We start from the raw sequence: 68,046 nt of genomic DNA on the forward strand, positions 1-68,046 counted from the left end.
TCGCAGAGCTGGTTGTGACATGACCCGCTCCGCCAGCCGCCCTCCGCTCTGCTCTCCCTGTGTCCAGCTCCGGAGGAATGTGCCGGTCCCGTTCCCACGGCAGCTGCTGGGGAAGGACGGCCCCGACGGTCCCCACCAAGGGTTGGTTGTCCCGCCTGCCACAACCCTGCTGCCACACAAACCACGGCCACAACCCTCCATCTCCACCCTGGGCATGGCGAGTGCCCTGAGGTCCCCATGGGGACGTGGCCCTGACGAGCGGCTCCTGGGGACCTGCCACCACGGAAGAGGGGTGAGGCAGGACAAGCGACGCAGGACAGGCTCCCACCGACCGGGAAGGCCCTTGGCAGCTCCGGACCTTGCCGGTGACCGCAGAGACGGCTCCAAGGCGCAGCGAGGTGCCCGCAGGAGGGCCCGGCCAGCCCGGCAGCGCCGCGGGGACCGCAGCCCGGGGGACCTGCGTGACCGACGCTCCGACCCCAGAGCAGCCTCCCCTCCCCGCCCCCGCAGGGACACCCCGGGGGTGCCGCCGGCCGCGGGGACACGCAGGTGCCGCTCGGAGGCAGCGTTGCCTTTCCGAGGGGCGCCCGCCCCGATGCCACGGTGAGGGACGGGCGTGCAGGCGGTCCCCTTGTACCCCCTCCCCATCTCCCCCAAGGCTGGTCCCGGTACGCTGCCCGCCGGCACCGGGCAGGCGCTGACCCGGCTGCCCGTACCCCCCCTCCCCGCCCCGCTGCGGCACCGGCGGCCCCGGCCCGCTCCGCCCCCGCCGCACCGTCACCTTCACGGAGGGCACCGGGATGCGGGAGCGGGCCCGGCCCCCCGGTGCGGTGCAGCCCGGCATCTTCCCCCCCGCCCCCGGCACCGGCCTTACCATGACTGCGGCGGCGGCGCCGTCCGGGAGCGGCACGGCCGGGCCCCGCCGCCGGGATTAGCAGAAATAGCAGCCGGCGGGGGCGGGGGGGCCCGGGGGGGCGGGGCGGGGGCGGGCCCTTGGCACCGGCACCGGGCACCGGCATCAGCGCACGGCACTGGCATCGCGCACCGGCACCGGGCACCGGGTACCGGGCAGTGGGACACGGCCGCAGCGCCAGGCACGGGGCTCCGGCATCGGCACCGGGGCACCAGTACCAGCTACAGGGCACCAGTACCAGGCACAGGGCACCAGCACAGGGTACAGGGCATTGGCACTGGGTACCAGGAATAGGGTACCAGTACCAGGCATAGCACACAGGCACCGCGCACTGGGCACCAGCACCGTGTGCTGGGCACCAGTATCGGGTGCAGGGCACCAGTATGAGGTACAGGGCACCAGTACTGGGTACAGGGCCCTGGCACTGGGCACCAGTACAGGGCATTGGCACTGGGCACCAGTACAGGGCATTGGCACTGGGCACCAGCTACAGGGTACCAGTACCAGGTACAGGGCACTGGCACTGGGTACAGGGCGTTGGCACTGGGCACCAGTACGAGGTACAGGGCACTGGCACTGGGTACAGGGCATTGGCACTGGGCACCAGCTACAGGGCACCAGTACCAGGTATCGGTCACAAGCACTGGGCACCAGCACCAGGTACAAGGCACCAGCATGGTGCACCACATGCCAGGTGCAGGGTCCCAGCACAGGCAGCGGGAAGTGGGTACAAGGCCCCAGCACCAGCTACTGGTGCAGGTGAGAGGGAATGGCCCCAGCACCAGGGAGTGACCTCCCAGCAGCGGGCACCAGTACCGGGCATTGCTCGGCAGGTACCAGGTATTGGGCAGGAGGCACTGGGCGTCAGTTGCTGCACACCAGCCACTGGGTATCGGGAGCACTGGGCACCAGTTAGCGGGTATTGGGTACTGGGAACCATGCACCAGGCACTGAGCACCAGGCAAACATGCTGGCACCACACATCGGGCACCATGTGCCAGGTACCAGGGACTGGGGACTGCACTGGGCATGGGGCAGCGGATCCCAGTCTTTCCCAGTGCTCCCTCTGCAAAATCCCAGCCTGCCTCCCCCTCACGGACCCATTCTCATGACTTTTCATTTTCACTGCGGGTTGTATTTTACCTAAGCGACACCTTTCGTTAACGATCACGCATATTTCATTAATAATCAGACACTAATATTATATAATGTGGCAGCGAGTGCCAGTGGCACGTGGCCGTGTCCCCGCCGAGGGCAGGGGAGGACGCTGGCACAGCCGGCCGGGGCAGCGTGGGGTGCTTGTGTGCCCGGCCATGAAAGGGGCCGGGGGAGCCTTGGCTGGCGGTGGCCGTTCCCCGCAGCGAGCAGCTGGCACGGGCTCAGCTGTCCCCAAATTTCAGCCTCCCACTCCAGCCACCCACTGGGGCTGTCCTCATCCCCCCCCAACACACCCTATGCCGGGGCGGTGGCAATGCCACACGCATCCCCAGAGTGTCCCTCTCATGGGCAGCGCCTCCCTGCCTCAGTTTCCCCACCCCTAAGGTGAAGCCATGGTAATTTCCTCGCAGGAAAAGCTGGATCCAGCCCCGCACAGAGAATCCCACCGAGGCTGGGTGACTCCACAGGGACCACCTCAACCTTGTCACCACCCAGGGCCTTGTGTCCCCTCCTGTTACAGGGCCAGGCGGCTCCACGTTCCCTTTATTCCCATAAAGAACCGGCGTGAGGGAGCCCCAGGGGCCACCTGGACCCCGTCCCTCTGGGGTGGCCGGGCCCTGGCAGCCCTTCCTGCGGGGCTGCAGGCAGGGGCGGGCAGGTGAGGGGGCTGTTTGCATCTCTAATCCCCGCAGCGAGAGCTTCCCTCCGCGATTACCGGGGATTACCGGCTCCGGTGCTCCAGGAGCTCAGCCCCGTCTCTCCCTGCCCTTCAAGGAGCAGCGCTGAGCCCCACGGAGGGCAGGAGGGCAGGCTGGGCACTGCTGTGATGAGCTGGGTGTTCTCAGCCGTGCCAGTAGGCACAGCCCAGAGCAGCCGCTGGCTTGCCAGGGCCTGGCTCCAGGAGCCCGGTGGCCAGCAAACTGCAACCCAAGGCTTTAAATAGAGCATTAAACGCTGACGGGATGAGCTGCGCAGTGGGAGGGGGGATACAAGGGGCTGCATTTTTCTTGGCCGGGGGATGATGAAAAGAGGAGTGAGAGTGGCACTGAGGAAAGCTGGCACTGCTCCAGAGGTCCCCAAGGTCCCTGAGGCACGCTGGTCTCCCTCCTGGCAGCAGGGGGACCAGGTCTCCCTCCTGGTCCAAGAAGCCACCACGAGCAGCTACTGAGGACCAGAGCTCTATAATTACCATGGAAGGCTGAGTTATTTTGGGAAGCGGCTCCGTCGCTGCCAAACCTTTTATTCCTCCAAACCAAAACAAGATGGAAAGAGCCCAGCCCAGGATGCTGCATCCGGCGGGCGTGGGGACCTTAACCCCTTACCTCCTCCCTGCCTGCACCCAGGGGGGCTGCCTGCTCCCCACCCTGCCTGCACCCAGCGTCAAGGTGGGGCCTGGGGGCTTTGGTTACACTGGGAGGGATTCAAAGGGGGAAAAGATTTGGGGTTGTAGAGGCCACAGGGTGTTTGCTGGGCATGGGATGGGGCTGGGGGGTCAGCCCCATCCCATCCCACATGGTGGGATGCTTTTCTGCATCCACCGTGAGAATTGCTATTTTTAGCTCTTTTTCTTGCACCGGGTCCAGTTTTGGGGCCGTCCCAGCGCGGAGGCTGGGCCGAGGAATGCCAGCCAGAGAGGAGCACCACATAAAACATCTCAGGAGACAAAGCCCTCACAGGTCCATCCCAAAAGCCAGCCCCAAGGATGGGCAGAGGTGGCAGCTGGGCAGGGAGGCTGTGCTTCCCAGTCCCTGAAGCAGCCAAACTGCCTCCAAACTGGTGATAAACTCATTTTTCCCAGCATGGAGAGGATGAGGCACATCGTGCACCCCACGGTGCCCCCCGAGATGTGCTCCAGGCACCCCAAGCACGGGGGCCAGGCAGGCTGAGGGGCCGTGCTCAGGGTGGCACCCTAAAAACCTGACCGGAGCCCTGGGTCACTCCCCGTGCCGGATCCCTGCAGGGCAGCAAATAGCCCCCAAACGCATGTGCTGGCGTCCCCCACATTCTAAACCCACATACCAGGGTCTCCCAGCCCCCCAAACCCTCACGCCAGGGTCACCCCAAGCCCCCCAGGCTGGTCTCTCTCCAGGCAGCTCCAGTCCCCAGTGAGGGTAGGGGGGGTCTGGGGGCTGGCGGAGGCCATGCTCGCCCGTGTCCGGCCAGTGCCAGCCCCTTGACAGGGCACAGGGTGAGCTCCATGGGACAGTGGCACAGCAGTAGGGACAGCGAGTCACAGCCGTCCAAACCCGCAAGCCCAGGAGGTCCCACCCCAAGCCCTGGCCATGCAGGTCTCCTGCCTGCAACTCCCCCGGCTGAGGCCTCCCACAACTCATCACACGTCACCAGCCCCAGCAAACCCTTTGGCAAAGGATTCATTGGCCAGTGCTGCCCATCTGCGGTGCCAGGCCTGGGGACATGGTGGCACTGGGGAGTTTGGAGCACCCAGGTGTCACCCCGAACTCCCACCCCACCAGCCAGGTGGTGCAGGCAGGGACGGCATCAGCCCCAGGGCCGAGAGGGGGAACCCACAATGGGGTGGCAACAGCACAAAGGAGGACACAACAGTGCTGCCACCATGGAGGTGACCGAGTCTGGAGGATGCCACCGAGTCTGGTACCACCGCACAGCGCCGAGCGGAGAGTCCAGCCCCTCCTGCCTCAGTTTCCCCAAGAGCTCCCAGCCCCCCCGGGGGGAGGCGATTCCCAAGCAGGCCGGGCAGCGAGCAGGGAAGGATTTATTGACTCACGGCTCGGGGTACATCACAGTTTGAGCTCCCTCCCCGCCTCCGGAGAGGACGTCGCCTTGGCAAATCCCGGGCACAAAGTGCGCGGAGAAGCTTCACAGTTTCATCCCTTGGGGAAAGCAGAACCGAGGCGGTGACAAATGGCAAACGCTACGTCGGTATGAAAAAATAATCCAAACTCTTCTCTTTAAATATCTTACAGAAAAATGAACCTGAATAAAGAGCATGAAAAGCACCGCGTGGCGCGACCCCCCCCCATCCCATCCCACAACCCCCCCAGGCCACGGGACCGAGCCGCATCCCCGCATCCCTCTGGACCACCCGGCGCTGGCCCCAGGGATGCGCTGTCACGGATCAGATGGGGGTGGTGGGGACCGTGACGTGCCTGTCCCCACGCCACGGGGGTGTCCCCCCCCCCTCTCCAGGGATGCCCCGCTCAGCTGGGGGTGCTGGCAGCCCCCCCAGCCCGGGGTGCCAGCGGGAGCAGCGTGAGAGGGGCCAGCCGAGGACAAGGACATTGCTACGAGGCTGCCCTGGGACCCGCACTCCCCCGGCGGGGCTGGGGACATGTCCCCCCCCCCAAAGGAGCCGGGGGGTCCCTCTGGTGTCGCAGTGCAAGTTCAGGGAAAGCCAAGGCACCGCCGCGAGGCCGCGGCTCTAGATGGGGGAGCCCATGGGGCTCGGGGGGGTGCGGTGGCCCCCCCGGGCGTGCAAAGGCGAAGCGAGCCGGGGTAGAGGGGGAACGTGGGGGCACGGGGATGGTCCCCCGTGGTGAGGCCGTCGGGGCTTGTCCTGGGGGGTAACAGCTACGGCGTGGGGGGGGTGCAGCCCTGGGGAGAGCCAGCTCCCAGGGAGGGTGCGGGCAGCCCGTGCGGAGGACATGGGGTGGGGGGGCTCATCTGGGGACCCCCAGGGGTCCAGCCCCGGGGCGGGGGGGGATGGTGGCAGCCGGAGGAGTTGCTGGCGGCAGGTGCAGCTCCTTCTCCCGCAGCTTCAGAGGGGGGGTGCGGGCGGCTCTATCGGGGGGGTGCGGGCAGCCCGCCCTCGCCCCGCCGGTGCGTCTCGCCAAAGGCTCGGTCCAGCTGCTCCAGCTGGGAGCTCAGCGGCAGGTGGATCTCCAGGTGCATGCGGAGGGTCTCCAGCCACTGCTCCAGCTTGCTGAAGGACGGCCTGAGCGAGAACGGGGGACACGTGGCAGCTCCGCTGGCCCTGTCCCCCCTGCCACCAGCCCTGGGTGGGGGGGGGTGTCCCAATCACTCACCGCTTCTCGGGGTCCAGGTCGCAGCAGCAGACAGCAATGGGGAAGAAGCTGGGGGGGCAGGAGGGGGGACAGTAGCGGTCCAGGAAGCCCCGGACGTTGAGGCCGAAGTCAGTGGTGCGGGGCAGGTAGTCGGGGTCAGCACTCACCCGGCCGATGATCTGGGGGAGAGTGGGGAGGGAGGAGCGGGCTCAGTCCCAAGGGGGGACCCCAACCCCAAGGGAAGACCCCAAACACAATGAGCACCCCAACCCCAAGGGGAGACCCCCCAACCCCAAGGAGGACACCCCGACCCCAATGGTACTTGCCTCGCACAGGACGATGCCGAAGGAGAAGATGTCCACCTTCTCATCGTAGCTCCTCCCTGCGTGGAGAGATGGGTCAGGCCATGCTGCATGTCCTGTCCCTGCCCCACCAAGTGTCCCCTTGCTTGGGGACAGAGCCCTGTCTGGCCACATCCCCCCTCCTAGCACCACAGCCAAGCTCACCGTTGATCATCTCGGGTGCCATCCAGTAGGGGTTCCCCACCACTGTGTATCGCTTCTTGCGGTCCGGTTTCTTCAGGTTCTTGAGATGTTCAGGCTGGTTCTTCTCGTCCACCATCAGCCGCGCCAGCCCAAAATCAGCCACCACCACGCTCTTGTTCTGGGTGGATGGAGAGGGGTGAGGCATGGGGGGAGCCATGCAGGGGGCTGAGACCCATCCCCCGGGCCGGGGGGGTAACACCACCAAGGTGGGACTCACCTCCCGCACGAGGCAGTTGTGAGAGTTGAGGTCACGGTGGATGATGTTCATGGAGTGGAGGTAGGCCTGGGGGAAGGATGGGCTGAGAGGGGGGGGCACCCCACCCCGCGGTCCCCCACCCGCCAGCACCCATCCCACCCACCCATCCTCCGGTGGCACCCACCATGCCAGCAGCGATGTCCTTGGCGAAGCTGACCCGCTGGCTCCAGGGGTAGTGGCTGTCCTGGGGGCAGGAGGGGGGATTTGCCAGAGAAGAGGAGAGAGGAGAGGGGTCCCCCAGCCCCACTGGGGCTGTGGGGTGGGGGGGGGGGGCTGACCTGTCCCCCCCAGTGCTCACCATGCTCTTGATGAGGCCCCTCAAGGTGCCCCCCTTGATGTACTCCGTGATGAAGTTGAGCCTCTTCTCCTTGTACAGCACCCCAATGAACTTCAGCACGTTGGGGTGCTCCAGGCAGCGCATCACCTTCACCTGCAGGAACCCCCGTGCCTGTGACACCCCGAGGCGTTCAGCACCCACCCGGAGAGACCCGCTGCTCGCGTGTTCTCCACTAAACAGGCGGAGCTGCCTGCACCCCACGGTGCCTGGCCACCCCCACTCCAGGTGCCGCCCCCAGCATCTCATGTCAGGGTGGGGGACAGGATCAGAGAGCCCCATCCCTTGTGTCATAGAATCACAGCATCGTTTGGGTTGGAAGGGACCTTAAAGACCATCTAATTCCAACCCCCCTGCCACAGGCAGGGACACCTTCCACCAGACCAGGTTGCTCCCAGCCCCATCCAACCTGGCCTTGAACACTGCCAAGGAGGGGGCAGCCACAGCTTCTCTGGGCAACCTTGGCCAGGGTCTCACCACCCTCACAGCAAAGAAGTTCTTCCTAAGATCTCATCTCAATCTCCCCTCTTTCAGTTTAAAACCATTCCCCCTCATCCTGTCACTCCATGCCCTTGTAAAAAGCCCCTCTCCAGCTTTCCTGTAGCCCCTTCAGGCACTGGAAGGTGCTAGAAGGTCTCCCCGGAGCCTTCTCTTCTCCAGACTGAACAGCCCCAGCTCTCAGCCTGTCTCCAGAGCAGAGGGGCTCCAGCCCTCTGAGCATCTTCGTGGCCTCCTCTGGACTCGCTCCAACAGCCCGTGTCCTTCTTCTGTTGGGGCCCCAGAGCTGGACGCAGCACTGCAGGTGTGGAAGATGTGTCCCCACCCCAAACCAGGGGGATTAAAGAAAGGGGACACTCACCTCTTTGAGGAAGGTCCTCTGCGTCTCCTCGTCGAAGCGGATCAGCTCCTTCATGACCATCACCTCGCCCGTCTCCCGATGCGTCACCTGGCAGGGAGCACAGGGGCTGAGCCACCTCTGGGGACACCCCGGGGGGAGATGACATCCCCCTCTCCATCTCGGGGAGCTCAGACCCTCCCGCTCGTGACACTCGTGGCCACCCAGCCCCACCTTGATGGCCTGGCCGAAGCAGCCCTTGCCCAGCACCTCGCCGTGGATCAGGTCGGAGGGACGGAAGATGCGATGGGCGCGGGAGACGACACGCAACGACTCGGAGCGACCGATGTCCTTGCGCTGGGACGCGGGCGAGCCCACCGAGCCCGAGCCCGGAGACTTGTCCGTGCTGCAGCTCCTCCTGCGGGACGGACGGACGGACAGAGGGTCAGCCCCAAGGAGGGACCCCAACGGGGAGGGGCGGGCGAGCCGGTGGCCTTACGTGACGGTCCGCTGGCGCATGGCACCGGGCTCCGGGCAGGGTGGGGGGGCCGGGGAGCACAGCGGGGTGCACGGGGCGGGCGGGGGGCTGCAGGTGAGCCCCGGCTCGCGGCCAAGGGGCTCGTGGGGGTCGTGCTCAATGGTCAGCTGGAGCAGGCGGCTGGTCTCCTGGATCAACAGGTCAATCTGGGGACAGAAAAGGATGGCAGGGGTGGTTCTGGGGTGGGGGGGGACAGCGCTGGTTGGGGGGCACCCGGGGGGAGCGTACCTCATCCAGGGGGACGTGGCCGATGGGGGTGCCGTTGATCTCCAGGATGCGGTCGCCCACGTGGATGGAGTTCTTCATGTCAGGGCTGATACAGTCCGGATCCACCCTAAGGGGCCGGCAGACAGCGGGGGTCAGCCCCCTGCCACCCCCACGGCTGGGGACGTGCTGGGACGCTGCCCACGAGCCACCCTCAGCCAATGGGGACAGGCTGACACGTCCCCCCCTCCCCGCGAGTCACCTCTGCGAGATGGGGACATGCTGTCATGGTACCCACGGGTCACCCCTGCCAGATGGGGACACGCAGGCGAGTCACCCACAGGCCACCCCTGCCAGACAGGGACACGCAGACACGCTGCCCACGAGTCACCCCTGTTGGCTGGGGACACAGGCACGCTGCCCACAAGCCACCCTTACTTGATGGGGACATGCTGTCACGGTACCCACGAGTCACCCCTCTGGGATGGGGACAGAGTCACGGTACCCATGAGACACCCCTGCTAGCTGGGGACACGCAGGCATGTTGCCCACGGGTCACCCCTCCTGCATGGGGACACACAGCCCATGGGTCACTCCTCCTGGATGGGGACATGCTGGCACAGCACCCACGAGTCACCCCAAGCATACAGGGACATGCCAGCCCGGAACCCCCAGCCCACCCTGGCAGTGGGGCAATGCCAGCGTGTTACCTCCAAGCCAGCCTGATGGCTGGGGACATGCCACCACGGACCCCACAAACCACCCCAGCACCTAGGGACATGCCACCACGGTCCCCTCTGGCCACCCCGAGCTGACAGGGACATACCAACCCCACCCCTCACCCTCCCACCCCACAAAGTCTCTGTGGGGTGGATCCCACCAGCAGAAGGGGCGCGCGATGCCCCCAGCCCCGGGAGGGGACGGTGACAGAGGGGACAGGGACGCACTCTCGGACGCGGACGGTGCGGGGGTGCTCGGTGCCGCAGCCCTGGTCGATGGAGACGGAGAAGCCGCGTTTGCCGTCGGAGCAGGCGGGGATGGAGACAAGCGTGACGGTGTGCGGGATGCGGGATGCCGGCGACTCGGGCAGGAGCTGCTCGATGACCGGTGTCACCACCATCTGGTAATAGCAGTGCCCGCTGCGGGGCCGAGGGGAGGCGGGTGGGTGACAGGGGACCTCCGCGTCCCCCTCCGCCCCCCATCACCCACCCAGGCTGGGACGTACCAGTAGAGCTTGGAGCGCTCCACCAGCGCGTAGGTGTCCCCGTCCCCGATGAACGTGCGGCAGTTGAGGCAGCTGAAGCACTCGGGGTGGTACTTCTGCTCCCCGGCCACCTGCGGGTAGATGCCATCAGCCCCGGGGACGCAGGCGGCCGGGGCACCGTGCGTGGGTGCAGGGAGCACCCACGGCTGCACCAAGGCCAGAGGAAGGGCCACGGCGTGGCGGGGGATGGTCATGCCACTGGGCTGGGGATGGCTGCGGGGACATCTCCCCACCACCCTGAGCCTCCCCCAGCTCCAACATGGGGGCATCCCCCCAACCAGGGTCCCCTAAAACACCTGCCACCCCCAGAGCACAACCCGTGCTGGGGGTCTGCACCCCCTCCCCACCTCATCCCCTTTCCAGGGAGCTCAGCCATGGGTCAGGGCTCCGTGTCCCCCCCCGGTGACCCTCCAGCGCTCACCATGACCAGCCCCTTGGTGATCTGCTCGGAGCAGCCGTGGCAGAGCTCCCCGAAGCGCGCCCAGTAATCCTTCTTGCAGTACAGGCGCCCATCCTGCTCGTAGTACTGGTGGGACAGGGAGGCCCCGCACTCGCAGCACCTGCGGCAGGGGACAGGGACCCCCGTGTCACCATGGCCCCATCGGCACCCAGTCCCCATCATCACCCCGGGGGGCAGCCAGTGCCCACCCACCCCACGGCTCTCTCCCCTACCCTGCTGCAGGGCCACCGCACCCACGTGTCACCATCCCCAGGGTGGCAGCAGGTGGCTCCAGGGGTGCCAGTGCAAGCTGGAGGTGTGGGGACATGCGGGGACACCAGGGTGGACAGGGCAAGGGGACATGGAGCAGCGACAGGCACGGGGAGGGAGGTGGCAGCCCTGCATGGAGGTGGCAGCGTGGTCATGGACACACAGAGGGATGTGCCAGACTGGTCACGGACATGTCACACTAGTCACAGATGTGCCACCATGGTCACAGACACACAGAGGGATGTGCCACCACGGCACAGACACACAGAGGGATGTGCCACCATGGTCACAGATGTGCCACCCTGGCACAGACACACAGAGGGACGTGCCACCACGGTCACAGATGTGCCACCATGGTCACAGACACACAGAGGGACGTGCCACCACGGCACAGACACACAGAGGGACGTGCCACCACGGTCACAGATGTGCCACCATGGTCACAGACACACAGAGGGATGTGCCACCACGGTCACAGATGTGCCACCCCCCCGGGGGCGGGTGGGACACCAACCACACGTGACGTCACGCCGCGGAATTTCCCCACCCCATGACGTCACCGCGCGAGGACTCTGCAGCCTTGGGGAGGGGGGACGGTGGCCAATGGGGGGTGGGTGGTGGCCCCGCGTGGCCCCGCCCCCTTAACCCCAACCACCCCGGGGAGGGGGGGGCACCTCCCCAAACCCCCCCCACGCGTGATGGGGCTGAGGCCCACGGCAGGGGGGGCAAGGGGGGGGAGAAGAGGAGGAGGAGGAGGAGGAGGAGGAGGAGGGAGGGAGGGAGGAAGGCTTCTGTGCCAGTGAGCCCAGCGCTGCCGGAAGCCGGTCTCCCGTGGGGGGGTCCTGGGGGGGGCCGGATCCAGCTGCGGCCCCCGCGGTGGTTTCGCTGGGGTTGGTGGCCCAGGGAGGGGGGGACAGGGGACAGGGAGGGCACCCCCGGGGGTCCGGGGGGGGATGCAGAGTCCAGCCCCCCTCACATCTACTCACTTGGCTCCGGCGCTCAGGACCCGGCTCTTCCTCAGCACCGCCGCCAGCATCCTCCTCGGGACAGGGGGGGCCACCCCAGTGTCCCACCACGCTCGGCACCCCCAGCCCCACAGGGACCCCCCCGCTAAGTCCCCACCACCCCCTTGCACCCCCTGACCCAGCACCTTCCTTCTCCTCCTCGAGGCTCCCACAGCTCGAGCTGCCGGGAGGGCGCGAGTGAAAGAGGAAACAGGGAGGGAGGGGGCCGGGTGACATCAGCCCCGCGCGCCCCGTCACCGGGCAGGAGGGGACAGCAGCGGGGTACGGGCATCAGCCCGGGTGACATCAGCCCCCTGCACCCCGCTGCCCCACGGGCGCCAGGACACGCAGCCACGCTCCTGCCGCCATCCGCCTGTGTGCAACGGCCTCGTGCCATGGGGCTGCTGTCCCTGCGGAGCATCCCGGGGTCCCCACGGCCATCCCAGGGTCCTACCTGAAGCAGTCGGAGTGCCAGTCCGCGCCCAGCGCCTGCAGGTACTGCCCGTCGAAGATGCCCTGCCCGCAGCTCGCACACACCGGCAGCTCGGTCCCTGGATGGAGACAGCGGCGGGGGGGACACGAGGGGGACAGGGCTGTCACCCTACCAACTGTCCCCATCCTCCCCACAGCAGCACCCAGGCACATCCCCCATGATTAAGTCCCTCTGCCCAGGGTGACAAATTCCCCCTCCCCGGCCCCCACCCATCGATCCCGTAACGGGGACAAGGTCATGGCGCTGATGTCCCCGGGGCTGGGGACAGGGCAGGAGCTCAGCGCGGTGGTGCCAGCTGGGGACCGCGTTGTGCCAGGCCACCTCCAGAGCCCCTGTCCCCCGGGGGCAGCACCGTGATCGTGGGTGCCCACGTCACCAGAGGGTGCTGGGTGCCCACAGGGGACACAGGGAGGCTGAGGGTGGGTACGGGGGGTAGTGTTGGGGACCCAGGGTGTCCCGTGGAGGTGCAGGGTTCGGCCAGCACCGGGGACAGGCAGGTCAGGGGGTGCTGGGGACGCAGCAGGGACAGATGTTTGGGGGGCACAGAGATGCTGGGGTTGGAGGGGTGCCTGGGCACCCACAGCTGGGTGTGCAGGAGGGGCAGGACGGGGGGCACACACTGGGGTGCAGGATGGGTGCGGGAGCGATGATGGGGTGCGGGAGAGATGCACAGAGGGATACAGGAGGGTGCAAGGGTGCAGGGGGGATGCAGGGGTGCAGGAGGGGGATGCAGGGAGGTATATAGAGGGGTGCAAGGGTGCAGGACGGGGGCAGAGGGGATGCAAGAGGGATGAAGGGGTGCAGGAGTGGGATGCAGGGGTGTAGGATGGGTGCACAGAGTGCAGGGGGTGTGAAGGGGTGCAGGATGGGTGCAGGGAGGGATATAGAGGGGTGCAAGGGTGCAGGATGGAAGGGGGGCTGTAAAGGAGGGGCACAGTGGGACGTAAAGTGCATGGGGGGACACAGAGGGGTGCAAGACGGGTGCAGGGACACAGAGGGTGCTGGAGGGTGTGGATGGGGTACAGGAGCAGCGCAGGGATACAGAGGGGTGCAGGATGGGTGCTGGGGGGATACAGAGGGGTGCAGGATGGGTGCTGGGGGATGCAGGGCACATGGAGGGGTGCTGGATGGGGGACTGCAGGATGGAAAGGGGTACGGGGGCATGCAGGGGGTGCAGCAGGGTGATATGGGGGTGCAGGGAGGGAGGCAGGAGGGATAGGGGGTGTGGAGGGATATCGGGGTGCAGGGAGGGATGTGTGGGCGTTTGTGGGGTGTAAGGAGGGATGCAGGCTGGAGGGGGATGTGGGGGTGTAGGGGGTAGGGATGCAGGGGGAGATTTGGGGGTGCAGGGGGGATGTAGGCTGGAAGGGGGGTGCAGGGGGGGATACAGGTTGGACAGGAGGTACAGAGGGAGATTTAGGGGTGCAGGGGGGGTGCAGGCTGGAGAGCCGCACAGGGGGGGATGTGGGGGGATGCAGGCTGAACAGGGGGTGCAGGGGAAGATTTGGGGGTGATGTGGGCGGGATGAGGGGTGCAGGGGGAATGTGGGGGTGCAGGGGGGATGCAGGGTGGATGAGGGGTGCACAAGGGTATTTGGGATGGATGCTGGCTGTGTGGGGTGGATGCAGGCTGGAACTGGGGTGCCAGAAGGGGTGCAGGGGGTGATGTGGGCTGAACAGGGGGTGCAGGGGGACATGTGGGGGTGCGAGGGGGATGCAGGCCAGAAGAGCGGTGCAGTGAGGGGTGCAGGGGGTGATGCGGGCTGGCTGGGGGGTGCCGGGGGGGATGGGGGGGGGATGCAAGCTGGATGGAGGGTGCGGAGGAGGACGTGGGGGTGCAGGGGGGCTGTAAGAGTACAAGGGGGGGTGCGGGGGAGCAGGGGGGATGCGGAGGGGGTGCCGGGGGGATGCCGGCTGGCGGGGGCGTGCGGGGCCCCGGCGGCGGCGGCGGAAGCGCTGAGTCAGGCGGGGGGGGCCCGGGGGGGGTCACGCACCTTCGTCCTCTCCCATAGGCTCGTCCCTCCAGGTGCAGCACAGCAGCATCAACCTCATGCAGCCGCGCTGCCCGGCGCCACGCCAGGCCAGGCCCTGCCCTCGCCCCGGCCCCGGCCCCGGCCCTGCCGCTGCCGCTGCGGCTCCGGCGGGCGGGCGGCGATGGCCGGGGGGAGCAGGGCGCCGGCGCGGCCGCCAGGGGGCGGGGCCGGGCGGGCGGCGGGTGCAGGGGCGGGGCCGGGCGGGGCCGAGGGGCGGGGCCGGGGACCAATGGCGGGGCCGGGAGGCGGGTGGGGGCGGGGCCATGGGGAGGGGGCGTGGTCAGGTGGGCAGGGGCGGGGCGCGCGGTGGATGAGGGCGGGGCCGGGGGCGCGCGGGGCGCGGGGCGGTCACGTGGGCGGGGCAGGGGCGTCCTCGTCTACCCCGGGCTGTCACCGTGGGGCAGGACATGGATGTCCCCATCATCCTGGGCTGTCACCGTGGGCAGGGCAGAGGTGTCCCCATCATCCCCCGGGCTGTCACTGTGGGACAGGGCATGGACATCCCCATCATCCCTTGGTCTGCCACCAAGGGGCAGGGCATGGATGTCCCATTTATCCCCCAGGCTGTCACCATCGGGCAGTGCACAGATGTATCCCTCGTCCCCTGGGCTGTCACCAAGGGCAGCGCACAGACATCCCCCTTGGTCCTCAAGCTGTCACCATGGGTTGGGGCATGGACACATCCCTGTATACTCAGGCCATCACCATGGGACAGGGCATGAACCTCCTTGTGGGTTCCTAGGCTGTCACCATGGGACAGGACATGGATGTTCCCCTCATCCCCCAGGCTGTCACCATGGGACAGTGCACAGACCCCCCCCCGGGTCCCTGGGTTGTCACTGTGGGACAGGGACGGCCATCCCAGTCATCCCCTCGTCTGTCACTGTGGGACAGAACACGGATGTCCCCCTCATCCCTGAGGCTGTCACTGTGGGACAGGCCATGGGCATCCCCCTGGGTCCCCAGGCTGTCCCCTCACCCACCCACCATGTCCCAGGGCTGTGACCATGTAGTGGGGCAAACAACATCCCTGTACCAAGGACGCAGCACGTCCCCAGACAGATCCACGGGCACCGGACAAGGGGGCAATGCCACCCGTCACCACCGCCATGGGGAGAGGGACCGGGACACGGGACGGAGCCAGAGTCCTTTAAAAACTTGTCCTTTATTAGTCTGTTGGAAGCGAGTCCCTCTGTGCAGGGTGTCCCACCCAGGTATAGCAAAGTGAGTAACATGAAGGGCCCGAGCCCCTCCCGCCTGGTCCCCCCCCGGGTAGCGCGGGGACTGGGGGGGACACCCCAGGGCGACGGGGACATCCCCCCACACAGCACCTCGCCACTGGGACCCCCTTCCCTCCCTCCCTCCCTCCAATGTGGGGTGCCCCTCATCCTTCCCCCCCCCACCACGGGGTCAGCTCTGAGGCTGTGGGGAGGGGGTGACACCCCAAGCCCCCCCCCTCCCAAATCCCGCAGGGAGCGATAGCACCAAGGGGGACGGCTGCTCCCCACAGTTTATTCCGCGCTCCCTGACGGGCCGGAGGGGTTGGTGGGGGGGGACGGGTGCTACCGGAGGCGCGGGGTCCCTCCTGGGAACGTGGGGATGGCCCCGGCATGGGGCAGGGGGGGGTGGTCTGGGGTTTTGGGGAGGGGGGGGGACACACATGTCTCAGCTTTGCTTGGGATTTACATTCTGGACCATGCAGTAGCACCAAAGTTCATGAGGTCATGATGGCGGACGGTTACTTCCGCTTCCTCCCGCAGTATTTCCCCTGTGGGCAGCCCACGCCGCCTGGGAGGAGGGGGATGCACAGGGTGAGCCCCCCCCTGCACCCCCAGACCCCTGGGGGGTGGCTGGGAGAAGGGCAGGGGGTGCAGGAGCCAGCCCCGGTGGGGTGGGGGGTCACCCTGCCGCAGCGCTCACCTCTAAAGCCCAGGGCACCAAGGGCTCCTCCGAAGGTCTTGGGGGGCTTCCCTATGGGGGGAGGAAAGTGGGGTAAGCGGGACCCCCACCCTGCTTGGCTGCTGGGTGCACCCCCCCACACACACCCCAAAAATGCCCCCCCCGGGGGTTGGACACTCACCAGCAAATCCCAGCGGGCCGGCGACCCCACCTGAAAGCAGAGCGAAGCCCTCAGCACCCACCGGGCACCCACATTGCTCTGCCCCCCACCCCGTCTGAGCCCCCCGCCCCGGCTCAGGGTCCCTCCCCAGGCGGTGACCATGTCCCCGTGCTCCGTGGGCTGTGCGTGTCCCCAGGAGCCAGCCGGGCACCGAGATGCACCCCGGGTGCGTGCCAAGGCGCCGAGCTGGGGACGGTACCTGGAAATATCGGTGACACGCCAAAGCCAGGAACTCCAACCCCTGGGGAGAGAGCAACAGCCGGTGACAGCCCGTGACAGCGGGGCCACCCCAACCCCGCCTGGCTGGGGACACCCTGGCTGGGACACCATGGCTGGGACACCCTGGGTCACTGAGGGACAGGAGCGGCTGCAAGAGCCCCTGTCTCCCCTGAGGCACCCTCCTGGCTTTGGGGTGCTCTGCCTGGCAGTGCCGTGCCTAATGGGGGATGGCAGCAGGGTGGGGACAGCAAGCGGGGACGAGCGTGGCGCGGTAGGGGACACACTGCCACCCCAGCCCTAAACCGTGGCACCCACCTGGCTGCAGCCCCCCAACACCAAAACCTGCGGGTTGGGAGAGCCCCGGTGAGGGTGGGGAGTGTGGGGACAGGGATGGGGACAGCGATGGGGGTCACCCCTCCAGCCCCCCGGCCAGAGCAGCCCAGCAATGGGGGTCACCCCTCCAGTCCCCCGGCCAGAGCAGCCCCTGCTCCTCACCTGGCTTGGGAGGTTTCCCAACAGCTCCTGGATATAAGAGCCCTGTGTCAGAGAGGGGGGTCAGGGCAGCCCCCACCCCCGGGGCTGCAGCCAGACCCTGCTGTGAGCCCAGAGGGTCCCCAGGAGGGAACCTACACCTCTGCGTGTTGGGGACATGGTACAGTGCTGTCCCCTGTCCCCACGGCATGGGCAATGCTGGTGCTATGGCCCTGGGTACCTGCTCGGCGATGGCGTTCCTTCCCGGCTCACACCCCGGGAGCAGGGCGGGTGGCAGCGCAGGATGGGGACAGGGCACAGTGACAGTGGGGGGTGGGACCGGGAGGGGACAAAAGCGACCCTGCATCCCCTGCATCCCCTTTCCTTTCCAGCACTCCACCAGCATCACTCACCAGCACCAAGCCCTCCGACTCCAAGGCCACCGACTCCAAGGCCACCAACTCCAAGGCCACCTATGACGGGGACCCCAGGTGAGCGCCAGCGGGGACGGGCAGCGGGGCAGCGTCTGACCAGCTCCTCGCCCAGCCCCACGCATGCCCATCCTTCCTTGGGCAGCCCCACTGCCCCCAAGCCCTGGGGGACCGTCCCCCTGCCTGCACATCCCCGCTGCCTGGGCTCAGCTCCTGCCAGCACCTACCTGGGATGGCGCCGACCCCTGGGACGCCAACCCCGGGAACACCTGCCAGAGAGAGACCATTAACGCCTGTCACCCCTCAGCCCGGCACCCACAGCTCGGGGCACCCCAAGCCAGTGCTCGACCCGGTGGGGTGGCCCTGACACCCACCCTGGGTGTCCCCAGCACCCAGAGCAAGAAGACCCGGAGGGGGCTCACCCCCCTGCGTGACACATTGCTGCAGGCAATGCAGAGCAGGAGATAAATGTCCCCAGAGAGTCCAGGGGAGGGGACACGGGTGGCACTTTGCACCCATGGGTGACAGCACGCCACCTCCCACACCTGGGCCACCCTCCGTAAGGGCATCAGGTGGCACGCGGGGGACATGAAGTGAGGCCAGCACCCTGACGGCCATACAAGGAGGGTGACCGGTGACGGTCCGAGGTGGACCTGGGGCAGGGTGACAGATACGTACCGAATTTGGGCGGTTTAGCACCGGGCTGCACCCCTATCTGGGGGATGCCTGCGAAGCCAATGAGGACACCGCGGTTAGGGTGGTCACCCCTGCACCCCTCCCACGTGCCACCAACCCTCATCCCCCCCGCATCCCCCCCCCCCCCACCCCTCCATGCAGCTCGGTGGCTTTTAACATCCCCAGCCACCGCTGTCCCCAAGTGAGTCCCCGACTGGGGTGTGACAAAGCACGTACCTGCCCCTGGGAGGATGCCGGGGCCGGGTACCCCCACACCCGGCACCAACCCGGGCACGACGCCGACACCGGGCGTCACTCCTGGCACACCAGCAACGCCGGGCACCACACCTGGCACCCCTCCGACCCCGGCACCTGTGGAGAGAGGGGGGTGAGGCAGCGTGGGGGTGATCCCCATGCTCCTGTGGGATGATGTGCCCAGCGTGGGGTGCCCGCTCCCGAAGCCCCCCAGCTCCCCCTGGACCAGGGGCTCATGGGGAGACCCCAGATGCCCACCAGGCTGCCTGCTGTGGGCTGAGCCACGGGCGATGGCCTTCTCTGGCCCACTCACCAAATTTGGCTGCCTTCGCTGCTGCTTTTGCTGCTGCGGCCGGAGCTCCGACCCCTGAGTGGAGACAGCAAGAGTGGGGTCAGTGTCCCTGGTGGGGTTCTCTCCAGCAGTGCTGGGCAGACCCCATCCCTCCCGCCTTATCTGCACTCCCCAAAGGATGGCCATGAGTTGCTGGAGACCACCAAGGTCCTCCTCATGCCCGTCCTGCCCCAGACCTGTCCCCATACCAGCCAGGGTGCCACCACAACCCGCCCTCCTCTTCCTCACCTGGGACAGCTCCAATGCCAGGGACCAGGCCACCCACTCCAGGAGCAAGGGCACCTACACCAGGAGCAAGGGCACCCACGCCAGGAGCAAGGGCACCTACACCGGGAGCCAGGCCACCTGCGTGTACAAGGAGAGAGGGAAGGATTGGGGCTGCAGCTCAGGAAGAGGGGTGGTGGAATGAGCTGGCTGAAAAGGCATGGCAGGCTGGGGTGGGAGGGTGGGTGGATGGATGGATGGATGGATGGGTGGGTGGATGGATGAATGGTGGGGTAGATGGATGCTGGGGTGGATGGGTCGCTGGCTGGGTGGATGTGGAGTGGATAGGTGGGTGGATGGATGGACGGTGAGATGGATGGATATGTGGATGGATATGGAGTGGTTGGATGGATGGTGGGGTGGATGGATGGATGGATGGATGTGGAGTGGACGAATGGATGGTGAGATGGATGAATGGATGGAGATGCAGATGGATGGACAGATGAGTGGACAGATGGATACTGAGGTGCCTGGCTGGCTGGCGGTGTGGATGGGTGGGTAGAAGGGAGGGTGGATGGGCTAATGTATGAGAAGGTGTATGGATGGTGAACCTAGGACCCTCCATGCAGCCCAGCTCTCTGGAGAGCACCCCCTAACACAGCCAGGACCTCATCCCACATACAGCCCTGCAGAAAGCTCATCCCTCGCCCCCACCCACCGGGACCCTGTGCGGTGCTGGGCTGCAGCCCCAGCGAGGGGAGCAGCCTGGGGTGGGGAGGAGGCAGGAGACAGGACATGTGGGATAACCCCGGAGAGATCCCAGCTTACCGAACTTGGCTGCTTTGGCAGCTGCTTTGGCAGCAGCGGCGGCCGTTGGAACTCCGACTCCTGGGGGAGAGGGGCAGTGTGAGGGGCAGCGATGGGCCGTGGTGGCCACGCCAGCACCCCTCAGCCGGCACCGACGGGGACATCCCCATCATCCCTTAGACACCATCTCACCTGGTACCACACCAGGCACCACACCAGGCACCACACCGGGCACCACACCGGGCACCACACCAGGCACCACACCAGGCACCACACCAGGCACCACACCGGGTACGCCGACACCGGGTACACCGACTCCAGGAACGCCGACACCGGGCACACCAACACCGGGCACGCGCCCTGCTCCTGCAGAGAGATTCGGGGATGTGACCCAGCAGACAAGCTCCATAAGCAGGGGTCCCGCTGCCCGCCCCACCATCCTCATCACCAGGGGTGCCCCTCACCCTGCCCCTCCTCCCTCCCTGGGGAAGGATGACGGGGACTCACCGAATGCCGCGGCTTTCGCTGCAGCCTTGGCCGCGGCCGCCGCGGCGTCTGGGACACCCACTGCGGGGACAGAAGGGAGAGAGTCAAGGGACTGGCAAGGCTGGCACCACCCCTTCGGCTCTGCCAGCCCATCCGCTCACCTCCAACGCCGGGCACCACGCCGGGAACCCCAGCCACACCAGGCACACCAGGCACACCAGGGACACCAGGCACACCAGGCACACCAGGGACACCAGGGACGCCGGGGACACCTGGGACACCAGGGACGCCAGGGACACCTGGGACACCAGGCACACCAGGAACACCAGGAACACCAGGAACACCAGCTCCTACAGGCAGTGAGAGGGGAGAGGTTAGATCTCGTTGCAGCAACGGTTGAAAGGTGGGACCTCGTCATAGGTCTGCTCTTGTCGTCATGCTGTGTTGAGGAGAGCACCCCACCGTCTCGTCCCAGGAGAGGTGCACAGCGGTGCAAGGGAGGGCCGGGTCCCAGGTCTCCCAAGAGGCCCCAGCAAGGCTGGTGAGTCTGCTGTTGTAAAAGAGAGGCTGGGAAGTCACCAGCATGGGGGACCATGATGATCCTCATCATCATGGGGGGCTTTGGATGCTCCTCATCATGAGGACATCAAGCCTTGCAACCAAACAGGCCACGGAGGAGGAGTGGCTGGTGGTCCCCAGTAGCTGCCTGGAGGGGCTGGGTGCCATGGGCACTGGCCAGCTGGGAAGTTGCCCAGGGCAGTGACAGCCTTGACCTGCCTGCACTCGTTAGCATCTGGTCACTTTGGAAGGGCTGAGTGCCAGAGGGGTTGTCCTAATGGCCAAGTCTCTCCCTAAAGCCCATCCTTCCCTGGGCACGTGGTGGGGCTTTTTTCTACGTAATGAAGAAGAGAAATGGAAGAAACGGCCAGCAACGGTTCAGCCCTCAAAGGAAAGGTGCCATCAAGCACGGCTGCTCCCAGGGCACTCCCAGGGCTCTGCAGTGACGATGCAGGAGAAGGTCCTGGGCTCTGGCCATGTAACCCCCAGCACTGCCTTTTGGAGCAGCACATGGATCCTCCAGCCCCGCGTGGAGCCTCGGGGCCACTTCTGCCTCCCCTCTGCGCCCCGGCTCCCAGCTTCCCCGCGGCTCGGCCATGTCCCCCGTCCCCTCTGGGCTCCTCCTCGCTGGAGCTCCCTTGGGGGTCATTATGCCTGCTGGGCACCTGGGTCTTGCTAGACCATGTGGGATGTACTTGCTGGATCCCACCAGGTTTTTGGAAGGTGGTGACCCTGGGCCGGGGTCCCTCTGCCAGGGATCTCTGCCCACCCCAGGCAGCGAGGCTGAGCCCGCGGGCACCAGACCCTGCGTCAGGTCTGCTGCTGGAAAAACAGATTTGGTACAAAACCCAGGAATTCAGACAAGGTCCAAAGACGTGAGTTCGGTCTCATCCATCACCTCCATGAAGCAGAAGGTGAGGGAGAAGGTCCTGCCCTGGGGATGAAGCCAAGCCCGGACGCAGCAGCTGGGAGCTGGGCTGAGCGCATCCCATTCCCAGATGCTTCCCTGTAATGAGCCCTCAGGAGTGACACCCAGGGGACACCCGCCTGTCTGGGGGCACCTGGAGTGGCAGGGGTGGAGAGGGTCACCACGGGTCCCGGGGAGCTGCTGGGGAGCTCCTTGCACCGCGCAGCACGTACCGAATTTAGCTGCCTTTGCTGCTGCTGCTGCTGCTGCTGCTGCTGGTGCCCCGACTCCTGGGGACAAGGGAGAGAGGGACCCTCAGCCACCAGCCCCTGCGCCCTCCGCAGAGCCAGGCGGTGGGGACAGGGCTCCTGGGAACAGTCACCTGCCACCCCGGGAACGGCTCCGACACCGGGCACCAAGCCTGGCACAGCACCAACGCCGGGCACGACGCCTGGGACGCCAGCAACGCCGGGCAGTACCCCTGGGGCTGGAGAGAAGCAGAGCAGTCAGACCCCCACCAAAACACCCCGTGCTGCTGGTGGGGACACAGTCTCCCCCGCTGTCATGGGAGGCTCTAGGGCACCCGGCTTCGAGGTGGCCTCTCCTCACCTCCCAAACCAGCTGCTCAAGTGACGTGGGATGTGCCCAGGATTGGGATTCCCAGCTCCCTACACCCAACCCAGGGATGTGGAGCCCACCCAGCCACCCAGGATCTTGGGGACACCCGAGGTCCCCCAGGCCATGACTGTAAATCCCAGCCGCTCCTGGGGCTGACGCGGTTCCTCTGGGTGCTCCAACGAGGGGTTGTTTGCTACTCGCTTTTCTCCCGCAGAGCAGCCAACAAGGGGAGCAGTGAACACAAGATCGGCATCACCAAGCGCATCCCCCCGCTAACGAACGACGGCTCATTACAGACCCCATCTCCCCAGACACCCCGCCGGAGCCTGGCACAGCAAAACCACGTCTCTTCTGGAGAAACCCTGTGTAACGGGGATGTCCTGCCCCGTGTCGGGCTGCTCCATCGCGAGATGCCCAGCCAGCCCTCCAGCCACCCCAAAAAAAGCTACTTGTTGCAAGCCAGGCTTTGCTACACCCAAGCCTCTCCCAAAGGGCTGCTGGAAGCTGCTCCCAGGGGTTTAAAGCCCCTCTGCAGCTCTGGGAGGGGGTTTTGCATCTTGCTGCCTTCCACTCGCCGAAGCAGAGCGGCTTCACCTCGCCCTGAGCGCCGGCAAGCTGCCGCTGGAACTGGCACAGGGGTCTGAGAGAGCCCCCCCAGGAGATGGGGCAGGGGGTGGTGGGGCAGGAGGTGAAGCCATGCAGACCCTGGCATCAACGCACAGCTCTTCCGTGCCCCGAGAGCGAGCCCGGTCAGCGGGCAGCTGCCGGGTCTGTCCGAGACAGCGGGGAACTCACCGAAAGCTCCTGCCTTCGCCGCTGCCTTCGCTGCCGCCGCTGCTGCCGCTGCTGACGGCACCCCGACTGCCGGGACAGGGGGAGAGAGTCAGTGGTGGGGGATGGGCAGGGGACCCCCCCCCGAGCCCCAGGGCTGAGCCCCTCCATCGCCTCACCTCCCACTCCTGGGACCACGCCAACGCCGGGTACCACTCCACCAACTCCCGGGATGGCTCCAGCCCCGGGCAGGACACCGGCTCCTGCCACAGGGCAGAAGGGGACGGTCAGCTCGGTGATGCAGGGACACAACCAGCATCCCCCCCCCACTCTGGGAGGGAAGGAGGGAGGGAGGGAGCAGCTGCCCCAGGGAGGTGGGTGATGGATGTGCCCGCGGCGGGCGACTCACCATATTTCGCTGCTGCTTTCGCGGCTGCCGCCTGCGCTCCCACTCCTGGGGAAGGACATGGGTGGCTGCTGAGGTCCCATGACCATTCCCACCTCAGGTCGCCCACCCCGCAAGGACCCTGGGGACCAGCCCCTCCTGACAGCATCCTTTGGGAGGTGATGCAGCCCTCCAGGCTGTCCTTGGGGTGACACTGCCACCCTCGGGCCACCAGACAGCCAGGCAGTGCCCAACACCCCATCCGAGCACCAGAAAAGTGACTGGGGTGCCCGGACCCCTGCCATGCCCGTGCCAGTCCCCCAAGCTCGGGCTGCCTGGGAAGGGAGCGTACCTGTCCCGGTGGGGTACCCTGCCTTCCCTCCTATCCCGATGCCGGCTCCTATCCCACCGGGGCCAAAGCCTGCAATCACAAACAGAAAGGCAAAGCCAGGTCAGGCACCGGCCCTGGGGAGCGGGGGACGAGGCAGATGGAGCAGCTCCCTCAGCCTAAAGGATCTCCCCAGCCTGGCGTGGAGGGATGCCAGAGCCAGCTCCCCCTGCCAGGTTGGGATGCCAGGTCAAACATCCCTGCCCGGAGCTGGCCGCAGCTCAGGACGTGTCCTAGCAGAGAGCCAGCCACCAAACGACCACTGCCGGTGCCACGGCATGTCTGCGGACTGACGGCTCCCGGCCCCGTGGCACAGGATGCCAGGAGAGGCAGGTGGTTGCTCCCAGACGGGTCCACGGGCATTACGGCAGCACAAGGCACTGGGTCCCCTGAGGGACCACCTCGCCCTGGGAGCGGGATGCCCCTCACACCGCCCCGGGGCTCGGGGGCCGCAGCAGCAGCCAGCAGAGCCGTGAGGAGCTACGACCGCGGAGCGAGGGCTACCAGCACTCACCGTAGGGCAGCTTACCAGTGCTGTAGGGCAATCCATAGCCACCTGGAGAGGAGAGAAGGTGGCGGGTTAGCACCTGGCTGCCCATGGCCGTGCCCCCTCTGCCCCGCGGTGTAGCCCCTCTCTGCCAGCCGGCTCTGCGGCACCAGCCCTCAGGGCTCCTTCCATCGGGACAGTAAATCCTCCGGGATACGATCCCTCGTGATGGAGCCCAGCCAGGAGATGCTCATCTCCATCACCTCGGAAGCAGTGGCTCCAAGAGGAGCCACCCGCTCTCAGCCCTGCAGCACACCAAGTTGGTTTTGCAGGAGCCTCCCGTGACCCCGCTTTGCCAAGGGGTCCCCTGTGAGCCCCGCGGCAAGAGCTGTACCCAGCTAGCTGTGCCACGGCCAGCTCCAAATGAAAGGTGTTAATTGGAATCAGGGCTTGGAAGCCTCTGCTGGAACACGACCTCGTTAGGAGGTCAGCGCGAAGGGACGGGAGGGATTACGAGCAGGAACATCGCTGCTGGGGAAATGTCTCCTTGCAGAAGAGCAGGATCCCACCGCTCAGGACAGCGTGGGGATGCCCGTGACTCGGGGGGACCCAGGAGCATCGAGCTCCCATCCCTGCTGGCAGTGGCCTGAGGCGGGGTGATGGGCTGCCACATCCCCCACAGGGACACCTCATAGGGCCGAGGGTGTCTCACACCCTGAGCCCTCCCGCCGGAGGGGGTTGTGGGCAGGGTGGGGACGCGGCTGCCCGCAGCCAGGATGGGATTGCTCATGGCAAAGCATGGGACACCGTCCCCTCCCGCCAGCCAGCATGTGGGGACCAGATTTCCCTCCACCCTGCCAGGCTGTCTCATCATGTCCCACGCCACTGCGGGGTTGCTGGAAAGCAGAGGCTTTCCAGTCTGCGGTGGCCATGAGCCAAGGGTGTCCCCCACCTCGGGGACACCCCTTGCCCATCCTGGGGCACCTCATCAGCACCTCGCTCACCCTAAAGCTGCAGAAGGGTCCGGCACTGGGTGTCACACATGGAGGTGTCTCCAAGGGTCAAGAGTCCAAGCCTTTGGGTCTCCAAGGGTTTTGCCAGGTCCAAGCCCAGCTCCCCACCACCCCCAGCCAGCCGCGAGAGCAGCCCCCGCCCCAGGGCTGTTCGCACCCACCCTGCGCTGGCGCGGGGATGCCACCAGCACTGCCGGGGGGGCTCAGGGCCGATGGGCACACGGGCTGGCACGGAAAGGGCTTTGCACAGAGTGATGCCACCCCAGCGTGGCCGGGCACTGGGGAGCAGTCCCCATCCCTACGGCATCGAGTGGGACCCCGATTTCAGCCACAGCTTCAGGATGAGCCCCCAGCGAGCAGGGTGGCCCCAGGGCCACCTCCTGAGCAGGGACAGCACAGAGCAGGAGCTGGCTGGGGCATTTGGAGCAAATCATCCCAAAAAAGGAGACTTTCCAATGAAAATGTTATTTTCCCTGCTGTCCCCTTGTCCCCTCTTGACCCAAACCTGCTGCAGCTGGGACACAGCACAGGGGACACAGGGACGTGTGGGAGCCCCCAGGGGTCTGTCTGCAGCATCAAACCAAGAGCCTCGACAGCCAGCCCAGCGTGTTCCCACGCTGCCAGCCCTAAGCCCTCAGAGGTGACAAACTAGCATCCTCCTGCCCCCGGGGTGCCAGGCAGCACCCAGCAGCTGAAGCCACAGCTGGGGACACCACCATTGTCCTGCTGGTCCCTGCGAGAGGCGTGATGCACCGACGGGACTCCCTGGCCAAGGGGATGCGTGTGCCCCCCTGATTTATCTAACAAAGACTCCCCAAAAAGTGGGTCAGCCCGCAGCGGTGTCCCGTCCGGTGTGGGGCACCAGTGGGGCTGCCGTGGGACGGAGCCACGCGCCGGTGGTTTCCTCTCTGCCCCAGGCACCCCATGTGGGGCCAGGGCTGCGGCCGGGAGGCCAGACGGTATCCGATGGCCCTAACGAGCATAACTCTGCCTCGGCGGGAGGAAACCAGCGCAGGCCAAATATTTCTGCCATCGTTTGCGGCGACGGGCCCCAGCGGGGGGAAGTCGGCAGAGCTGCCGGGGCTGGCGCCTGTGCCGGGGTGGGAGCTGCTCCCCGGGGGTGGATTCCCCCCGCCAAGGCTTTCCTGCCTGCAGTGACTTGTTTCGGCCCCTGGATCTACTCACTCCCCAGCACCCCAGGGATGCTGGTCCCTGCCCAGGTGTGGCTGCCCTCCTCCTTGGGGATGCTCCTGGGACTATTCCGCTGGCAGCGTGGCCCTCGGAGGGCACAGCACCTGGTACTGGCTGCCTGCCACTGCCCGTCCTGCCGCTGTCCCTGCATGGGCACGGCTGGCTGGGGACAGGTAGACCTGAGAGCCAGCACAGGACTGGGAGATGGAGGCCCCTGGAGCAGCCCAGCCTGGGAAAGGGGTGCTGAGCACCCCCAGGCTTTCCTGGGCTGGGGCTGAGCCTCATCTGGGCAGGCAGCAGGGAGGGAGACCTGCCTGGAGCTCCATCCCCACCGCCTGCCTGCTGTTGGTGACCTTGGCTAGAGCTCCTTGAGCCGGGACGTTTGGTCCAAGGGAATGCCCAGAGATGCCCGGCACAATGCCAGGAGCCACCGAAAGCATACGGTCCCTGCAAGGGCTTTTCTCATGCCAGGAGGAGCCAGCAGGCACAACCTGGGCTGGCCTGGCCCAAAGCATGTCCCCAGAACATGCTCTTTCCTACCTTACAACAGCCGGAGAGAGGCACAGCATCGTCCTCGTGGGCTGGGGGCAAGACTAGCAGCAGCAGCCAGGCAGCTGCCCACGGGGCTGCGATAGGCAGGGCTGCTGCTGGACTCACCTGCTCAGCACCCCTTGCTCTGTCCTGCTGTCCCAGGGCCAGCACCGGCACTGCCAGGTCCAGGGGACCCGAAAGCACCGTGGCTCGGCCCTGGGGAACGGCGGGTCCTTCTCCTGGCACTGCTGGGGGTCCTTCACCCCCCGTTGGCTGTGGCAGCTTACCTGGGAGCTTAGGAGCTTTGATGGGATACCCCAGAGGGACACCAGGCTGCGGACCTCCAAAACCTCCCAGTCCTGCAAAGCCAACAGCAGACTCTCACCTGGAGCCTGCACCCAGGCTGCCACCAGTCCTTGCGAGAGGGGAGCGCCCCGGGGCACCCCGAGAGAGGAAAGCGGGCGACTTGGGAAGCCCTGAGGCATCTTCTGGCGTGGGGAGACCATGGCTGTGATGAACAGGCTTGGGAAGGAAGAGAAGGACGGGCGAGAGAGACAGGACACTCACCGGGGACTCCTGCGAAGGCTCCTGCTCCTAGGCAGAAACACAAAGGCACCCGCGTGAGCCTCGGGGCTGGTCCTCAGGGTCCAAACTAGCCTCCATGGGCTCAGCCGGAGGTCGGCTTTGCTCCCCCACGTGCCCCGTGGGGCTGCGACCCCAAAGGATGGGCTGGAGGCAGCCCCAGCAGGATGGGGATGAGGGCAGAGATGGAACTGGGACCCACCCTCCACCCCGGTGTCCCCAGGGGATCGAGGGGACCTACCTGGACCTTTCGGCTTGACTCCAGCACCAGTGGGCACTCCGGGCAGCACCCCCACGCCGGGGAAGCGGACACCTGCGGCAGAGGGGCCGGGTGAGCATGGTGGGACATTGCGGCGTTGCTGGGTACCCCTGCGCCCAGCTCCCAAATCCTTGTGACCCATCTCTGACTCAGCACTAACCCTTGTACCCTGGGACAGGGTACCCTCATCCCTCAGGGGCTTGCTGGGAACCCCCTGGGCCAGTCCCCCCACACCCATGGGCAGAGCTGCTGGGGAAGGGTTTGCCCCAGCCCTGGGGCTGCCTGTGCTTTAGCAGGGGGGGGTCCGGGCTCCCCAGGCAGGGGCTCGGGGTGCCTGCAGGGTACATGGCACCCATGAGTGGGTCCCACTTGTGGCAGCAAAGCGCCAGCCCACGGCATGGTATAGCCAAGCCCAGGCATTGCCCCCTGCCCCGGGGATGGGCAGTGGCTTTGTGCAAGCTGGGGCTCTTTGGGGTGCAGGAGGGGGGGTCCTGCCCACTGACCCCCAACCCTCTGAGGCGCCAGGCAGTGCTTTGGCCTTGCAGTCATTGGGGTTGGGTTTTTGGTGTCGGGTTGGTTTTTTTTTTTTCCCCTTTTACAAATGTCTTTCATTATAACTCACACGTTTTCAGACATGGAAAAGACATTCCTTACCAGCAACACACTTCTCCTTCTGACAATGTCGAAACATCTTGTTTTCACAAGTTTTCCTCCCCCAAATTACTTTCCAGTGAGGAATTCCTCTCCCTCCCCACCACCTCCTCCCCCTCCTTCCCACGCCGCCGCTGGCTGGCCCAGCCGGCCCTGGCGCGCTCCGTGCCAGCTCCTCTCCCGGTGCCGATGCCGCCTGCTCCCGCCGAGCTTGGCACGAGACCCCCGGAGACGCCGGGTCCTTTGGCACGGTGGAAATGTCACTATGGCCCCAGTAAAAGGGTTTGGAAACTGCAGGCAGCAGGGATGGGGCAGGCAGGGAGTCAGGCAGGAGGGTGCTCTGCCTGCGTGGGCAGCGGAGCTGTTATAACGCCCAGGGTGCAGCTGGCACAAGGCTATCGGACTCCAACCACGGTGCTGGCACCAGGCTGGGACCCCCTGGGAGGTCAGGGTGGTGCCGGTGGGGTGGGGACCCCCAGCTCACCTGCTCCGGGGAGCACGCCGCCCGGGAAGGCTCCAGGGATCCCAGCGCCTGCCAGGCAAGAGAGAGGCAAGGGATGAGCGCCCGGCCGGAGCCGCTCCCCGCCCCGGCCCCCGGCTTCGAGGCCGTGCACCTACCTGGTACTTTGGGGGGTTTCACTGCCGCGCCAACCCCGGGCTGCACCGCGCCAACCCCGGGCTGCACCGCGCCCGGTGCCGCCACACCTGCAGGCAGCAGAGACCCCCTGAGCCCCCGGCACCGGCTCCTGCCCGCCCTGGCAGGCATGGGGGTGAGTCTGCCCCAGGCTCGGCTACGCTGAGGATGAGGGGTATGTCCTACCTGTGGAGACCCTGAGGCTACCAGCACCACCAACGCCAGCACTCCAGGCATTGGGAAGAGGAGCGTACCAGAGTGAGATGCCACAGCTGGGATACTGGTGGCCAGAGCGGTGCCAAAGGAAGTGACAAGCTCAGGATGGCTCTTGGGGGGCAAAGAGGACACCCTGAGGCAGTACCAGGGTTGGGTCCCCCAGACCTGGGCACAGGGACCAGGCAGCATGGTGGTCTCCTCTCCTTGGGGCTCAAGTTTGGCCAATGTCCCTTTCTGGGCACACCAAGACGTGCCAGGGTCCCTCCGAAGTGGCGAGGGTTGGCACCTCCCGCTTGCAGCCCTCCATCTCCACAGGGAAAGCTCTCCTAACCCAGGCTCCCACGGGACACCGGGGGGTCCCTGGGGGCTGCTCAAGCCCCAGCATCACGTCGGACACCCCCAGCACCCACCAGCTTTCGCAGCAGCCTTGAGCGCAGCAGCAGCAGCAGCACCTGGGAAGACGCCTCCGGGGTAGACGCCTCCGGGGAAGAGACCCGCAGCACCTGCGGGGAGGAGGAAAACCAGCGTGAACATCCCCAAAAAGCACCTGGCAGGAAGGCGTCCTGCCCTCCCCGCCGGCCGCAGCGGGTGCAGGGGGAGGTGAGCCGTGGGGGGCTGCGCGGTGGCACCGGGGGCTGGCGTTAGGCTGGGCGAGGCGGTGGTTAGCGGGCGCTGCCCTGTCCTGCGTCTGCTGCTCCCTGCATCCCCCCCATATACCTGCTCCCATCCCCATCCCACCCGTCATCAGCTGTGCCAACGCCACCTGGGGCACCCTGCGGTGTCACCGGCTGCTGCACACGCCGGGGTCCCCTATGGCACTGTCCCTCTGCTGCAGACCTAATGGGGACACCAGGTCCCTCCTCGCCTGTCACTGCTTGGGGTCACCCAGCCACGGTTGATGCCATGGAGTTGGGGGACCACAGGACTGCCAGTCCCTCAGGTCTGGGAAGGGCACCCAGCCCAGATGGGACCCGCCAGGCAGGCTACGGAGAGCACCCGATGGGGACAAAGACCCCCAAGGTGGGTCTCTGGGGCCATCGCCCTGGGGACAGCCCAGAGTAGGGGTGGCCGGTGGTCTGTGCTCACCTGGCTGCAGGCCAAGTGGGCCGAGTCCCCCGAGTCCTCCGACCCCTGGAAAGAGAAGTGGGGTGAGGCAGTGGGGGGATGGCTGGGGCCAGAGGAGCAGGAGCATCCCAGGGAACAGGCACAGGGACGGGTGACAAACGTGCGTCGAGGTCCTCCATGCCGTCCCTTTCTGCCTCGCCTGCCCCCCACCCCGTCGGGCCACGAGGGGACGGAGCCGAAATGTTTATGGCTGAGGAATGAGTCCCTCCGGCTCCGGCCAACGCTGCCTTCCAACATCTGGGGCTAATCAGCCCTCGCTCCCTCCAGGCGCAAATTCCTCTGCCTTTGGCTCAGGGCGCGGACACCGCTCTGCTCCGGCTGGGGCTGCGCGCCCGCCCCACGTTTGGTTTTAATTACGCCAAAATAAAGGGCCTTGTTTTTCTTTCCACGAGTTGAAATCTGAGTAACCGGAGGGTTGCCGGCCCCCGCCTCGGGCTGGCGCTCCCGCCGCGCAGACGGGCCGGCTCGGGGGGCCTGGGGGTGCGGCGTGCCCCAGGGCACAGCAGGTACCCCTGGGATGGGCAGGGAGGGGACACACGGGTCTCCACCTCACAGAGCATCTCTCCCTGGGCCTTGATGGGCACCGGGCATCTCTGCTGGCACCACATTTGCCCCATGCACATTCAGTCCCTGCTGTCCCAGTACCTCCCAGTGGTGCCCAGCACCTCCCCACCATGCCCCAGGCTCGGTGCCCTCAGGCTGTGCATCCTCCTACCACCATCTCCTCTCTCTCCCAGTGATGTCCCCTCATTTCTAGGCCAGACAAACCCCAGCGTGGGCTGCAGGAGCCCCAGCGAAAGCTGCTCGGCTACAAACGCAGCAGGCGCAGATGCTGCCAGCTTCCCTCAGGCACCGGCTCCCGGCAGGGCTGAGCGAGCCGTACCCAGCTTGGCACCTTCCCGAGCAGCTTGGGCGCAGGTTTGCAGGCAGCAAGAAGCCCGAAAGGGTGGTTTGAGGGGACTGGAGGGGAGAGGGCAGTGCGCCGAAGCAGGGGGGATGATGGAGTGTGGCAGGGCAGGGGGGAGTGATGGCTGCTGCGTGCCTTGGCTGTAGGGGTTGCCAGGGTGCGGGGGTCCCCTGGGCCATGTGGGAGAAACAGGAGGGCAACAGGGGTGAGGAGATCTCCCTGGCACAGCCAGAGATGGCGAGAGAGCCAAGGAAAGGCTTCGTACCTGGTTTGAGAGGTTTCCCTGCAGCCCCGAGTCCTACGGGAGAGCGAGAGGAGAGGGGTCAGCGCCATCCTTCCTCTGAGCATCCCCCAAGGAGGGGACACGGTGCGGGATGGGGCCAGCCGCGTGCCAGACCCCCTGCCCGCCACAAGGCAGCTCTGTCGGGGGGGGCTGTCCCCTCCCCGTTCCCGCACACCCTGCGCACAGGGGTCCCAGCACTCACCTGCTCCCAAACCTGCAACTCCAGCACCTGTGAGCAATGGCAGAGTGTTAGCACCCATCCCTGTGAGCACCCACCCATACCAGGGTCCCGGGGGTCCATGGGGAGACAGAAAGGGTCACAAGGGGGTAAGCGGATGGGGCATCCCCCCCAGGATGTCCCCAAGCTTTTGGCTGAAACGCTGGGGACAGGATGTGACCTCTGAGCACCTCCCGTGGCCAGGGCTGGGCAGGGTACAGGTGCCAGCCCTGGGCTAGTGACCCCCAGTGTAAGCCTGGCACTGCCACCTACTCCTGTCCCCACGCTGGGGCAGCCACCCAGGGCTGAGGGGTGTCCCCATGTCCCCTGATCCCAGCTGGCAGGTCCCCAGCCCTCCATGCTGGCTCAGAGGTACCTGGGGACCCCCCCCAGGCACTGCTCCATCTCTGCAAGCAGGGTGATGCCCCCCCAGTGCTTCCTGGACCCCCTTACCTGGGAAAAAGCCTCCTACTGGGACTCCCCCTCCCGGGATAGCACCAGGGACCCCTGCAAGAGAAGAGACCCTCGTTAACCTCCCCCCAGGGATCCGAGTGTACCCGATGGGTCGGGGTTGGGGACACTTCCTGGGACGGGGAGCTGCTCCCTGCGGAGGGTTGGGATGCAGAGCCCCGGGGCGAGGGCTGAAGGGCAGGTCCCTGCCTCTCCTTGCACACCTCAGTTTCCCCGGTGAGACAGTGGTGACGGGGCTTGGAGGTGCCCCAGCTGGGAGCTGGGGAGGGCACCGTGGTGGAGGTGTCAGCAGAACTCGGTCCTGCCCAGGAGGGAGGGACACAGGGCTGGCACGGAGTGGGGCTGGCTGGTGTCCAGCTCTGATTCACAAACCTGCCCCGTACCACAGCCAGCACCATCTCCATCACCTCCAGCTTCACGTGGCTCTGGGTGGGGGACTGGTCCGGGCATAGTCATGCATGGGGGGTGAAGCTGTCCCAGTTCATCCCCGCAGCCCACGCTGGTCCCAACCAATGCTGTGCTTGGCTGTGGCTGCCCTGTGCCCACACTGCCTGCCCTGCCTTGCCCTGCCAGCGGGAAGAGCCCCCAGGTTTGGGGTGTCAGACTGAGGAGACAGTGCTGAGACCCACCGAAATCACCTGCATCCCTCTGCCCATCTCTGCGAAGCTGAGATAAGCGCCCAGGTCCCACCACTTCCCAGGACGTCCGCAGCCACGCTCAGAGGTCGTGCTCAGACACCACGGCAAGGTTTTTTGGCTGGTTTGGACCCTGGCAAAGGTCTGTCTCCTGCGGACCACGAGGCAGCCACGCCCTGGGAGGTCCCCCCTGCTCCATCAGGGCCATGGATGCGCTGGAGTCTTGCAGGGGGGTTGGTGGCACGAGGAGGTTGCAATGCAGAGGGATGCTCTGCTTTGGGCTGGAGCGTGGTTTTGGCACTGAGGGGGTTGCTGGGGGGTTTGCAGGATGGCTGGCAGGAGGATTTGGGGTTGCTGGAGGCAAGCGCAGGGCTGTCATGGCCAGCACCCCTGCGGCAAGGTGCACCCAGCTCTCCTGCCTGCTCTGGGCAGAGGGATGGAGTTCAGGGTGGATGGGTACTGGGGACCCTGCAGTGGCACGGCTGGGACCTGAGGACCTGCTGTCCTGCTCTGAGGCTGCAGTGGTCCCCCCAGCACCCCGGCCAGGGTGGGGGGGTACCCCCAGGAGCTGGGTGCATGGAGTGGCACAGTCCTGCTGTGCCACCGCAGGCTGCGCAGTGCCCAGGGGCTGGGCAGGTGCCAGGGAGGTGGCAGGGCTGGCACGCCATGGCGGGGGGCACGTTGTGCTGTGCATCTCTGCTCCATCTCAGATGTGGTGCAAACTCTGGGAGTCCCCCCTCGCTGTGCCCCAACAGCTGTCTGCTGCAAGGTGGCAGGGACAAGGGTGTCCCCTGGGCCCTGCTCACATGTGTCCCCACCACCCAGGGCACTGGGATGGACCCCCAGCCCAGCCACACAGAGAGACTTGGCACCGGGATGCACCCACACGTGTGTCAAGGCACCCACACGTGTGCAAGAGGGGTGTGAGGCTGCGTGTGAGACGTGGGGACACACGCACCGGCAGGACACACACCCTCAAACCCATCAGGATGCAGATGCAGGTGGGGGGACCCGTGCCAGGACCCGTCACACAGCCCCCACATGCCCCAGCGATGCCAAGGAGCGGGGCTCAGCCCTGTGTCCCCCCAAAACCACCGCCCAGAGCCCTGCCAGGGCTGGGGGCTGAATCCGGCCCTGGGGCAGCTGGTGTCCCTTGGAGCGGAGGGGACACGGACCCGGCCATCCCTCGGGCCGGCCGGCTCACCCCTCTGGCACGGCACAGCCCGGCCCGGCTCCCGGCCAGGGGTTTACGGAGCGGCTCCTCTTCCCGGCACATTCCCCCGCCCAATCCAACCCCCCCCCAGCCTGGAAAAACAAATCCCAACTTCTTGCCTGTTTCCAAACAAACCCCGAGCGCCCGCGCATCGCCTGTCCCCCCCCCCGGCCCTGCTGCGAGGGGACATCCCCCGCTGCTGGGGTGACAGCCGGCACGATGGCCACAGCCCAGCCGGGCACCCCCATGCCTGGGGCCAGCGACTGTCCCCCACCAAGCAGGAGGGTCCCCTGGTGCCCCCCCAGCCTCAGCCCCCCACAGACACACAAGGTCCTGGGTGTTGGGGTGATGCCAGGCACCCCGGGCTGAGCTCCTGTACCCCTCTGTCCCCTGTGCCAACGCTGCCTGGCAGAGACCCCCAGGGAAGGTGGGACAAGGCAGGGTGGCTCACAGCCTTCCTGGGGTGCTTGGGGACCCTAGAAATGTCCAGGTGACACCTGCCCGCAGCCACAGCTGCCATACTCAGCCCTTCATCACTGTCACCCTCCTGGGCTCTGCAGACCCTGGCAGGGGGGTCCCACTGCAGTGCCACTGTCGCTGCCCCCTCCCCGGGCATACCCCAGACCCCATCCCAGGGCAGAGGCGCCGGGCTCATCCCAGCGCCCCGTGGCAGCTCTGCACCTTTGGGGGCATCACAGGGGATGTGCCAGTTCATCAGCCACCTCCATGCCCAGATCAGGAGGCGGAGGGGGTCAGCGAGTCCTGGCAGGGGCATGGGTGGCCAGGGGACAGCAGGGTGGCCGGCGAGGGGATGCCATGTGGTTTGGGGAGCAGAGGCTTTTGCTCAGGAGCATCACAGGAGGCTGCTCCCCCAGTGCTGCCTCCCCTGACCATTGCACGGCAGCTCTGGGCTTCTCTGGAAGCTCTTTCACCTTGGCACCAGCAGAGCCAGGCTGGTTCCAGTGGGGAGGCAGTGCCCACAGCCCCGCTCGGGGTCTGCTCTCCAGTGTGGGCACTGCCAGGGGACACGGAGGGCTCTGACCCGCTTGGCTCTCCAGCTGAGGACCAGCCTCAAGCAGCCAAGTTTGCCCCAGTATCACCAGTCCCACCCACCAGCACCATCACCATTGCCACTCTGGTGTTGACAGCAGCCCACGTGCTCGGCATCAGCTATGCCATGGGCTCCCCAGGGCTGCACTGGGCTACGGTGATTGCTCTCCAGCTGGTCACTGTCCTTCTCCAGCACCATCCCTCCCCAGCCCCATCCTTCCCGAGCCTCGGGGGCAGGAGCCCATAGCCCAGCTCGGGCTCTGCTCCCCAGCACGCCATGTCCCACTTGGGCCTCTCCGTCCCACATTCCCTCAGCACATCAGGGAAGGGGAAACTGAGTCACCAGCCTCCCAGGACTGAAGGAGCCCTGCGCTACCTCTGGCCCTGGTCCAAGCCCACCGGGACGCCAGGAAGGGGGTGTCTCCTGTCTCCCAGATTGTCCTCTGGGCTGGGGCTGGCTGTAAGCCTGCAGAGCACAGGGCTGGCCCCCAGCACCGCAGCACGCACCCCGGGGATGTCTTCTCAAGCCAGAGGCAGGGTAATTTGTATTGCAGATCAGGATCAGTTCCTTCACTGAAAGGGTTGTCAGGCACTGGCACAGGCTGCCCAGGGCAGTGGTGGAGTCACCATCCCTGGGGGGATTTAAAAGCCGTGTAGATGTGGTGCTGAGGGACATGGGTTAGTGGTGGCCTTGGCAGAGCTGAGTTAACAGTTGGACTTGGTGATCTTAAAGGTCCTTTCCAACCAAAACGATTCTGTGATTCTATAATTGGCATCTGTACGTGCAGCCCCAGCTGTGGGAGGGTTTGACCCTCGGAGGTGGTCAGGTCTGGAGCCTTATCTAGAGAACCTGGCCTTTCCCTCCCGTAGCTCTGTACCACAGTCACTCTTGGCCATAGCTGCACTGTTTTATCACCTGCGCTAGTTCCGATCGACCGCGGTTTGTATCATCTGCACCACTTCTACCTGCATCTCTGCTTGGCTGAACCTCAGACCCACCAGTGGACCTCACCGCCCTCCCCGCACCCATGGGCGACGGCTCCCAGAGGAGGCTCAGCACGTAACCGCTGCGAATATTTCCCCTCTTCCCTCATGCCGCTGTTTTCTTTTTTCTTGAGAGATTCGGTTTTGGAAACACGCAGTCTCCAAGCAACCCTGACAGTGCGTTGCATCCCAACCCGAGCTCGCTGGTAGCAGCTCGGCGGGGGGAGCAGGGGGTGCTGCTGTTGAGAGCCTGGCTCCTCTCCAGCCCCCCAAGGCCTCAGCTTTCATCTCTGAGCGCCGGCGGACGAGCTGCACCCTGCGAGTTGTTTGCAGAGGCAGCAGCCCCAGGAGGCTGGTGCCTTGGGGAGGTGCCCGACTGGGAAGCGGAGATGCCATCCCAGCCCCACAGCTGGCACTAACTGGTCCTGGGGTACCCTGGGGACTCTGGGTATCCTCAGAGGCTCTCCACAGTGCCCAGGCTGGGATGCCAGCACAGCCGGTGCCAGCATCTCTGTACCCACCCGAGCTGCCCCCCGTGGTCACAGAGCCTGCAGGGCTGGGACACCCAGGGTCCCTTTTGTCCTCGCTTTGGGGGTGTCATTCCTAGGGGACCCCCTGTGCTCCGGCATGGGAAGCAGTGAGGGATGGATGGAAGCACTGGGGGATGGATGGAAGCACTGGGGGACAGATGCCCCTCTCCACACACTGGGACACGCTGCACTTGTCACCTTTTAGGGAACCATAGGGTGACTTCCCCACATAGAGGCCTGGATCTGGCCATGCACATCCCCACGGTGCCCAGCAGCGCTCTGCTCCCTCGGGGGCTGCTCAGCAGCAGGGGCTCATCCTGACCCGCTGCTGGGAGCTTCCCGAGTCCTGCCAGGTGCTGCAGGCTCGGGGCTCAGCCCCTTGGCAGGGGCACTGCTCTGATGGGGACAGTGTGTGCAGGGAGGGTCCCCCCTTTTCTCCCTCCACCCTGGCATCTCTCAAGGGTCCCTTTCCTGCCAGGCTGGTTTGGAGCTGCACCAGCAGTGGGTGCTGGAGGATGCTGCCCTGAGCCACTCTCCAGGTGGGTGCACCCCACAGCACCCTGGCATCCCCCCACCAGCTCAGTCCCCGAGGGCTGGCAGGGCTGGGAGCATGGCTGAGCCTGCCTGGTGCCACACAGCACACCAGGCTGCAGAGACACTCGTCACTCCTCCATGGGGAAGCATTCCCCGGTGTCCCCGTCAACACTGGGACCATCTCCAGGGCCAGGGCCACCTCCGCGGTGAGCTGCTTCCCAACCCAGCAAACACCCCCCGAGACTGAGCCAGGGACCAGAGTGGGGCCAACAGCCCCAAACTGCTCCCAGACTGTTGCAGGATGTCACCCTGGGGCCGAAGTCCTCCTGAGACTGTCCCAGCCAGGACAGTCCCCCACTCCCTGAGAGCTGGGGAGCAAAGCCACCGTGGTTCAGCAAGTCAGCACGGAGCATCACTGCTGGGGATGAAGAGTGGCCAGGACTGAGCTGCATCCCACCAGGGATGGCACCTTGTCCCTGAGCTACCCAGGATCAGGCCCTGGCAGCGGCTCAGCGTTACAGGCAGCTGCCTGGCTTGGCACCATGCCGGGGTCACACTGAGCCCACCATGCCGGGGCAGAGCAGGGAGCTGCGGGGCACTCGCAGAGGATGCTGCGGGGAGCAGCCCCGAGGACTCTGCCCTGGGCAAGGGGTGGCCGCACACAGCCCCAGCACTGCCCTCCCCTGCCCTGGGGATCCTGCCCTCTCCCCTCCTCTGGGGCCGAGAAGCCCCATGCGATGGCTCTGGCGCCGACCCCATCGCTGATGCTGCCTCTGCCCGTGGCACGACACGGGGCAACCACCGCCTGGCTCCCCGGAGGTGGCTGTCCCTTCCCTGACCCCACTGTCCCCACCTCACAGACGGTTGCCCAATCTGGCCATCGCAGCGGGCTATAAATCTGCGCACAGAGCTGCTCTGCCCGGCTCTGTGCGTGCTCATGGCCCGACCACGAGACACGAGCCGTCCCACGGGCAGGCACCTGCTGCGCTGGCCGCTCCGGCTGCGTCACGCGGCACCGTGGGGCCACGCCGCCGCGCTGGCTTTGCCTCCCCGCCCCGGCAGCGGGTCTGCTGCACGTGGGTGTGCCGGGGGTGTCACGCAGCCCCCGCCACCGCCCGGCCAGCGAGCCGTGCCCCATGCCATGCACTGGTGGATGGACCAGACACTGGTGACACAAGCGCAAGGAGGACAGCGCGGGGGCCACCCCAGTGACCCAGAGCCTGCGATTGGGGTGGGTCGAGCTGCTCTGCACTCGCAGCCACACACTGCGCAGCAGCTCGCACACATCGACTGCGGGACACACGCGTACCCCCGCTGTCCCTCCAGCTCACACCGCCATCGCACCGGGGGGGGGACAAGGGGTGCCAGCTCCCCCAGTCCTTCACAACGGCAATCCCCGTGGGAGCTGGGCAGCCGCCCCCCGCTGCCCTGTGCCCTGTCTGCGTGTCCCCGAGCCCTTCGTGCCCCCCAGCCTCTCTCCAGCACACAGCACCTCACAGCCTCCCCCCGACAAGTGTTTCACGCAGCGGTGCCCTGTGTCACCCCCCCTCGGTGACATCCCGCCCCACCCGGGCATGCCACAAGCCACCCGCTGGGTTGGGGGGCAAAGAGCCCTTCGGCGAGGTGGCACCCAGTGCGGGGGGGGGGGGGGGGGGGGGGGGGGGGGCTGCCCTCCCACCCTCGGCGATGTCCCCAAGACAAGGCAAGGGGGGGGTGGCTGTCCCTAGTGGGGCACACGCAGCCGGGGCAGGCATGGGCCAGCAGCCGAACCCCGGTGCCCGTGGAAGGTCCCTGCAGAGCCGAGGAAAAGCGGCGGCCGGGGCTAAGGGGAAGGAGGTTTTTCTTTCCTTACCTCCTTGCTGAGAAGCCGGGAGGATGGAGAAGAGGAGGAGGAGGACTCCGGGCAGGAGGGGTGCAGCTGCCTGCCTTGCCATCTCTCGAAGCAATGCCCCCGGGCTCCCGCGGGCAGTGTGTTTTATCCCGGAGCTGCTTAATTGTTGCTTCCAAGGATGCGAGGGGAAGGGGGGGGGGGGGGGGAAGGCGGGAGGGGAAAAGGAGAAGGAGAAGGGGGGAGAGAGGCGCAGGACACTACGTCAGGAGGAAAGGGCAAACACACACGAGCCTCTCCAGCCGATTGGGCTGGCTGCGTAGTTGTTGTGGGTTGTTTTTTTTTCCCTTCCCCCCCCCCCCCCCCTTTTTTATTTTCCTTAATTCCTCTCCCTCTATGCTCGCTCCAAGCCGGGTGAAATAAAAAAAGCTCTGCCCCAAGAGCTGCAAGGGGAGGGGGAGCTGGCAAAACAGCCTGCAAGGGGAGGGCTGCGCCCACCCCGATGGGGGGCACCTGGGGGGGCTTCGTGGCCAGGGTGGCACCTGGGGGGGCTTCGTGGCCAGGGGGGCACCGGGGGGGTCTCGCAGCCCCGGGGAGAAGGGACATGGGGGGGGGGGGGCAGGTGGGGACCGGCTGGGTAAAGGGATGGGGGGGTCCGGGGGTACAAGCGGGGTGTGAGGCGAGGAGCCGCCGCCAGCCGCGGGTGCCGGGAGGGGCCGGGCCCGGTGCGGGGCCCGGTGCGGGGCCCGGTGCCGCCGGCCGTGGCCGTTAGGTGGCGGCCGCGGGGTGTTGCGGGCGGCGGGGCCGGGAAACCCGCCCGTGCGCAGGGAAAGTCACTGCTGGGACCCCGCAACGGTGCCCCCTCCCCGGCCCCGGGGTGTCCTGGGGACACGCAGAGCCCAGCCCGGCCGTGGCTACTGATGGCCACCGCGTCCCGCAGGCAGCCACCTCCAGAGCGCGGTGCCGGGGGGGATTCTTGCGGCTGAGCGGGACTGCTCCCCGCTTCCCAGTCCCAGTTCAACAGGGGGGATGAAGAGCAAGGAAAGCAAAGTACCCCTCTCCCTGCAGCCCACAGCGCTGGCCACGCTCGAGTGCTGCACGCCATCGCTGCAGGTCCAACGTGGGGGTTCCCCTCTTTGCCAGCAGCTCATCCCAGCTTATCCCAGCATCCGACTCCCCGCGAGCCCCAGTCTGCTGCCCGGGGAGCGAGAGCACGTGCAAGGAAATGCCCTGTGTGCACCCCCTTCCCATGGGGCTCCCCGTGAGCAGTGTCCGTCTCCCCCTCCCATTCCCCACTCTCCTTCCACTGCTGCGGAAATTGGCAGCAAATTATCAGCAAATCCACCCAGTTCCTCTCCGCCTGCGAGAGGTGCGAAGTCCCAAACCTGGACGCCCACTTAAAGAAGTGTGAGCTAAATCCACGCTCAGGACGGTCCCTCCGGAGCCCGGCTGTCTGGCTTATCTCAGCTCCCACTTTATTTTATGGAAAACGCTGATGGTTACGGCCGCAGGAAATCCGGGAGGTGGAAATTACGGAGCGTTTTGCCCTCCACACCCAGCGCTGGGACACGACAAGGAGATGGGGGGGACCATGCAGGAGCTGCTGGCCCATCGGTGGGCTTTGCAGGGATGCTGGTTTTCGGTTCACCCGCATCCTCACGAAAGGCTGGGATCTGGGAGCTGGGGAGCACGGAGCACCCCGCAACACAGAGAGCGGGGTGAGCATCGGCAGGGACAGAGCAGCCGGGCTGGCTCATCCGTCAGCCCGGCTGGTGTTGCCGAATGACATAATGCTTGAGAGAAAACACGCACGGTCACTAAACACAAGCTCTCTGCTCCAGAGGAGCGACGCGGGAGCGGATGGATGTGGGGACAAGCAGTTTTGCAGCACTTCCAGCTGCCTCAGGGCTGTGAGGTGGCCGGGGGGGATGCAGACCCCCAGCTGGGGCTGGCTGAGGGTCCGAGCGATGCATCTTCAACGCATGTGTCTGCAAAACATGCAGAGAGCAGGGCTGAGAAGGTGGCCTTACTGGGAATCATAACTGGGGCAGCTGGCCGCCTCTAGCAGTTTCCATCTCTTGCCAGTGAAATGGCTCTGACTTTTGAGAGAGTGTTTTGTACCTAGAAAGAAGAGATGCAAGGCAACATCTCCCCGCCCCTGGCACTCGCGCCGGGGAACGGGATCCAAGCCCTTCGCGATTTGGCCGGGGCAGAGCCGAACGCTCCGCGAGCTGCCCGCGGGGAAGGGCTGGGAGCGTTCCCCGAAGCTTGCAAAGTGTCAGGGAAAAGCTGTGCCGGGAAGGCACAGCTACGGGTACGGTCTGACGAGGAAAGGAGAAGGCAGAAAATACTTCCCAGAGGAGATGCCGTGAGGAAAAAAGGGGGTTTGCTGCATGGTGCAATATCTGGGTGAGAAAACCCACCGCAAGGGCTGGAGCAAGAGCACCTGGGGCTGCATCCAGGACCTGCCCGGACCAGCATGGAGGCGGGTGAAGGGCTGGGGGCTTTGGTGGGAGCTGCGGCAGCTCCCAGGATGATGCTTTGTGCAGCAAGTCCCCGGTGTTGGTCCTGCCGTGGTGGCTGGCAGGTGTAGGTCGCACGTCGTTCCCCTAAATGCTGACAGAGCTGCTGGGGGAGATGCCAAACAGCCTTACCCTGCTGCTGCACACACACAGAGCTGTCCCCGGGGTAACACCGACACACGAAACACAGAAGTAAACACCCCTTTGCCATAGCTACGGAGGAGCCCCACACCTGACCCCCCTCGGGACCCCAATCCTGCTCCGTGCGCTGTTGACGGCGTTGTCATAGGAAACGGCGCTGGCTAACGGGGTGTGACGGGGCTTTACGGTGCCTGTGTGGGAGCACATCAACAGAAAGGTATGTGCGAGGGGCTGACCACAGGAACACCGGTGGAAGAGGCCCTCCGAGGTGTCCAGCCCCAGCCCTGGCTCCTGGCAGCACCGTCACCACTCGGGGCCATCTCAGCTGCAAGGATGGGGATCCCCCACCTCTCCGGGGACCTGTCCTGGGGCTGCGCCAGCCTCCTGGAGAAGAAATGTTCCTGATCTGGACCTAAGATGTGTTTGAAGCTGGATATACCCAAAAATGCCCAGGGCAGAGCCCATGGGAAGCTTTGCCCTGCATCGACTTGTGAGAGAAGAGGAGGAAAGGAGGTATGTGGTGTGGGTGATGATGGAGAAGTGGCGCCGTGCTCTACACTTGGATGGAAATAGAGGATGAGATGGAGCAGAGAGGATTGCACACCCTGAAGCAGATAGCCATGGCCAGGAGACATCTCACTTGTGCCCCACAGCTGAGGGGCTGGTCTGGAGACCTCCAGACATCCCTCCCAACCTAAATCCTTCAATGATTTATATCGAATTCTCTTCGGTATTTATGTAGTTCTGGGAAGCCTTCAGTGATGTATCGTTGAACCGTTATAATCCGACGCTGGCCAAGGAGGGATTTAGTGGTCCTGGCTCCATACATCTCATTCACACTGTCCTTCTCAAGGGCAGCTGAACATCTGCTGCCAATAGGTAACTCCAGGCCGTGGTGTAGCCCCGCTCCCATCTCGGGCGTGCAACTTCTCCTCCGCCTGCCTCCATCCCCACCTCCGGGACCTCCGGGCAGACCTTTGGAGTGGCTGTTTTCCTCTACCTCCAGGCTGCTTGTGAGCTTTCCAAGTGTTGATTAAAAGGTACCATCGCTGCAAAACGTGCTGTGCCTGGGTGGATAGAGCTTTCAGCAAGTGAAACACAGTGTTTACTGGAACGCGCCACGGTCGTTCTCGGTCAGGACTGATTCCCTGCCAGATGTCAGCTCTGACCCCCAGCAGTTTCGGCAGTCGAGCTGCTTAAAAATTGGAAGATTGCTTTGTATTCTTGAAAGAAAAAAAAAAGGGTATGTTTATTATGGAGATATTGCTTTTCACTGCCTGCGTACTCTGACATGGCCAAAGCGTGTTCAAAGAGACTTTCCTTTCAAATCGCCTTTGTGCAGAGAATGAGGCTGGAAAATATCAACCCAGAAGGGGAAAACTGAAGCGAGTTGTGGGCAACTGAGCACAGAGATGTAACTGGTAACACTCAGCCAGAACATGAACTTTAGACACTGCCTCTGCTCCAGTGTGTGTCTGCAGCACAGAGGGGCCCTAAGGAAAAGGCGGTGGAGCTCTGTTATCTCGCAGCCAGATCCTTGTGGTGTTGAGGGGAAACATAGAGCAGGCAGGGCTGGGCTGGCTCCCTCCCCTCCCAGTGCACCCTGCAAGTGCCAGTCAATGGCTCCCAGAGCCCTGATAATCCCGAGCATGAGTCAGAGCCCAAAAATCAAGAGCAGAGTTTTGAATTAAGACTTATTTTTTTTAAAAAAAAGCACATACTGGGTATGGTTTCTTGTGTTCTGCTTTTTAAGCCATAAGGTTTATGCCTCCAGCTTTTCTATGCATACAGAAAAGCTCAGCATTTTCCTTTCGACGAAGTGAAATCTGAGTCTCCCCCCGGGCACATGACTCCGGGAGATGGGGATTAAAAAACCTGGAAGGCGAGTGATGCGTTCACTAATGGTAACAAGGCTGTGGATCCACAGAGGCAGCACCCTGGGGATGGCCTTTCCCAAAAAGTCCCCTTGCAGGGAACTAACTCCCCACGGAGGCTGGAGGACACCAGCCTGTCCTGCTTCGAGGTGACCTGGAGGCTGGGAGGGACTGGCTCCACCATGGCGTCACCTTGAGATAATTTCCCTGTGCCAAAGCACTTGTCAAGGGGGGGATTTGGTTCAGCAGTAATCTCCAGCCTTCTTGTCTAAGTCCCAAAGAGGCTCCACATGTGCGATTAAAAGCCCTGAACTCCTGAGATCTGGCATTTCGTGATCTCCTTGCTGGGAAATGACAGAAATTCTCTTAAAAGCTAAAAATGTGCTTTCCATCAGGGCTGCAGCTGGCTACATACACGCAGACTGGTGGCTCGGTCCCTCTGCCACCCTCCCTGGGCTGCCCAGGGACACAGAGTTCCCCCATGGAGAGTTCCTCCATTATTTTTCCCGTTGGAGAAGCACCCACTGCTGCACAGGGTGGTGGCCCACACGTGGCCTGGTTCTGCCCAGGCAACTGGAAACGTGACTGTGGAGTTTAATGGCCCTAACAAAATAACACAGTGAGGAACCTGGAGAAGTGATGGAGAAGGTTGTGGGTCTGTGGGACAGCCGTGTCGGGGGGCTTCCACGGTGACACAGGTGTGGGGCCAGGTGGGGACCTGGGGTTGAGCTGAGAAGGTGGCTGGACCATGGCAAGGTGAGCTGGAGCAGGGCTTTCAGCCTGCAGCCAACTGGTGTGACCTGCAGCAAGGGAGACCCAGCCGGAGCTGCCAGATGGGTTGTCTGCAGCAGGAAAGGGGTCATCGATGCAGGAGATTAGTGGGACAAGGAGTAGGGGGAACCAGGCACCAAAATCAGCGGGAAGATGGGGAAAGAAGAGCACTGTGGAGGTCAAGGAGAGGGATGGGTGGCCCAGTGTTGCAGAGCAGTGACCAAGGAGGAGACACTAGCACTCCTGCAAGGGTCTGCTCCAAGATGGGAGCATGAAGATGGGAATGTGAAGAGAAGAGGTCAAACACCATGTGGGATGAAAGGGTACAGCTCTCCGAGCTGGAAACTGAGGGAATGAGAAGGGATGAGACACTGTGAAGGTGCTGGAAACATCCCTCCTGACGTGTCCCCAGCCCATGTTTCCCTCTGAGTGTCTGCTCTGTGGGATGGGAAGGGAGGAGGGACCCCAGCCAGTTTGCCATCAGCCTGCAGACCCTCATGTCTCCAGAACACCACCAAAGCCTGGCACAGCTGGGAAGCCTCACGTTGAGGAGCTGCCCCTGTATCTCTCCCAAGGATGTGTGAGGGCTAATCCAGAACCTCTTCTTGCTATAACCTCCTGGAAATGGAGGCAAGAACACTGCTAGACCCCTGGCTTGGACTGACGAGGAGGTTGGCAAGAGCCCTTGGGCAGCATGCATTGCATTTTTGGGGCTGTTTGACTGAATTGCTCGTTTCTTTCCACCAAGCCCCACCATAGGTCTCAGCTTCCCAGGGGAAGCCGTGACTTTGTCCGTCTGTTGGGGTTTGGCTCCCCTCCTGAAGAGCCCTGTGAGCCGCTGCCCAGACCTGGCAGGTCTCAACGTCCTTCGGTTCCCATCGGCCTGTCTGGGCTGAGGAACGAGCCCCAAAACACAGCCCCCCAGGAGCGATCGGCCGTCCGCCGTGCAGTCTGGCAGCGAGCTCCAGCACAAGCGAAGCCCTGGCCCTCCACCAACGCACGCTGTTTCCTCCCGGCAGGCTGGCCAAAAGGAGTCAGATGAGGACATGAGAGGAGCCGGGAGTGCAGGCAGGCGTAGGGGAAGCGGGAGGTAACAGAGGGCACTGGGCTGGGTTCAGCGGCTGGGCAGTGTCGGGGATAAGCTTCACCAAACGGGAGTGGGAACTGATGCTGGTGGGTCCAGCTGCAGGCCACGCGGGTCACCTCCTTCTCCAGGTTTTGGGCTGTCTCTGGTTCGGTCCTTCACCAGGGTCTGTCATCAGTCCCTGGTGTTTGGGCCATTTCTCTAGGTCCAGAACTTCCTCACTTGCAGATAAAAACAACCCATTACCTCCACATCTCCCTCTGCTCAGGGTCACAACCATCACTAAGTTTTCCTCCCAGCCTCAAAGTTTCACCTGTTGCTTGGAGCAATGGTGTCTCCATCCCTCAGGTCCTTTATTCCTGCTGAGATACCTGAGGCTTCACTGTCCTCATCTCATTTATTCCCAGGAGCAGGGCCTGAATGGAGACAATTCTTCCTGCCATGTGCTCCTCCAAGCTGGTGTTTGAAACACCCGCTCCCCATGGTGTGACAGCCCTGGCACCAGCCCTGTGCCGAAAACAGGGCTGTTTGCCTCAGGGACATGCATGGATAAAGCTCTTGAAGGGCTTTCAAGTCCACCTCTGCTCTGCCACCCAGACCCATGGCCCACAGTAATGCTTTGGCTTTACCGGGCCAATTAAGACGCCGTTTGTAAGTAGCGCATGGATAATGCCTCAATTTAATTAATACTTCTTTTACTGGAGAATGTTGCCTTGGGCCAAGTGAGCTGCTCACTGAAGAGGCTTCAGGCAAAAAGAATATTGATGAAATATTTCTGTTTCAAAGCAAAATTTTGGGGATTTTTCGTTCTAGCACAGAACTGGGTTATATTTCGTGGCTGAACAAATACAGCAAACCCAGGCATCACGTTTCAGACTGAAACAAGCATTTCACTTTGAATCCAAATTATTAGGGCTTCAGTTTTGATTTCAGGGATGGATAGAAATCACAGAAATACTGGTTTTAGGTAAAACAGACAAACATCAGGCTTTTAGCTCTGTTGGAAACGCCAAAGCTGTTTCCCAGCCCTAGAGGTGCCCTGGTGCTGGGTCTGGGGAGCCCCAGCCTGAACAGGTGAAAGGACGGTGGGTTCTGCGGTGGGTTCAGGAAGGTCCCCACCAGCCCCACGCATGCAGACGTGATGGGTGAGAGGCCACCTGCAGCAGACACCATCGGGCTGAGGTCACCGCACTGCTGTCGCGTGTTAATTCAGCTGGAAAAGCGAAAAGTCCAGTGAAAAGTCCCAGCAAAGCGAGAGCAAAGGAGAAAGAGCCACGGCGCGAACTTCCCCGGGGACTATCGCATGAGAACATCCTCTGTGTCAACATCATTTTCATCAGACAGAGGAGATCAGGTGGCATTTTCCAGGGCAAATATTTTACCCGGGGAACGGCTGGCCAAGCCCCCCCAGACACGCAGTGCCGGGAACTGGCGGTGCCCTTGGGTGAAGGAAGGCATCGTACCCGGGGCTGGCTGGCAGGGGGAGCGGGCTGCGCCGGCGACGTGCCCTGCCATCCCTGCTGTAGCTGCTTTTCCTCGCAGCACTTCACAACTCAGCACTCCCGAGTTAATTAGAGAACCATATGCCCCTTTCTCGCACATCATAAAAGCCGCGTGTTTAAAGCTTTAAAGTTTTTTAGTCTGGGTCAGCGCGAGGCTCTGATCTCAGCTCGGCTCCGCGCGCTGCCTCGCTCTCCTGGACCGCTCTCAGACCAGGTGGAAACGATGTTTGAGTCCATCTGAACTCGCTTTCCTGCCAGCTTGCTTGAGAGACTACCAAGTATTTTACAGCTCTCTCCCAGGCACGGTTTGTTCTCTAACACCCTCCGACAGCCTGCCTGTCCCTGCTTAACTCTCCCGGCTCCCTCCCGCTCCGGGTGCCGAGTTTCCATCTCCCAAAGGCAACTTGGCACCTCGCCTGACATCGGCTCGTGGCACCGGTCAGCAGGTCTGTCCCTGGTTTTGGTCTTCAGATGGCTTCAGGCTCTTCCAGATGGCCGTGGACCCTGCAGCCTGCTCTCTCCTGGGGCACGCAGGGTGCAGGGCATGTCCCCAAGCCATGGCTTTGAGCGCATCCCGGGGGGACATGGGTGCGTGGGGCAGTGAGCACATGGAGATGGCTGGTCCAGCTGCCTTTGTGGCAGTCACTGTATATATCCAGAGATCGCCTCTTTCCTTCCCTCTGCCTGGAGGACACATTTCTCTCCCATCCTAGTGTGCAAGGCAGAATAACATGCCAGATGTTTCATGTTAAAAGCTCCCTTTTCCTCCTTTCCGCTTTCTTTAAAGACACTCAGACGGGGAGGTGAGGACCCTGTCTGCTCTGCTGAGGACCACCTAATCTGATCAGGTCCCTTTCAGGACAAGGCGTATCCAGGCTGCCATCAACCCACAATTTGAACATGAGATGGAGTACAGCCCTCGGTGAGGAACTGTGGGGGCTGTGCACGTCTGGTGAGCAGGAGAGCTATGGAGCTGCAGAAAGAACCTGCAACATCCTGCAAGCTGCTGTGGCTGCCTCAGGAAGCCCAGGCTTGGGGACAATCACCCGTATTGTGAGATTGTGCGGCCCAAGGAGGTCACTGGGGATGGGGACCTGGCAGCCACCTCCAGAGAGATCTGAAGTGGGAAAAATCCTCCCAGTGGTGCATCTGCTGCTCCCCAAAGAAATGTGTGTGCCAGCCCAGCTGCACCAGGCTGAACGGCAAGGCCACCTTGGCAAGGGTTCACCACAGGGCATGTAGCCCCTGCATCCTCTGAGCAAGCACTGAAGGTTGGGGAGATAGGAACCACCTGCTGGTCCATGTACCAGGAACCTAGGCTTGGAGGACGGAGATAGCGCTGAGAAGAGCATGTTCAGTGGCTGAAGAGAGGGAAGTCACTGAATCACAGACTGGTCGATGTTGGTAGGGACTCTGGAGGTCATCTTGTCCAACACCCTGCTCAAGCAGGGTCACCTACAGCAGGTTGCCCATGGACCATGTCCATTGGACTGTGTCCATGACTTGGAACATGTCCATGTCCCATTGCTAAAATGGATAGTGAAGAGGAGCTGTAGCCTGGGACACTTCCAAAAGGCTGGGACAACATCCTCCAGTGGAGCTAATCCTCCTGGTCCTGTGTGGGGCTCCCAGCAGCTTTCTTGCCTGCAGGCCCATGGCACTGTGACTTCCCTTTGCTGTGGTAGCAGGACCATGATCAGTCTCTGGAGGAATGTCCCCAGTGCTGGTCTGCTGGGGAGGACTCTGGGCAGGGAAGACCTCACCCCTTTGCCTTCTCCAGGGACAGCACCAGTGACAGCATCAGTCTTGCTGTGAAGATGTACAAGCGACGAGGAGCCCCGCAGAGCCCCAGCACATTCCTGGTGCCCTTACAACCCCTTTTGACATGAATTTCTGAATCTCCAGGGCCAGTGGTGTCCCTCAGCCCCAGCACAGCAGAGGAGGCTTGGGGAGAGCTGTACACTATGTCCCTACCCAGTCGGGCACCCAGCGTGGTCCTTGGCTCCAGGACAGCCCTGGTGTGCTCTGCCAACCCAGCATCCCTGGGACCTGGCTGCAGAGAAGGCAAGGAGGCTGAGCTGTGAGCAGCAAGCTCCATGTTATTTTTGCTGTGCTCAGAGCCTTGCCCCACGTTCCTGTTTCCTTGTGCTATGTTTAGACAACTTTGCAGGACACGCTTGCTCCTGCTCCAAAAACATCTTTTTTTTCTGCAAGACTCTGAAGCCTGACAAGAGAGGGGCCAGTGAAAGCCAAGGCAAGTTCTCAAGGTTTGTGTGCCTGGGCAGACAGCACGAGCAATGTTGGTGTTGGGTTTTCCTGGGCTTAGGAGGGTCGGCTTGATCCTCTCTCAGTGGATTTGAGTGGATAATCTCTGTCTCACACACACAACATTGCCAGGGCTTGGGGCATCATATCATGATCTGCTGGATGGAGCACTGCGGGAGGACAGGGAGCCTGCTGCCGCCTCACGTCCCTTGCTCTTGATGCAACCTTGGAAGAGCCGGGTGAAGAGCTCAGGGGCACATCTCTCCCAAGCCCTTGCATGGGGAGCTCTGCTGAGCTTGTATCTGCCCCTTGAACATCATTACAGCTTCATGGCCAGGTGTCCAGCTTTCCTTGCTTGCTGAGTCCTGGGAAAGTGGGGTCACCTTTCAGGGAGACAAGTGTTAAATGTTCCCCTTCCTCCCTGGGCTCTGGCAGCTGAGCGCTCATCTCTGCGGTGCTTAAGTGGGGAGATTATTAAGTGAATATGAACATCCTTGAGTCTAACCCACACGCAAATGCAAAGTTAAATTGAAACCAGAAGATGGCTTTAGCACCACAGTTTATAGCCATTAACCCTTGGGTGACACGTACTGGCCTTCCCTTGCAGTGCCAGGAGAAGGTGACCCACCTGAAACCCCAAGCACGGCCCGGGGAGAAGGAGGTCCAGAGGACAACGTGGCCATGGCTGGCATCTGTGCTGCATCTCCACCTGCCAAGCCCCGTGCACGCAGGTGAGCACCAGGACAAGGTCAGGTCGCTGGTGTGCACGACTTGGGGTCAGCAGCGTCCCAAAGGGGAGATGCATCTCCCAGCCCAGGAGGGCTCCCAGCCCTGTGAGTGCCCTGGGATGGTCTCACTGTGCACCCAGAAGGGCTCCCTGCTGCCCTGCACCCACTGGAGACCCACGGAGACCCAGAGACCTCTTCGGAGGAAAACATACGCCCCAGATGATAGAATTTGCGACACACCTTGATAGAAACACTTTTGAGGGATCCACAGGGGATGACCAGAGACCCTGCTCCTCTGTCCAACCTGCCTGTGTAAAGGGCTGGACCTCAGAGGAGGCTCTTGGTAGCAGGGCTGCATCCGATCCGAGGGCGAGGAGTCCCCACGGCGGGGCTGAGCAGGTTGGACAAGGCGAACTGCAAAGCGGCCCTGGCCATGGTGCAAGGGGAGAGGGTTGGGGTGAGGAGGGGAGATGGCGGTGTGGCTGGGCCACGGTGAGCGAGGGCAGAGCGGTTGGCTGTGCCCAAGGAGGGGACTGTGGGACAACCACACATTCCCAGTGCGAAGGCAGAGCCACATCAGCCTGTGCTCACCTGCCTGCTGCCTTGGGCTGTGCCTACCCCACTCCCTCCTTCCCTCTCCCCTTCACTCGCCTCCTCCTCGCCTGCAGTTCCCTGTCCTCTTCTCTTCCCCTTGCTCCATCATGCACTTCTCCACTGCCCCTTCCCCAGCCACCGCCTGTTGTCACCCCAGTGCCCTGGCACCAGAGCCAAGCTGTGACCACGCCGTGGGGTTTCCCCTCTCCAGCACACCTTCACGGTCTGTGCAAACCCCTCTTTGAATCCCAAAAACCTTCTTGGGGCTGGGGTTTCTATGAGACTCCCAGCCACCCATGCTTTCCTTGCCACGCTCATGCCAGCAGCCCGAAACGCTTGGCAGGAGGCAGGGTGACCTAAGAGATGCAGAGCCCGTCCGAGCGTGCGGGTCTCGGGGCAGCGTGTTCCAGGGAGCGCAGGCAGCTGCCAGCGGGAGCGAAGGTGCACAGGGGGAAGGCTTAGCACATGGTTGGCAGGGCCGCGGCCGCCCCTGCTCCAACAACCACAGAAATATGTAAATGAGAAACTCGGCCCCTTATTTATGAGACTTCGCGATTCATTTTTCATTTGGGGAATGTGAACGAACGAAAATATGAAATATTTCTCCGATGACACAGTTTCCACCCAGAAAGCACATTCCTTGGAGGCGATGTGCATGTGCACGGGGGCCACATGGGACCAAGTCTGGACCTTGGTGCAAGCTCTGCTTCGCAATGGGGTGGAAGCTGTGGGGCCAAGTCTCACAGCAGAGCTCTGGTGGGAGAGCAACGAAGGTCTTGCTAAACTGAAAAGCCCTGCTGAGATGCTGGAAGGGACAGAGCTGAGAGCAGGGGACAGAGTTAAACTGAGCCTGGTCCAAGGGGAGACAGGGCAGATTGCACCTCCTGGTCCACCTCCTTTACAACTAGAGCAAGGATTCAGCCTCCTGCTGCACACTGAAAAGAGATTTCCTCCTCGCAACATCTACAAAATACTCACTCCTGGCAGTGCCTGAGGATGTACAAGTATCCCTGTTTATTGCCTTAACAGTTAAAATTCATTACCAGCTGGCTCCTTCAGAATGGTTCCTCCAGGTCAGTGTTTCCACGTCCTCCATGAGCCCCATGGGTAAAATCCACACTACTAAGATCTACAGTACCTCTGGATTTAGTATCCACACTATGAAGACCACGATCTCATGGGCCAGACCTTGCTGCCTCCCAACAGCATCAGTATCTCATAAACCAAGCACGCTCCATCTTATGGTCCTCTCCATTCCCACCACTCTCCTGGAAGGCCTGTTCCAGCCCTTACCTTCTCCTAGCCTCAAGGCATCAGAGAGGTGTCCTCCACTAGCTTGAACCTATCTATGCCCCTTCCAGCAGTGTCCTCCAGCTGCCGCAGAGCCCACTTGCGTGCTGCCACGCAGAGTCAGATCCCCCCCCAGCCTCTGCAAGAAGCCACGCTCCTCCAGTCCCCTGAGTTCTGGTGAGGAGCGATCTCTTTCCTGGTGGCCCCATCCACGTCTGCTGGGTTGCAGAGCTGTTGTCTTAAATCACACCTTCCCCGATAAGCTCACACAAACCCCTGGTACAATTCGTAGCTGTTTCCCTCTGTCCCGACTCTTCCTGTACCTGCTGGTGTCTCATAGTCACGTGCAATTAGCCAACATCGCACTATGTCGCTCTCTTGCCCTGACCTTTCCCCTAATTGATTTTACAACCGAGAAAATTGCCTGTATTCAAAATCATCCCTGTTAGTCACACAGCACAGGATTTTGTCCTTTGCACTGTGCAGTGTCACCCCATCTCCAGAAGCTGCTGTCTGGAGAAAGCCTCCTCTCAGGGACAGGGTCGGGAAGCTCCCAGGGGTCCAGGGAGGCCCATCTCAGGGCTGGGGGTGGCTGATGAGCCCCTCGACCTTGCTGGCCCTCCCCAGCCCACACTGACCTATTCCCACGGGTGCTGCATTGAGCTGGAGCCAATCCTTCTTGCAGGACTGGGTAGGTGGGTTCTCCTAGGCTGAGATCACCACTGGGTTTGGTTTCCTGGGGACATCGCCATGAGCCAACCTGTGGTGTGTGCACCATTGAACTCACATGAAATGCAATGCATTTAGGATGGAGGCCATCCTGAGATTATCTTTAATCCCCACTCTTCTCCCCGCATACCGACCCTTTCTCTTTATTGACTTAGCTGGAGCGTCGTCTGCTATTTGTTTGAACTGCCTTTGCAAGGTCCAGCTCAGCTTGACTTCTGGCAATTCTCATTTACGCTGGGCACTTCCAGGTCCTCAGATCCACTTTACCCTGCAGATGTGCTCAATCTCTTTAAGCTCTGTTCATTCTCACTGTCATTTTTGGTGGACAAGCCACTCTTCTTGCAAGAGGTAACAAACAGATTTATACTTTTGTCTTGAAAACCCTGTTGTCCTCTGGTACATTCAGCCTCTGAGCTCTTCAGTTCAGTTGACTTCAGTGGCTGGGTTCCTAAACTTCTCCCAATATGGGAAAGAGAAATACCCTACCTGAACCACTCAGCTGGCAGAGGTTATTCTTCAGTTTGTTTTAGGTGAAACCTATGCAGTCAACATGCACATTCTGCAACCGACTTTTCGTTCATGTCTCCCCAACAGCAAAGACCAAGTCTAAAACAGCAAATTCTGGAGCCATCTATCAGCTGCCACTTCCCAGAATAGTCAGTAGCATTTGCTCTCCAATCTATATCTGGAAGTGAAAGGCTCCCCCTGCGACAGCAAGATTTATGAGCAGTCATGATTAAGGGACATACCCAGGCTGCTTGCTCCGGTGCCTAAAAAGGACTCGAGCACAACGGACGTGAATAGCCCCCCAGGCCGTGCGGGGCTCCTGTTCCACGGGCCCGTGTTAGGAGAAGCACAGCTCAGCCAGCGCATCCCTCCTCAGGGCCTCTCTGCTCCAGCTCCCCAGGGGACAGAGGCAAGGACACCATCCCACCCATCACGTTTCCTCCACGGTGGCTGCAGCAGCTCCAGCATAGGAAGGCTCTGCGTTGACCAAGAAATACTTGAGTACCACCATGCTCATGCAATGCTTCAGTCCACAGCTTCCTTTTCATGAGCTGCAGACCCCAATCTGGAAGCAGCCACAGTGCTCTGGAGGTGCCTATTTCTCTACAAAACCCTGGAGATATTTCTCCTTCTCCCAAGGCAGAGCCTGCATCCAAAGTCAGTCAAACCTCAACCACATCAACCCTCACAGCCCTTTCATCTGAGCAGGTTTCTGGCATATCCACACTGATGTATTTTGTTTCTGCATGGCACTCCACATCACAGGGGTAATCTCGTGCCTCTCACTCATCCCCTTACAGGCACGGCATCTCCCCTCACCACAGCCATGTCCCACACCAGATGTCCTGTGATGAGCTACATGGGCTCCTGCCACAGCACACACACCTCTTCATGGTTTTGGCCTCAGTCATATTGCTTGATAAGCCCAGCATTGTCCTCCTCTTAAACTAAGCACCTGCCAAGCCTCTCATCCCCTTGAGCTGGGCTCTTGGTTGACCACACTTGCTGTGAGCAGAAATCTGTGGACATCAGGTGGTGACACCAGTGGGGCAGAGTCACGTTGATTTGTACCTTCACTAATTTGTGCCACGCCCAGATTAGATCCTGGTGGGACTTAGTGTTGTATTTGGGTTGGGATGACTATAAAAAAGTGACATGCTGGAGTGAGTTCAGTGCTCACCAAGATTGTAAGGGGCTGGAGCACACGACGCATGAGGGGAGCCTGAGGGAAGCGGGTTTCTTCAGCTAAGGGACTATCTAATTGCTGTCTTCACTGCCTAGCGAGTTACGACAGAGCCAGACTCTTCTCTGAGGCGTGTGCGAAGGATCCAGGGGCAACCGGCACAAGTTGCGGCAAGGGAAAATCCAGTGTGACGTGAAGAAAAAGATTTTCACAGCAAGGGTGAAAATCCTCCTTGGAGATGTTCACAACTGGCCTGGACAAAGCCCAAAGCCACCTGGTCTCTCCTTGGAGCTAGCCCTGCTCCGAGGAGGAGGTTGGATGGAAGGCACCAGAGAACCCTCCAGCCTGCAGCTCTGTGCCATACTATGATGTCCTGTGTACTTTGGTGAGCAACTCACAGTCTCGACTTTCATTCCAATTAATGGAGCTTTTTTCCCCAAATATAAACAGTCTGCTCTTTTCAGGAAAATCTGCCGGCCTCTCTTCAGAGCCAGGGAGCCACATTGCCGGTTATAGCCCGGCCATTGATTTACTGGTGTGACTACGGCCAAGTTGGACGGCATCTCCGTGCCGAGATCCAGCATCCTCGAAATGCAGGAGAAACCCGGTCTATCAGCTGGTCCATCTCATCCTGATCCAGCACAGGGCCTTCGCAATGATCGGCGTAGTGAGCTTTCAGATGAAAGCCACTGGGGGAGTGCATCCATCATCGTTAGCCTGATTAGAGCTAATTCACAACACGTCGGTTTTTCTAGAGATTGTGTCTTTTTCCTTGCCTCGCTTCCTGTTTGCAAGCAGATTGCAGCAGTCTTTAATTAATTGTGGCTTGAAATTATTCAAGCACTTCTCAGGGAATAAATCTTCCTCGACATGAACAGGGCGTATCACAGCGAAGGCACAACCCAGAGGGGGAGAGAGAAAGTCTCCCCGGGTAGGGTTGTGTCTTTGTCCGAAAGCACTTGCCCTGCTCTCGGCCGGTGCCAAGGCCTGGGGCTGACCTCCATCCTCCACGCATTTTGGAGCTGAGCACTCCTGTTCCTTCGCTGTTCCAAGGGCTGATCTCTCTCCTGCTCGTGAACGGCCGGTACAAAGCGTCTGCAGCCGAATCCCGATCTGCCCATGGAATCCAAGTGAATTTTCCTTGGGAATTACTTTCACTACTTGCTCTGCTGTTGCTGTCAGAGGGCCATGAGAAGCGATTGCCATAATAATGGTTGAAATCCAGTTTCCCTTCTAAGCCTTTTTTTATGTCATTTAGAGCTCAAATCAACTCTTTTTTGGTTGAAAGTTTCCACTCTTGGGCTCAAGCCAAAAGCAGATTTTTCAAGAAATTGGAACCGACTGGGTTCAGTCATTTCTGAGTCACACACATGGAAAAATACACATTTCCCCCTCATGCTCCACGGAGACACTTTGGACATGTACGACTCGAAACCAGCTGGAGCAAGAGACCTCAGACTTGGCTTGTTCGAGAGTCCACACCGAGGTGTAAAAATCAAGCCAGGTTTGGAGAAGCTCGTATTGGCATTTTCACGCTTCCCACCCCAAAACTGGTGCGCAAGGGGCAAGAAGACACGCTGTTCTCTCCCCCATTGCTTTACGTTGCTTTCTCCAATGGGATAATCCCAGGGGATTAGCATTTAAAGTAATGAATGTTTAAAGTTAGCAAGAGAAGAATTCCAGCAATGTTCAATTCTTCCTAAGCCCCTTAAATGGAGCCGAGCTGAGGGGGCCTCGAACAGGGAGACATCAGTCAGCTACAGAAGTCAAATGGAGTAAACACAGGCAACAGTCCCTTCCTTGGTCTAGGACAAATGTAGGGGGACTCTGGCACCCCAAACAGCTGAGCAGCTTGGATGGCATTGGTCTCCCCATCCCCACTGCAGACCAAGGCGGTGGGGAGCAGTTTGCTCCATGGCATTTGCTCCAGAGCAGCCCCAAGGGTTTCATGTGACTTGCCTGGGACTGAAGCGTAGCAGAGGCAGGAACGGAAGCCAATGTCTTAGACACCAAACTTCTAACCAAAAACCACTTCTTTCTTCCCTTAATGAATTATGTCAAGACCACATGAATGTTGCTGTTGGAAATTTCTGCCTTCCCCTCCTCGGCTCCCCAAGGCAGTTGCTGGGCATGGGATCAGCAGTCACCGTGAGACAACAAAAGTAGCTCCTGGAACAAGTGAGCACGCTTGTCCAATAGGTGTTGTGTGGTTGCCACCAGACCTGCCCTTTTGTGGTTGAGCTGTCAGCTGGGGGGAACAGTCTCCATCCCCACCCTACAGGCATGGGGCACCTCCAGGTGTGGGGTTGTGCCAGGGGACTTTCTCTAAGGAAATGGCCAAGGGAGATGCTAGGTTTGAGGACTTCCCAAGAGGCCATCCTCTGGAGGCAGGTGCCCATGCTCAGGGTGTTCAGGTGCTGCTCGGGGAGCAGCAGGAGGGCTGTGGCCAGGCTGGAGACCCATCACCTGCTCCCGTCCCCCCAGCTCTGTGATCTGAGCAGTGTGGAGCAGGGAGGTGCCTGCACACGAGAAGCACAGCAATCGCTGGGGAGGAGGGCTGTGATAAGCTGGGTATTTCACACCCTTCCCTGCCAAGGAAGGGTGGGAGTGGGTGGAGAGGCCAGGAGGTACAAGGGGCCAGGAGAGGAAACCAGCTGCATGAGTCACCACGGTGGCCGGCAGCTGATGGGCAGGACACCCGCAGGAAACACCATTTCCCTTGGATAAGGTGCAGAGGACAAGCTGGCACCAGCCCATGGGCACAGGTTGTCCCAAGAGCTACTGGGTGCAGGGGACACAGACAAGTGGCAGAGCCAGCTGGAGAAGGTGGCAGATTTTTGCCCATCGCTGTTGGTCCTGATGTGCTGCGCCGGAGGTGGTGGGGTCTCTTATGCCATGGGACCTCTCTTACAACAGACATCTTGCACTGGGCTAGGTTTGGGGCCCAGCTCTGAGGCTGCTCAGCTGCCCATGGTGGATATCATGGCTGCTCAGCTTTCTGCCAGGGCTGAGGGTGCACATGCATGCTGACCTGAAGGGCTTTGAGCAGTCAGCCCCACCACTCTGGACGAGATAATGAGCCTCCTCCTCCCCACAAAACCCACACAGAAGACCAGGACCACTTGCACCCTCAGCACTGGCCCAGACCGTGGCTTTGCTCATCTGCTGCAACTTCATCTGCTTAGATGTGTGCAGATGTCCCTGCAGCATCCCTCACGCCCCCCAGCAGATCCACGCGTGATGCCAGCACAGCAAACCTCACTGCTTTGGATCAGCCACTGCTCATCTGGCCATGGGACCTCTCTGTGTCCCCATCCTCCTCTCATCCCACCCCCCCATAACCTCCCATGGGCAATGGGATCTTCCTGCCATCTCCAGTAGCTCCCTGGCTGGGATAGGGACCCCATCCCAGCTCCTGGGGCAAGGTGAAACGGTGACGGAAGAAAAACGTGGGCAGAACAGAGGGGATGGAGAGGGAACAGGCAGTCTGGACCAGGTTTGGAGGGGGACAGAGCCTGGTGCCCACACCGATGCCCAGGGATGCCCACGGAATCTGAGAGGGATGGCATGGGGTCTGGGAGGGCTCCTGGCTGCTCTGCCACCCCTCCCTGCCCCAGCCCCAGGGCTGGGAACTTCCACACCGGCAGAGCTGTGCTGGCCGCTTTGCTCAGATCGCTTTTCCCGGTGTTTAGCCTGACTTTCCCCCCGCTATAACTTAAGCCCATTTGATATCCTGTCTGCCACGAGCAGGGAGAACAGACTGTTCCTTTCCCCTCTGTAGCTGTTTTATGTCTTTGAAAGGACCTGCACATCTGCCCTTGCCAAGGCTCTGCGAGCCCCATCCCAATCCCCAGAGCCGCTCACCCCACGGACTGATGCTCTCTCCCCTCTCTTTCTTGCCACGTCACGGGCAGCAGGCAGCGCAGGCAGTGCAGGCAGCACGGGCAGCACGGGCACCACAGGCAGCACCCTGGCATCTGTCCCACGGCACAGCCTCACCAACACGTGCACGGGTCTGTGCAGCAGAGCCTGGTGTGGGTGCTCACAGACACACACACACCCCCCAGGAAGGGCGCAGAGGATCTTTGCTGGAGAACACCCCAAAAGCACATCATCTAATGGGATGAAATGGTTTGAATTCCCCACGGCTGCCAAGAGCGGGCTGGGAGCACACGTGCCACCAGAAGCCGAAATCTCTGGCTGCCCGGCAGGTCTCAGAGCAGCATCTGGCAGTGCCAGGCAAAGGCATCACGGCGGGATGCAGGGAAGGATGCTGGGGAGCAATGCTAAACCCAACAGCCACGCAGGAATGGCCCCGAAATACCAAAGGGAGCCTGGAAACTGGGTGTTAAAAGCTGTCTGACCTCCGGGCAAGCGATGGAGCTGGGCACGGCGCAGGGACGTCCCTGTGCCACCGGCTGTGTCCCCGCTCGCTGGCCTCCCTGCCGCGGTGCCAGGGGAGAGGGCTGGGGCGGAGGCAAAGCGGGGCCAGGCTGGGGCCGGGTGGGGGGAACCGAGCAGGCACAGTCCTTACGGCTTTTGGTCTTCTTCCACCAAAGGGTTTTGGGGTGGGGGGTGTTTTATATCTAGATTTTTTTGGAAGGGTTTTGGTTTGATTTCCTCCTCCGCCAAGCACTAAGCGATCGCTCTTTCCCCCCTTGGCAGGAGCTGCCTGTCTCGTGGTGTTGACCTTGGCTGGGCTTTCTCGAAGGCTGGAGCGGACTCACACCATAAATTCCCTGTCTTCTAGGAATCTAGCATGGGAAAGAAAAGAAACACGAAAGAGAATCGTGGATTAAAATATTTTGCATCTTAGCACATAGCAAAGGGGGGGTTGGCATCGAGCAGCCCGATGACTTCCCCGAGCAGAGGTGTTGCAGGCACAGCCCCGGCACCGGCGGGTTCGGGTGCTGCAGGTGATGGCAACCTGCGGCACCCATGCCTGGCAGCAGGGCGTGCGGGCACAGGAGCTGCCCTGTCCCAAGGGAGAGCCACGTCAGGGGATGGCATGGTCCTCCAGCATGCACAAAGGTGAGCACTGGGCACTGCTGCCTCTCACGTACCCGCTGCGCAGCCCAATGACGTTTGGGGCAGCAGGACCAGCCAGCCACGGTGCGTGGGGTGGGATACTGAGCCAGTAGCAAAGCTGAAGCTTTTGTAGGAGAGGGAGGTGCTGCTGGGGCAAGGGCAAGGCTGTGCCCTTGCCAGCACCTGAGGTGGCCCATTGCACAGAGCACACATGTCCCCAGCGCTGCGAGCTTCCCCTGGCAGTGCCCTGGCCAGTGTTTGCCATGTCTGCGTGGCTTCGAGGGTGGTTTAAGTCACCTTGCCCAGCCCTGGTGCAGAAACCCTGGCAGTGAAGCACGGAGGCGAAGCGGCAGACACCAAGTGGGCCAAGCCCTCGTTGCTTTCACAAGCAGGGGAGATGCAGCACAGCTCCTAATTGAATCCAGCAGAGCTGCCTCGGACAGACAAAACACAGCAGTGACTCAGAGCGCCAGGCTGAGCAGACACAACCATCCCAGAGCCCAGGGAGATGAGCCAGCACCCTGGGGTGGGGGGGTCACCCAGCCCAGCACGGTGATACCACTCCATGGGACCTCAGGTCATGGAGGAGAGGGGATCCCCATGTGCGAGAAGTGTTGGGACAAGCCCCAAGCCTGAGATGTCCAGGGTCCTCTTGAGTGTGCAGGAGCCTGGAGGAGCTGGGGGTGCTGAGGGTGTGCTGGGGGGAGGGGGGGGGATAACAGAGGGCATCTGCCGCAGGTTTAATCGCCAGCCCAGCTTTAAACCGTGACAGGGTGCTTGGGCTATGGGTGCTGTGGAGCAAGACACCCACCAGGGCTGCTGGTATTGCCAAAGCCCTGAGGTGTACGGTGCTGTACAAAGCCAGTGCAGGCTTGAAGATGGGCTGTGAAGCCAAGGATGCCTGAGCAGCCTGGGGCAGGGTGTCAGGGTGCCTGGGTGCCCCCCAGGGTGGCTGTGTCCCCTGCATGGAGGGTCAGGGCTCCTGCATCCTGGCAGGGCTTGCAGAGCCCACTGGCAGCTGGTGCAAGGGGCAGGAGTGGCTGGTGACTCAAAAACCCGGCTGCTATCCTTTCCCACCCTGCTCTCCGCTGCCTGGACTGGATATTAGCTGAAGTACATCATGCAGGCATGGGACAGGGACGCTTGAAGGTCTCCTGGGGAAGGAAGGACGCGGTCACAGGCCGCTGGCAGCTTGAGCACCGGCAGGAGATGATAAAATCTTTATTTATTTCCACACAGGAGATAAAATCTTTCTTTGTATCATTGTGCTGGAAACTCTGCGGGGCAGTGAATACGAGACAGGCAGGGCCCATCCTATAGAGGGGTCCCTGGGGGGGGTCTGAAAGCGATGACGTGATGGGGACAGAAGTTTGCCGTGCTTGGGTAGCAGGTTTACACCTTATGTGTTCTGGGAACGCCAAAGCAACGTGTATTTGACACTTTAACAGGGCCCCATTTCCCAGAGCTGTAACCTGCTTTAAGCCCAGCCAGCTGGAAGGAGGCTCCGAGTCCCCCGAGTGTGAGAGATACTTCAAACCTCTTTTAAAACACTTTGCTGCAGCCACCACAACGGCCCAGCCGAGAGCACCGGCAGAGCTCGCTCATGCTTCCCCTGGGCTTCGAGGGATGGGGAGGGGGCGAGTTGTTAAAATAAAACAAAGCGTCCAAATCAAATGGGAGGGAAAAGGAAATGGATAAGAAATGTGAAGGGATGAGGTCACACGGAGAAAGCTGTGAGTGGCAAAGCTGGGTGGGAATCGCCTTGGTGACACGTCGTGAGTGTGCGACTGGGAGCACCTGGGGATGCGCAGGTCCTTCCTCGGGGCTTGTGGGTGAAAGCTGGCTGCACTCACAGAATCAATCCCAGAATCCCAGCCCGGTTGGGGTTGGAAGGGGCCTCTGGAGATCACCCAGTCCAACCCCCTGCCAAAGCAGGGTCACCCAGAGCACGTTGCACAGGGTCATGTCCAGGCGGGTTTGAGTATCTCCAGAGAAGGAGACTCTCCCCCTCCCTGGGCAGCCTGTGCCAGGGCTCTGCCACCCTCACAGCAAAGAATTTTTTCCTCATTTTCAGATGGAACTTCCCATGTTCCAGTTCGTGCCCGTTGCCCCTTGTCCTGTTGCTGGGCACCACTGAGAAGAGTCTGGCCCCATCCCCTTGACACCCACCCCTGAGGTATCTGTGAGCATTGATAAGATCCCCCTCAGTCTGCTCTTCTCCAGCTGAACAGCCCCAGCTCCCTCAGCCTCTCCTCGTAGCAGAGATGCACACACCTATTCTTTCCCTCTCTGCTCTCCGAAGGATGATTTCCTCGGGGCGGTCTCTGCAGCCGCGGAGCAGGGCTGGGCCACGCCGGAGGGAGGAGAGCGGTCCCATAGGAGGGTGGCCAGGCCACCGCTCCCAGCCTGGCTGCCGCAGGGTGTCCGTGTCCTCGTGCGCTGGGCTGCGGCCGCGGGTCGAACGCCGGCCTGGGGAGCACTCCTGAGGGACCCATTCCCATCCCCTGCTACCACAGGCAACCGCTCGGGTAATCCTCCTCATAAATTTTTCAAACTCCATCTTGAAACCAGTTGGGCTATTTGAAGTGCTGGCCAGGCACCAGGGTTTTTAGTTCACCAGAAATGTCGTGTTTGTTTGTTTTTTTAAAACTGGGCCAGGGCCAAACTGGATCTGTACCAGCGGGTTGTTTTTTTTTTAAGTTTCCGGTGAACGACAAGCTTCCCAGCCCCACGGCTGCTCAGTGAATTGACATGCCTGTCAGCTTCACAGCTCACACCAGCAACGAATGTGGTGGGATCTCAGCTGTGATGGCACTTGGGGCTCCGAGCATCATCCCAGGGATGCTCTCAGGTGACCCTGTCAGATGCCCACCAGGCTGGTCCCACCAAAGAGCTCCCCTTCCGTCGCTGCCCTGATGGCAGGGAGGCATTTGGGGCTATGAAGATACAACATGATTTTCAACAAGGCAGTTGGGCCAAAGGTTTCCACTGAGCTGTGGGTTTTGCCCCTGCTTGACCCCAGGAGAGGCTGTTGGAGGATCACCTTTTCAGGGAGGGGATCGTTCCTCTTGCTCACAGCGTAACCATGTTCACGGCCAGCTGATAGCCATCTGCTTCTCTGCCAGCACTGTCCTCTAGCCTAAATAGCTCTTCTCCCTCCTGCTGTTTACTCCCACATGTATTAATAGGCCAACTCTCTCCTGGTCCTCATTTTCCTAGACTAAACAAGCCAAGTGTTTTCAGGCTCCTCTCATGAAACCAGGTCTCCTTCCACTCACCCGCCCACCTCTTCCCATGATGAGCCCTTCATTGTGCCCATGGGCGAGCACAGCCAGGACTAGGGCAGCTCTCAGCAGTGCCTGCTCGACGGCGTGGGTACAAGCCAGTCCCTGCTGTGAGCACGCTGCCAACAGGGTTTCTCCTTTCCAAGGCCACGTTGGCAGCTCCTGTGTTCCCAAACTGCTCTTCCATTTCTGTTTCGACTTCCGTGGACACCTTTGAGGGTGCTGTGCAGACACCTGACCTTGCCCCAACATTTCTTTCAGCCCAGCCTTTCCAGAAGGCTGTTTTGCTCCTTCTCTGTGTCCACGATTCTTTCCCCTTTGGTGCTCCAGCAAATTTCATCAGCAAGGCCATAGTCTCAGGACCAGCTCCAGCATCTGCCTTCAAGCCATAGCTCAGCTTTCAGCACACCCTCTTGCTGCCCCCCCCTTGTACGGTCCCTCCCCGTCCAACAGTCCAGCCTCTGTGCCCATTTCCCCACCTTTCCGCTCTATTTCCATACAGCTCTTTCTCATGCACTTTGCCAAATGAAGGGCAGATGGACAAATCCTGGCAGCAACCCCAGGAAGATGCAACAAGCACATTGCTGCGGCGCTGCAGGGGAGCTTGAGCAGCCTCCTGGCTCGGGCTGTCCTGGAGGCTCAAAGGGAGAGCCGGCATCTCTGTGGCTTGCCTCGGAGACAGACTGATGGAGGAGGTCTAGCTCCCAGTCACTAATGCAGACACTGGGCTCCCAACAGCAGGGGACTGACTCCCAGTATCCACTGGCAAGTGTTGGCTGGAAGGAGTCTGATGCCTGGTCCAACCTCCCCTCACAGTGGTCCCTGTCCTGGAGCACGGGAGCCACCGAGGGAAGAGCAGGGACCTGGGCTGGTTTGGTGTGGTGAAGAGGAGACCAAGGGCAGCGGTAAAATACCCCTCAGGGCTCAGACAGTGCATTTATCAGCTGTTTTAGCCCAGATCCTCTAGCCAGGTACTAGCAGGATGCATTTTTAAAGGAAAGCTGAGCCTGATGTAACCAGAGACTGGGAAGCTCAGGGTAGGGCTGCTGAAGGCTCAGGGTATCACGTGCTGCTGCACCACTCTCCAGCCAAGGATGCACAAGACAGAGACCTTTTTATCCCTGGGAAGAGGGACAGACAACCCCAAAGCACCCGCAGGAGCACCTTCATGCTGCAGACGCTCAGAAGTGCACTGGAGGGGTTCCCCACCACCACGAAACACCTGCGGCTCTCCAAAAGCCAGGGCTGATGTCTGAAGCCAAAACGTTTCTGCCCAGCACGGGGTGATGGTAGTGTGGACCTCACACTGACAGAAAAAAGGAGGTCACTATCTGGCCTGAGACCTGCAGCAGCCCAAGGCACAAAGATGGTTCAAGGGAGCTCACTGTGAGCAAGAGGGATGCTGTCCCAAACAACGATGTTTTCAGGGTCTCAGGAAGAGCCAGTTTCCTAAATCTGAGAACAATTACAAGCGAGGTTGTGTTGGAGGAAAAATTTAAACAGAACAAAATGGGAACGATGGCTGGGACTCATTCAGAAATACTTTCCGAAGAGCCCGAGTGTTGGCTGGGGGCAGTGGTGCAGAGCCTGAACAATTGCGAGACCCATCAGACCTCCCCGGACTGGCAGCACATCGCCCTACCCACCCTTGCCAGAGACCTTGGCATCTCTCCTCCGAGGGTGCCCATCTGGATCACCGCCTGCTTTCCAAGGAAACTGGCTCAGAGGAGCAATAGCCAGCAGGTCTTTGCCCCCAAGGGCTCACCAAAATTGTCAGTTGAACCCCCCCGCCCCGGCCCCGAGCCTTCCCACACCGCGACCAGCTCTGCAGCACAGAGAGTGCTTCCCCAGCCGAGTTTAGCTCAGCCCTTCCTCCGTGCCCTCAGGCTCGGGCAAAGCCCTGCTCTTCATTAGAAGAAACAGCCACAGCAGGGGATGTGTTTTCTCTTGTGTTTTGCCATCCTTTTTCTCAGCCCCCGGCTCTGTCTGCGCTCCTGTTCGAAGAGCTCCCACCTCCTGGGGAGCCTCGAGAGCCTCGAGCCTCGAGCAGGGACAGGTCTGGGACAGCGGGGCATTGGACTGGGACCGCCAAGGGTGTCCCACCTGACCAAGCAGTTCCCAGCGAGCTGACCTGTTCTCAGGGACACATGGCAGCCACCCAGTGTCACCATTACTCGCAGACAACCTGGCCCCACCACCACAGGACGACCCTGGACGCTTGGTGGGATGGATGTGCAGGTGCAACATCACCCAATGGGAGCAGGCTAATCTATGAGCTGAAAACACAAATACAGCAAACAGAGGTCCTGTGCCAGAGGGGAAAAGATAAATTTTTAGCTCTCAGCACCATATTCTGGAAGGAAAACAAGCAAAGACACCAGCCCTGGGGATGGTGGTGGGGAGTCAGCTCACACAGACCCAGCTGGGTACCCATGGGAGTGGCTGGATTTGGATACAGCCAGATCTCCGTGGGGAGAGGCAGCTGGAGGAACTGAGGTGCAATGATGATGGCCAAGCATTTCCCTCCCAGCGATGGTGCCATGGCACGAGGGCGGGTGCAGGGAGCTCTGGGTGCTGTTCAGAGGCAGAAGATGGTGGCTGCCAGCACTGCAACGCTTCCAGTCCTCCCCCTGCCCGGGTGCAGGAGCAGGTCTGGGGCAGGGGGTGCTTCCTAGACAGCCATCAGCAATGGTCCCTTCCCAGAGCTGCTCCCAGGAGGCCTCAAGGGAAACCTCCCTTCCTGAGGCTGATGGGATTTGGGTAGGGATGCTGGGGGTCCCAGCCCAGCTTTGTGCACCCAGCCTGGGTAGAGCAGAGAGGTCAAAGGCTCCAGAGCACCCTCTTTCTACCTTTCCACAGGGACAGCAGTGCTGGCACCGGCATCTGGAAATCTCCACAGGAGCTTGACCATCCGTTGCGCAGCTGCAGCATTTGCTGCCCATGTGTGCTCCTCCAAGGCTTGTCCTCCCTCTGCAAACGTGGACCAGACACTTGTAGGGGAGAGACACTAAAACAAATGTAAACAGGAAGAAAAGCTGTGAAGATCTGTCTCTCACTCAGCTGCTCTACAGGGACGTGATTTATTTCGGGTACCTAAATGCAGGTTGACATGCTGATGACACAAGGTTAATCGTAGCCGGAGGCTTGTTGCACTGGGGCCAAGCGTTGCTGCTGTCCCAGCAGACTGATGCAGTTGTGCCAATATCCAGCCCAGCTCAGCACAGGGAAGTCTGGATGTTTGATCTAAGCCCTTCTCTACACCTCCCTCAGCATGCCACTCTTCAAGTCCTCGTTCTTGGTTGGAAAGCAAAATTCTGCTCCTCTGCAGTCAATGCCAGGCCTTGTATAGCTGATCCCCTCTGCTCTTGGCGAGACCCAGAGTCTGAGCTGTCTGAAGTGACAGGCTGTGCGCTAAAGCAAGTCAGAAAACAACTTCACAAACCACTATGGCGGTTTTCCTGATCTCCTCAAACACCTCCTTGTTACTTGCAGCCTGGAAGTTTCCAGCCAGGAACATACACCCATTTTTCTTTTCTTCCCCTCCACTGCTCATGGCCATAAAAATCAAGAGTGTCTAGGATCTGTATTCATTGCACTTTTCCATTTCCACCCGCAGCTCTTCCAAACCTCTTCACCTCTGGAAGAGCTACAGAAGCAGCAAAAGGAAAACTGAAACCCAGGAACGCACCGCTGCACAGCTGTGCCAAGCATGAGGACTTGAGAAGTGTCCGCGGGACAGAGGAAAAAGCCTCTTTGGAGTTGTTTAGAGAGAAGCAGATACTCTTCCCCGTAAGAATCAGCTGTGTGACTCTGACTCGCAGCCAGACCAAGCCCTTGGCCCCACAGCTTGAGGATGCTGACCCTGCTGTGCCTTTGCTTCAGGCAGCGGGAGGCACGGTATCCCCCACAGTGGTATCACCCACCGTTTTTTTGGAGGATGAAGGGGTGGCTGCTGACTCCATCCCAGGGCAGAGATCCCAGCTGTGTGTCTGCCAGGACTGGTACGGGCAGGAACAGTGCTGCCTGTGGAGGGGGAGCTGCTTGGGGATGGATGAGATCCACCCCAGGCTGGCACTGGGTTGTCGTGGGGATGAAGGTGGAGGGAGAGTGCCTGAAACCGGAGGTTGAAAAGGTGAAGTGGACAGAGGTGACTGCCCATCTTCCCTGGACTCTGAGCTGACACTGAGCACCCTGAATCCATGCTCTGCCATGGCTCAAGCCCAGGGGCATCTCTGGAGGAGCCCGTGCCCATGTTGAGCGAGGGCTAGTCCGTACCCACCGCCCTCCTGCTCTCCTGAGGTGCTGGTGCCCTGCTCTGGGGCAGAGACGAGCCGAGTGCTGCACAGGCAGAAAGGCTGGATGTGTTCATCGCACACAGGGCTGGGGAGACCTGGAGGGGTGCAGACCTAGAGACTCAGCACAGCAGGAGACCTCTGCGACACATCTGGCCACATCTGTGGGTCAGAGAAGTCCTGTGGGACTTGGGAGAGGGGACAGCATTTCTGCGCTTAGAGGCTTAGAGGCTGAGTGTGGTCGAGCCAGGGCACGAGAGCCACAGGAACCTCGTGGCATGTATTACAGATGGACGCGTCCCAGGTTAAACATGCGCCATATGGGCTTGCATCAGCACTGAGGGCTTTTCAAAGAGCGTCCCGTTCACAGCAACCAGCCTGGAGGCTGATGTTATCCAGATGATACTGTTGTCTTTGGAAAGGCTCCTAAACACTTGAAAAACACCTTCAGCCATACTCCAACGCAGCAGAGCAGGACCGAGATTAGAAATTGCACTTGACAGCATTCAATCTGTCCAATGGGATTAAAACCAGATCCAGTTCACGTCTCTGCAATTACACACCTCCTTTCCATAGAAGAAGTGCTTTCTCTTTCATCTTACATCATGGGTATGCACATTTTTATTCCTACTTAAGCCTCAGCTGTAGGGCTCTTGAGAGTATTTCAATACAATCTCAAACTAGTCCGGACAGATGTTGCACAAACTAATTTCAAAACAGTGGTGGTCCTAATCATGACTAGCCCAGAGTTTAATATTGTTGGATTCTGTGTATCCTACTGGGACAGCACACAATGTCTCGGACTAAGGATTTTGAATTATACTGCCCCAAATCCATGAAGGCAGTGCTGACAAGACTTGTGTCAATACAGTAACAGAAAGCACTTCGCAGTAAAAACGGGAGCACTGGCTTAGTTATGTAGAGGTTACAGAAAGGTGGAGAGGTTGGAGAGGTGGGTGATACCTTTGGGATCATCCATCTGAAATGGGGACATAAT

At 62.0% G+C, this 68,046-nt stretch overlaps 2 protein-coding genes across 14 annotated transcripts; both read right to left on the reverse strand.

The window, feature by feature from the left end:
- Positions 1-5,106: 5,106 nt before the first annotated feature.
- Positions 5,107-14,342, reverse strand: LIMK1 (LIM domain kinase 1). 4 transcript variants are annotated; one of them, XM_068415586.1, is made up of 18 exons: positions 14,230-14,342; positions 12,198-12,294; positions 12,019-12,057; positions 11,726-11,782; positions 10,452-10,590; positions 9,992-10,101; positions 9,714-9,905; positions 8,791-8,896; positions 8,524-8,708; positions 8,259-8,442; positions 8,049-8,135; positions 7,154-7,285; positions 6,980-7,039; positions 6,817-6,882; positions 6,561-6,717; positions 6,381-6,436; positions 6,076-6,233; positions 5,107-5,984 (listed from the first exon to the last, which is right to left on the reverse strand). In XM_068415586.1, the coding sequence occupies exons 1-18, from the start codon at positions 14,285-14,287 to the stop codon at positions 5,831-5,833; spliced, it is 2,037 nt and encodes a 678-aa protein (XP_068271687.1). In that variant the 5' UTR covers positions 14,288-14,342; the 3' UTR covers positions 5,107-5,830. The 4 variants fall into 4 exon arrangements, with proteins under 4 accessions (XP_068271687.1, XP_068271684.1, XP_068271683.1 ...); XM_068415583.1 differs by lacking the exons at positions 11,726-11,782; positions 12,019-12,057 and having other exon boundaries at positions 6,076-6,123; positions 6,222-6,233; XM_068415582.1 differs by lacking the exons at positions 11,726-11,782; positions 12,019-12,057.
- A 1,297-nt stretch (positions 14,343-15,639) lies between these two features.
- ELN (elastin) lies at positions 15,640-39,437 on the reverse strand. Of its 10 annotated transcripts, none has more exons than XM_068415765.1 (33): positions 39,280-39,437; positions 32,464-32,517; positions 31,996-32,022; positions 31,776-31,808; positions 30,565-30,609; positions 29,889-29,981; positions 29,247-29,333; positions 29,113-29,160; positions 27,960-28,031; positions 27,704-27,730; positions 27,424-27,495; positions 24,444-24,470; positions 23,879-23,947; positions 23,551-23,595; positions 23,321-23,404; positions 23,166-23,231; positions 22,135-22,239; positions 21,986-22,042; positions 20,449-20,637; positions 20,309-20,368; positions 19,994-20,167; positions 19,823-19,882; positions 19,019-19,135; positions 18,752-18,805; positions 18,421-18,555; positions 18,187-18,234; positions 17,736-17,777; positions 17,491-17,550; positions 17,102-17,143; positions 16,587-16,628; positions 16,349-16,378; positions 16,189-16,239; positions 15,640-16,056 (listed from the first exon to the last, which is right to left on the reverse strand). In XM_068415765.1, exons 1-33 carry the CDS (start codon positions 39,359-39,361, stop codon positions 16,007-16,009), a joined length of 2,247 nt encoding a protein of 748 aa, XP_068271866.1. In that variant the 5' UTR covers positions 39,362-39,437; the 3' UTR covers positions 15,640-16,006. The 10 variants fall into 10 exon arrangements, with proteins under 10 accessions (XP_068271866.1, XP_068271867.1, XP_068271865.1 ...); XM_068415766.1 differs by having other exon boundaries at positions 17,102-17,128; positions 24,429-24,470; XM_068415764.1 differs by having other exon boundaries at positions 24,429-24,470.
- Between the last annotated feature and the right edge of the window lie 28,609 nt (positions 39,438-68,046).

The sequence above is a fragment of the Nyctibius grandis genome, chromosome 18 (assembly GCF_013368605.1).
Source record: "Nyctibius grandis isolate bNycGra1 chromosome 18, bNycGra1.pri, whole genome shotgun sequence".
NCBI classification, from domain to species: Eukaryota; Metazoa; Chordata; class Aves; order Nyctibiiformes; family Nyctibiidae; genus Nyctibius; species Nyctibius grandis.

Excerpts from the sequence above, each read along its gene's own strand:
- LIMK1 (XM_068415586.1), bottom strand. The coding sequence starts at position 14,287 with ATGAGGTTGATGCTGCTGTGCTGCACCTGGAGGGACGAGCCTATGGGA. Across the intron at positions 8,709-8,790 it reads GCCACGTCCCCCTGGATGAG|ATTGACCTGTTGATCCAGGA; the intron begins GTACGCTCCCCC and ends TTCTGTCCCCAG. Across the intron at positions 8,136-8,258 it reads GCTTCGGCCAGGCCATCAAG|GTGACGCATCGGGAGACGGG; the intron begins GTGGGGCTGGGT and ends GCTCCCTGCCAG.
- ELN (XM_068415764.1), bottom strand. The coding sequence starts at position 39,361 with ATGGCAAGGCAGGCAGCTGCACCCCTCCTGCCCGGAGTCCTCCTCCTC. Across the intron at positions 32,518-39,279 it reads CCCGGCTTCTCAGCAAGGAG|GGGTCCCTGGTGCTATCCCG; the intron begins GTAAGGAAAGAA and ends CTTCTCTTGCAG. Across the intron at positions 24,471-27,423 it reads CAAAGCTCCTAAGCTCCCAG|GTGGCTATGGATTGCCCTAC; the intron begins GTAAGCTGCCAC and ends TCTCCTCTCCAG.